Below are 68,043 nucleotides of genomic sequence, written 5' to 3' on the forward strand. Positions count from 1 at the left end.
CAGAACAGATAGGAGTATCACAGGGGAGTGAGGCAGACTTACTTCTTCTTTTTCCCTTGGCCTGCAAGGCCATCTCCACCTGCTGTGGCCAACTCTGATGCTAAAGGCTTCACATCTGGTCCTCGAAAGCGCTCAAGGAAGGAGTCCTGCCTCTCTTCTTTCAAACCATTTTTTGCCCATCCCCGGACAGCCATCACCAGCTGGGCTATCCTAGAAGGAAGGGAGGGAGGGAGGCTGGTTGGTTTGGAGTTGATGAGGTGACACAGAAAGCGCCAGGGAAACCAATTGACACTGTCTCTTTCTCCTGCTTGGCTCGGACTGGAGAAAGAAAGCAGTGACGTCCAAAGAGTATCCCCGACCTCCAGCAGTCCCCCAAACATTGTTACTCCCTCCCGCTGAAACTTCCTCACACCCTCACATGTTGAACCCATCCAGTCTAGGCGCCTAGACTGCGTTCTTCCAGACAGAAATCAAAGTCCTGTCAGGCAAACTGCAGAATTGCTCATAAAGTGATTGCAGCCCAAAGTTTCCAACAAAGGACACCTTGATCCAGTTCCTGCTCCCTACAGAAAGATGCAACAGGGATCCCCAGTGACTCAGGCAAAAGACTGCTGGGCTTCATGACATGGAATAAACCCACCAAAAATGGCATGCACCAGCTGTCCACTTCAAAAAGCTCTCCTTCCCTTGCCTTTTCCACTTGCAGGTCCTAGCTGGCCAAAGCCACATGAAGCATACCTAGAGAGGCCCCCTTTCTTGGGGTGGTCCGCATCCTCCAAGGCAGCCACCCGTTGCAGCTCTGAGGAGGCATCATCATCATCGACTGAGGGATGTCTGTAGAGAGACGAAGCAGTAAGTGGTGTCCCCAGCTTATGGAGCTGAGCAGCACCCTCACCCCCCACCACACTCAGCAAGATCACGCTCTCTTTCCATGAAAACAAGGCCTCTCTAACCCTCCAAACCCGCTCAGGGTCACCTGATAGGAAAACAGCCTCAAGAGCCTCTGCCTTCCTCCCTCTCCCAGTCCCATCTATATGGGCACCCGAGAGAAATGAAGCCAAGCCGCCTCTCCCTTTTGTTTACAATCAGGTGGGAATCCATGGGTTTGTGCCTTGCAAACCAAGGTCAGGGGCCCAGTGATCTGGAAGGAAGCTCCTTATTGCCAAAACTAGATCCTGCTTCTGTCAGTCTAGCTGTGGGAGATGCTGATGAGGCAGGAGAAGACTTCAGTTCAAGGGGAGACCAGGAAAAAGTATTCAGGCACTTTCTGATGAAAATGCCATCTCGGGGTTCACATGAGGAAGAGACTTCCCTTGGCTTCAGGGCAGCCTCTGTTTTCTCTCCAACCCGATTTCCCTCTAGATGGGGCACAGCAGGTCCCCTTCTTTCCTAACAGTAGAAGACAGCCAATTGGTGAAGACAATCTGAATGATGAAAGCAACATCAAAGCATCACACTGCATGCTTTTGTACATGCGTGCAACAGGAAACATATGCACAAAAGGGACACCACATCACTGCAACACCACCATTCTTATTCCAGGTCCCCCTACCCCCTCTGAAATGGACATTATTTCAGAGCACGTGTAGATGCCATCTTCTTAATGTGACCGGATGGCCCTCTGACAACCTGATTCCTGGGCCACTAGGGACTTGCAGCCTCTCCAAAGCCCCCGCAGTTACCTGCTGTTGTGGTTGCTGAGCTTGGTCTGCTTCGGGTCACCTTTGGTGGTGGTTCCTACAGAGATCTTTTGCTGATGGTTCGCAGGGGAAGCCTGCACACCGTTGTTCTTTGCCATCATTCTCCATGTGCAGAAGCCACCAGCTTTAACCTGCTCTGGCAAACATGGAAAATAAAGAACCCTGGATGGACATGAGGGAACGTGATGGACGTTTGCTTCTGGGGTGGGTGCCTAAGCATTGCTTTATCCAAAAAGTTACACTTTTTCATTGTACATGGAAGGGGCACATGGAGGAAGTACTGGAGAAAGCAGTATCTCAAGCACTTTTCTGAGATTCACTGAAATGAGGCATCTTAGCTTGCTTGGCAGAGAAATGGCTGGAAAGCTCAGGCAGGTCCGCCTTGCCAAGGCTGTTGTCCAGCTTTCCTGGAGCAAAGTCTCTGTGTTGGGGCTTTCAAAAATGCCTTTTGCTCGTTTTAGATGGAGGACCATTTTAAACATCTCTGTGAAGGCTGCCCTTTCCTCCTTTCAGCCTGGCTGCCTCTCCTGGATGTCTTCGTTCTCAAGGAAACAACCAGCCTAGCCATTCTCTGACTTGCTTTCAGTCTCTGCCAGGCCTGTGTGGAGGCATCAGATGTGGTCCAAGGGACGGTAGGGCTGCTTGCAAATTTCCCAACACCCAAGAGCCCTATGGCCAAGGTGTCTGGCTCAGTAAGTGACCATCCCATAAAATCAGTGAGGGGTTTCGGAGTGAAGGAGGCAGGAAAAAATCATGGGCTGGATGTTAATCGCATGGCATCTACCACAATGTGGAGCTGAACTTCCTGGTTCCCTCAATTAATCCGCCTGAGCCCCGACTGTGTGTGGTGACAAATCTCTGCAGATACAGTTCATCGCAGGAGTAACAATAGCATCATCTAAATGGTTACATGTTAATAAACAGGTCAGACTATTGCAGTTGGCAAAGCTCAAATACATATAAATGTTCAAACATTTGTTTGAATTTCATTTATATAGCAAATGAGAGAATTTCCTCCCATCCTCCTTCCCTTCAGTGCTCCTCCAGCCCCTGCCCCCCTTTTCCTCTATCCCCCACATGGCTTCTCTGTGTTATTATTCAAGCATTCTCCCAAAGGCTTTCATCTTTGTCTTCAGAACCATGGCAACCACAACAGCATCCAGCTCCTACCTAACAACAGGTGTGAGGTGCTTTTGTGGCCTGTCCTCAGCAGACTCACCAGTGCAACGAGGGAGGGACAGGCCTGGGGAGGAAGGACCAGGTCTTCCGGCCTCACAGAAGGAACATCATCAGCCACAAGGTGCAGCAAAGCTTCCAGCTGACCGCCACAAGCCAGCTGCAGGAAGACACTGCCACAATATATTATGTGGATATTTTGAGATCTGTTTTAGCCCTTGCTAACTTTGGTTGTTTGTTTAGTAACTGGTTTCAGCAAATTTAATAGTAGCAATAATAGCAAGTAACACCTGTATATAGCTCACTGGGAGAACCCAGAGTGGGATAGAAGAGAACTATCAATAAAATAATCAAGAATCAAGGCAATAATGCTCCAGAGTTTAACTGTTCAGCCTTTAAAGCAAAATATACCCCCCTGATATTACAACTTGGAGCAGCCTGGACTTCAAGCTGTTCTTACTCTGCAAAGTTGAGCTGGGGAGACCTGCCCACTAGCTATGAGCAAATACCAGCATCCCCGACTGAACTACTGTATGTCACTTGGAAAGGCACAAGTGCTGCGGGGGGAATAGCAGCCCACAGCCCCCAAGGTAATGTGGGAGGCCTCCATTATAGCACCTCACCTGATTGGAGATGGGCTCCCAAGCTCTTCCTCACAGCCTCTTAAAACCTCTCCCTGGCTGGTTTTCTGTATGTTTGACCAAGCAGCTCAGAAGAGGTGCCAAGTGTGGCAGGCAGTTCAGAAATTAACTATCCTGGGTTTTTTTTAGTAAGTTTCCCAACTGACCATCTGCCAGACAATCTGCATGGGCACCCAGACACTTCTCCCTTTCTGCCATCTGAGTCCAGACTCCTGCGGGGGGGGGCTCTGAAGAGGGGGTCACAGACCAGACGGCAACAGACCACGGCAATCATTCCGGAACAGTTACAAAAGTCAGTTGAAGAAAAAGAAAGAGGCAGTTGGAACAATAGGAGAGAAGTGGGATCTCAGAATTATGCCCGATGCATCTTGTTATTTATTTTAGTTCTTTCTACTGACAAGTTGTTATTTCCAAATTCTCTGACATCCATTGTCTCTGCCACTCTTAAGCCTCCCAGGAGATACTCTGGGCAGCTGGACCAGAGACCACCCCCACAGCCCCCTGCAGATTTGCACAAATGTAAATGTTTGCCTCTGTTTGAGAGCAAAGGAGTAGCTTCCTTTCTAAAATGGAATCAGTTTAGCCTTTTAATAACTACTTTCCAAGACTGCCAAGCATGGAATAAGGGTTTTTTCTGCCAAAAGAAGAAACTACAGGAAGGCCATTAGCCAATATTTTTTTATTATTATTATTTATTCGATTTCTATAGCCGCCCATCTCAACAAGTGACTCTCGGCAGCTTCCTCAGTACATATCCTCAGTACAACATGAGTTTGTTCACCCAGCTCCCCCAGTGTAACTCTTCCCCCGCTAAGCAGGCTTAGGAGACCCTTTCCCCGTGGCTACTCACTAGTCCGGTGTTCCACCATGGCCGTGTTGGGCAGATTGCTGCATTGGAAGTGGGCAGGCCAGGAGGAGCTGCTGCTGGTTCCCAGTGGTTTTGCTGGCTGGGCTGAGCACCCCCTCTCTGGGCCTCAGTTTCCCTTCACAGTGTTGTTGGCAGAGGAACTGGGAGGCTGACGCAGCTTCTGGGGGTTGCCAGGTGTTCCAAGGAACTAGGAGGTTCTCTGCGGGCTGGGGTGGTGCCAGATGTCCTACTCGTGCAGCCTTTCCTTCGAGAGAAGAGCAGACCTCTGGGCAGAGAGACCCAGTGCTGCCCACCAAGCCTGCCCACCAAGCCTTCTGCAGGAGGTCTCACACCTCCTCCAACACTGAGCAAAGAGTGCCTCCAGAGCACCACTCCCACCACTAGTTTGTATCAGGATGAAAGGACAGCCTGCCCATCAGTGGTGCCTGCTGCCAAACCCTTCCTCCAGCTTGCTTAGTATGGGAGCTGAGCCCAAAGGAGTTCACCTTTTCTACTACTTTCTGCTGCTCAGGGACTCGGTGGTTTGCCAAGGTTACCTCCAGCACCAACACAGATTGCTTTGAGCTAACAATCCGGCAGCTCCTCTTCTTTAGAAATGGCACCCTTCTGCTGAGCCAGGGGACAAAGAACATAAAAACACGTTGAGAAAGGCCAATAGATGTCAATCAGTCATTCTCTAGGATGCATACTCAACAGGTGAACTGCGTCTTCATCCCTCCTGCCTGTGTTTGCCTGGCAGCAGGCAGCAAGACAGCTTTCCCACCCCTGGCAAATGATCCTCTTTCAAACTGGGGAGATGCCAAGGCTGAACTTGAAGACTTCTGCCTAAAAGGACACTTTCTAAGCATAGAGCAAATACAGAATCTGTGCTATTACTGTCTCAGGTGGCAGACTCCAAACATTAGCAGTGCCTACCATCAAATAAAGCTGCCTCTTTGCAAAATTACTCTTCATCCAAATTAGAAACTTGCCTTGTAAGCCCTGGGAGGGGAACTTTGGGAGGAACAGGACTTTCCAAGACTTTGAAATCAGAGGAGCTGAGAGAGAAATGGCAGCAGGCAAGGCTCAGGAGGCAGCAGCTGCAGCAGCCAACTGGCATCCTCCGACACAGAGTCAGGCTCCCTAGCGCACCCAGGTTGCAAAACACACTTATCAAACACACAACAATCCCTTCCCTGGAGAAAGGGGCAGTGGGAGGTGAATGGCAGAGGGAAGGGCCAGACCACGCCAAGGGGTTTCTCCAGGAAGAATGCAACAGGGAGCATCCCAGGTGCATTCAAAAAGCGGTTTACCACTCTTCTCTGCAGGCTGCAAGATGGGACAAAAGTACGCTGGCACAATTGCACAGCCTGCATAGCAGGTCTCTACTCTGTCTTGGAAGCGAGGCTGGAGAGCAGCATCACCCTGATCATGTTGGCATTTCTTTGTTTTTGCACGGACCAAGCCACTAGGTTACCATGGTAATTGAGTACTTTCTTAAGTATAGGCAGGATGAAGAGGTCAAACTTAATTACTCAGTTTGGGTGTTAAAGCTGCATTGCCTGGAGGAGGAACTTGCCTGGACTTATAGTTTCGCTTTTGTAGCCTTCCAGCCCAGTTGCAGCTCAGTCCTCTCTGAGCTCATGTGAATGCACAGTTTGTAAATGTGTTTTTGTGCTTTCTGTAAATAAATTTATTTTTATAGAAATGCCTGGTGTGTGATTTTTCTGATCTCTCGGGCCAAACACTTTCGAGCACTCTGACAGATCACTCACTGGGCGGGAAGCTAAGGTGCAAGGGTGGGTGGCTTTCCTGCAAGTGGGAGGAACACCCCCTAGCTGCTCCACATAACGATGTGTTGGGGTTGAAGGTGGAGGTGGAGAGCAGCAGGTTGACCAAGCAGTCAGAACCTTTTGGCGCAAGCCCTGCTCCAGCGATCTTGGGGTGCCCTGCTTGCCAGACCATGTAGAATAAAGGCCTTGACATGCAGGCCACTCTCCAGGGTGCTACAGCACTCCACAGAGCTTTCCGCAGGAGGGGCATTTGTATGTGTGTTGGGCAGGCAATTTGCTTTCCAGGGTCGTGGTCTACCACCTTCTCTAGGGATGTTGGTCTGACTGCTCTTCTCCTGCCATCACAAATGTCCAGCAGCACAACCCAAAATGGCTGCAGAGGAAGTTGGCACCAACCAGAGAGGTGATGCAGTGCCTGAAGCAGCCAAAAGCTGCCAACAGAGACTGGGCAGATCACAGCCCCTGCCATGATTGCCATCAGTGCAGCACAAATACTGCATATTTCAAAGGTTATATCAGATCTTTGAAGGATGGGAACTTCTTCCAAATTAGATATTGGATGCTATGACAATATTTGAATGAACTAAAGATTAAGACTGTTATAAGTTAAAGGAAGGAATATAAAGTCGTTTTATTTGATCAAGGTTAGAACAATATATGTTGTTACTTCTGGCAACCCTTTATGGACTTTCTGCTGACACCAGGACTGAAAAGATGATGTTTTATGGATTTGTTTATAGATAAAGGATGGGATAATGGGATGAAGAGATAAATGTTTGTAACCTTGGAGGGGGTGAAGAGTCACTAAATTTGTTTATACTTGTTATGATGAAATTGGAAGTCACTTCTTTATATATTCCTTTTCTATTTATTATATTCTTACTTTTCTCTTTTTCCTTGCACTTTTACTCCTTTCTGTTCTCTTTAAGTTTAGTTTGTATTAGATTTTACTATTATATACAAATATAAAAATTATATACAAATTATTGTTATATAATTTTATTAAAGATTTTTTTAAAAGGAGGATAAAAACTAATACAAACTAATATAAAGTAAGAAAAAGAAAAGAAAAAGCAAGAAATCAAAGAGAAAGCTAAAAGTGCAAGAAGGGAGGGGAAGTAAAAGAAAATAGAAGAAAAAAAAAGATACAAAGAAGTAGCTTCTGATCTTCTTTACAGCAGTTATAAGTACAATTATAAATTTACCTCTTACTCCATGGTTACAGCATAAGTTTCTTCTTTCTATAATCTATCCTGTCTAATACCAGAAGTGGGAGGGGGGGGCTTTCAGATCTCAGGGGGAGAAGGCAATGCTGAAACAAGGGGACCATCACCACAATGCATTGTATTGGTATCCCACCCACAGGCAAGGAGGGCTGTTAAATAAGCAGGTCTTTTATTAAAGCTCAGAATTCCCAGTATCATAAAATATTCCCAGGATGCATCTGTGGCCAGGAGACCTTCTCCACTCTGGATGATGTAGCCAGGAGAAGGAGGAGCAGAAGGGCAGGAAAGGCTCTCAGGGGTGCCGGCCAAGCCTGCCGATGGTACACTTCTGGGGCTCAGCTGTGGTTCTGCAGACTCCTGGCAGAAATGTGCCATATCAGTCCTGTAGAGCAGAGGGATGCAACTTCACACTCCTGGCTGATCCAGCACACAGCTCCCACATGCCTTTGCTTTCGGTCATGCTACCTGGAGCTTATGGGGAGAAGCCCCAAGCATTTGGCATGGGCAAAGGGGTTCCTGCCAACTGTCCCATGTTCGTCAGCCACTGCGTGGTTTTTACCTGTTGAAAAGACTCCTTTTCTGGGATCTTTGGAGGAATCCATGCCCTGGTGTAGGGGAAGAAACTGTCCCTTCTTCTGTTGCAGTACAGAAACACATGCGCATTTAAGAAGCACCATCTCAGGCAGTTCCATTCCTGCTGATGGCATTAGCATTCCAGCCCCAAGGTCTGTGACCCCCCAAGGTACAGCAGGAACTCTTTCCAGGACACAGGCAACTTGAGCCAGGCAGGCCACAAGCCCAGAATGGCATTCCAGGCCATCTTCTCCAGGGACACGCCCACCTCTCCTCCAGGCCACACCTCCGCTCCCCAGGACCCAGGACCTCTCCAGGAGGGCAGTGTTTCCTCTCACCACCAGGACATGTCCTTCCTCCTAACACAGCAAATCTTCTGGCCATCCAGCAATGAAGAACACGAAGTGGCACACAGACGAAGTGGCTGGGTGCAAGTATTGCAACTGACTGCACCACCTTCCCCTCATGGTTGTCCCAGGCACGTCAGCTCCTGAGCCACAGCCACGTGTTAAAGAGAGCAACATGGAATAAATGAACAGCTCTTTCCGGTGCCAAGTCACACGTTGCTCTTCCAGCACACAGAATTGCCCAGAAATGTCAGACAACTGCATTTCAAACAGGAGAGAGGAACAGAAGAAAATCACCTGGCCATTATTGTGCACCCCAGGCCTAAGGGGCAGGACATGGGCATCTCAGTGCCTTACAAGGGAAGATCCATTGGCCAAATTGACATTTTGGTGGCCTCTTCCTTACCTGCTTTGCCATTGCCATAGTCTCTGGGATGCCAGACTTCTCAAGGGATCCACTGGAGACTAAGTGCATCTCCCAGGAACTAAAGGCGAGGAGGTGAAAACACATCATTGGGAGGGAGGGAGAGCAGGAGCGGTACAAGACTTCCAGCCATCCTAACACCTTTGCTGCACAGAGTCCAGATTTCAGGGCAAGCCGGAGAACATCCTCTGCTGCATTAAAGGCAGGATCCTAGACTAGAACAGTGGGAGTGCAGGGGGAGGAGGGGATGCGTAGCTCCAAGGTCACTTCCTATTCCTAATGCTTTGGCCACATGCACACACCCTCCTGCCTGCATCCTAATTCTAAGCAGTTGAGGTCAGAGCAGCAACTGACAAAGGTGGGTAGTGTAAAACTCTTGCCTACCTTCCCCTTGCCTCGTCCCTGGCCCACATGAGATTCCCTCCTCCCAGGGAGACCTCCTGCTCCACTGCTTTCTCCTACCTGCCCTGCCTCCACCTGATCCCCTCCACTGCCACCTGAGGGGTCTCAACCAGCATCCCCGCCATCCAGATTGCATCCAGAAATGCCTGTTGGGCACAAAGGGCAAAGGAAGTGAGCCTGGCCTGCCCAGCCCCCTCTGCAGTGATGCTGAAAGCCCTGTGAGTGGGCTGAGCTTCCTCCAAGAGGCCCTCGGAAGTCCACAGCCTGGGACGCCCAGCAGGGACATCAGCCTTCTGCTCCACACAGCTCCCTGGCACTGCAAGAGATGCTGCCCCAAGCCAATAGGTCTTGGCACTTGCCAGGGCACACCAGCCCGCATCCCCTAGCAGTGAGAGCACAAACCAGGTCATTTCCCGTATCACAAGCATGTACCCTGCTCACATGTGCACACGCACACATCTCATTAGTGCATTCTCTACTGAGCCTAAAGAAATTGGTCACCCAGCAGGCAGCAGTCACTGCAAGCAGAACTGCACCTGAGCTATCTGAACATGCCATGGGTAGTTTTTGCCCACTTTGGCTGCCAAGATGCAGGAAAACCAGGCCCTGCGCATTTGGGGCTGGTTCAACTGATAGCTGGGAAGAGTCTGAAATGAAGATAGGTTGGATGGCAGGCAGCATGTTGGGTTCCTTGCTCCGTGCAGTGAGGATTTCCACTTGCAGCCCAAAGACCGGGAAAGAGGATTTCGAGCCTGAAAGCCTTACGCTCATATTCATGGACACGGCCCACATGCGCACACTGTTGGGGGGGGCATCCGTGTTCTGTTCCTCTGCTGCTCTCCACCCCCAGCAAGGCCAACCCTGCTTCCTCCCAAGGATGGAGCAGGACAAAGCACCCTCTGCAACACAGCGCTTCACAGGAGCTCCTGGATTCAACCCACAGCAATGGCTTCAGGCATGGCTAAAGTCCTGGAAAACCTATTCTGTTCCTGTCCCTGCCCCCGCCCCCAACTCTGGCCCAGAACTGGTGGACCAAGGGTGAGTTTCAAGCAGCAACCTCTTTCCAAAGCATGGAATGAGGCTTCCCCTCGGGTGTGACTCAGAGAGCTCTCTGCCATCTCGGGGGACTCCTGAGCCTCAGCCTCCCATCACCATCCAACTTCTTGCTACACATTCTGAATTCAGTACCAGTGGTTCCTTCTTCTGAGGTCCAGGCTGGGAGGCAAAGCTCAGAAACTTGTGCTGGCCACAGGCTTCATGGATGGCTGGTTCCAGGAAGAGACTATCAGCAGATGGACAATGCTGCTGTGCCACAGAAAGTTGGAAAGCTGCAGCCTTTGTTTCTAACAAGGAAAAAAAAGGAAGTAGAGGGGGAAAAGGAAGGTGGCCCCATCAGTCCCACAAAAGGAAATCTTCCTAGGGCTCTTGGGGGTGAGTTCTATCAACTCTCAGTTCCCCAAGGTCATGGGGGAGCCCTGGGTACAATCCCGCCCCTGCACTTCAGATCTAGGACAGCTTATGGGTTATCCTTCCATAAGCCACAAACCTCATAAAGCCATCACTGCATCACCAGCTCCCAGCTTTATTCCAGTTGGAAGGGAAGGGGAAGGGGAGGAGAAAACCACTACGCAATGCCTGAACGAGACCAAAGGGGCTCACACGCTAAGAGCAAGGCATGCGGGCTCCAGTTTCTCAGGGGTCAGTTCCAGCCATACCTCACAGAAACTTTAGGCAGGGCTGACTTGTTCTTCCATAACTTGATTGAGGGAAGTATGTGCAAAGTGCGGAGGGCAACCTGTGGCATGAGTTATGTCCCCTTGCAGCTAGGTCCACGCCCCACGCCTGAGCTGCTGGGGGTGGGGTGATTGAATGGACTTTGGGAGAAAGGCATACCGGTTGTCTTAAAGGGAGCCACTGTGTCCCCCTAGAGATCCATTATGGGTCCAACCATCCCAGCAACTTCTGTCTTGCCGCCAGTTCCCCTTTCTGGAAAATGTGTGGAGAAGGTAGTAGAATAACAGCTACAAAGTGACCTGGATGAAGCAGATTATCTGAATCTCTTTCAGTCAGGTTGTAAGCCTGGATGTGGGATGGAAAGTGCACAGACTGCTTTGGTGGAATCAGGACCTGGATATGAGGAGTACAGCCTGCTCAGTCCTGAGGGGGACCAGTAATACTGTGTCCTGGCATATATGATGCTGAAGAGCAACTTAGGCAGAGCAGGCAAACTGAAACTGCCTGATGACCCTGGAGGGGAAGAAGGCAGATAACAAAAACCAGGTGGCTGCCTTTCCCGTGGTGTGCAGGGAGTCAAGATATGGACACAATAAAGGACACCATCTATGTTAGAAGGTGCTGGCATCAGTAGAAAGGGCGGGCTTGGCACCTGCTTAGAAGAGCAGAATGAAGAGGTGCTGGTCAGCCCACGGGAAGGTCACCCCATGTTATCGTTATCAGATCCACATTCCGGCAGTAAAGGTGGTGTTATCATTTATACTGCTTTTGTACGTTCTATGTATTGTTTCAGAGGGTATATAGCCTGTAACCTTGTGAACTTTGGGGGTCTTCTGCATTCCCTTGGCAAAGAGCCTAGTGATCATTGTGGCTGAGCATGCCAAGAAAAGGTGCCTTGTTGCATCTGTCTCCAAACGCATTTTCCCCACCACAATCTTATCATCCTCTCTGCAGTGTTTGATACCATCAGTCATGGTGGTCTGGACATCCCCCAAGGGCCAGGGGCATGGTTTTGCAGCAGTTCTGTTCCTTCTAGTCAGTCAGAAAGGTCAGCTCAGTGGTTGCACCCTCTGAGGAGATGCAGGGCCCAATCCTCTCTTCTGTGTTTTAAACTACTACATGAACTCACTGGCAGAGGTCATCTGTCAGTTAAAACCCAGTTACACATTTCCACTCAAGGTCATCCAGCTGCTCCGGATGGGACAAAGGAAGAAAACAAAACCCTTGCAAGAGGGAGATACTGTCCACAAATCATCTGGTGCTCTGTCAGCTCCTGCGTCAATTCTGGACAGGTTTGCGCTCCCCCAAGGGAGTTATGGGGATTCTGGATTCACAGCTATTGTTAGATTTGCAGGTAGAGGCCAGCCAGGGAAATTCTGAGCAAGAGATCATAATGGTAACTCACGTCTTCATTCCCCCAAAGCTGGACTACTGCAATGTGCTTTATATGGGACTGCCTTTGAGGATCACCAAAAAACTGCAACTGTGCAGCCCACCCGCTGGCATGTGTAAACTGTCACAACCATGTAACACTGGTTTTGCATATAACACTGGTTTTGCAAACATTTCATTGGCTTCCAATAGGTTGTAAGGCAAAAATGTGGTTTTAGCCTATAAAGGCCTTCTGAGCTTGACCCTCAAGGACCTTCAGACCATCCCCTTCAAGTACAACTCTCCCGTCCCATGGGCTCATCCCACAAGGGGATACTGAAGGTCTCCTCTACTAGAGGGTTTGGGGTGGTGGAGGCAATGCTTCTTTTGCATCACCTTCACTTTGGAATAGCCTCTCCCCAGAGGCACAAGGCTTTTAAAATGGGACTGCTGATCTGAAATGTCCAGCAATGGGATTGGGGCCAGCTGGCATCACTTAACTAGCTAATGTATGGTTGAATGACTTATTTATTGTGCCTTCTGTTTTTATTATGAACTGCCAGGAACGGTGAATATCCCCCCAACCACCCCCATCCCACAGGGCTCCCTGCTTTACCTGCCAGCAAAAGCATTTCAGGGACCTGCATCCAGAGAGACAGGGGAAAGTCGTCGGTGGGATCCAGCAGCAGGCCATCGACTGCCACCTTCAGCTGGCTGGGGACCTGCTTGAGCCGGCTGATGGCTTTGCTGAGGTCTGCCTCTGGGTCGGCCTTGTGCAGCTGTGCAGACCACATGGCTCTCCGTAGGTGTCCTGTAACAGGAGCTATTCGAAAGGCTTTCCCTTGCTAGTAGCAGCAACTCAAGCTCTCAGGGTGGGGTACAGGAGTTGGGGACAGGAGAGCCGCCTTGGGATTTTGCCCCCTCCTCCCAGGAAAAGAGGTCCTGCGATGCCATTCCGACACAGAGAAAGGACCTCTCCCCCGGGTTCCGAACATACAGTAAACGCTCCGCCAAGCGGCCCGCGCTCCACGGTGCGGATTCTCCCAGCCTGCTTGGGCACAGCCTCCATGCTAAACAGCCCCTCCCCTTGTACGGCTCTGAAAGCATACCCACAAGAGGGGCCTGGCGCGGGGCGAGCTGACCGGCATCCAAACACCGGGTCTAACTCTTGCACGCACGCACGCGCACACACACCCACACCTCCACAATCTCTTTCTCCTGAGCGACGGCGCGGCGGGGAGGTCGGGCCACCGGTGTTCTTTAAGGCTTTTGTCCCACGGCAAGGAACCTACGAGGAGGAAGCGGGGGAGGCCGGGAGGGGCGAGGAGGAGCGAAAGCGGCGGATCGCCCGTCGCCTGCCTGGCCCTGTCCTGCCGGGCACCTTCTGCTTCCTGGTGCCCAACCAGGACCCACCTGCCGCCGCCGGTCCACCGCCTGCCGGTGATTTCAGCGGCCTCGGCCCGCGCCGCTATTGGCCTGTCGTCGCCCGCCCCCCAGTTGTCCCCCGCGGAGGCTCGCATTCTCGGCCGGAAGGCGCCGGGTCTGGGCGGCCGGCCTACTTCCGAAGTCAGCTGACCGACAGCCTGCGACCCCGACCGACCGCCCGGTGCTCCGGCTCGGCTCTCGCCCGCTCACCCGAAAGGCAGCCCCCCCCCCCCCGGCGCTCCCCCTCCCGCCGCCGGCCTTAGCATCTCCGAGAAACTCGCTCTGAAGAGGGGCCGGGGCTGCCCTGCCTACCGCGCCAAGGCCTCCGGCGCAGGTCTCCCTCTCCGGCCGCGCTTTCCCGCTCCCCTAAAGGAGCTTCGAGGACGGGGCTCCTGCAAGAGGTTTAGCTGCTGAGTTGGAGGCTTGGGTTGCATCGCGCCTGATTTTGTTGGGAGCGCAGCACACAATCCGAGTGCTCCTGAGGCAGAGTCTGGCCCCGGCAGCCTGATTGCTTCCTTCGCATCTGCATTATGGGAAGGCCTTTTCCAGCCTGACATCCACCAAAAGTACAATCCCAACGACCCCACCCCTGCCACCCACCAGCATGGGACATGCAACCCATCACATTGGGCAGGGAGTACCAGGCTGGAAAAGGTTAATGTAAAGGTAGACTTTAGATGCCTTAGAAATGCAGCAATTAGAACAGAATGTGACAAGCGGACCTGACCTTTAAATATATCAGTGGCACAAACCATGTTCTGTGGGCAAAATCACCCCAACGTCCACTCCCACAAAGCCCTTTGCCCATCCTTTCTGGATGTAGGCCCAACAGCTTCATATTTTGCTTTTAGATCCTCCTTCAGTGAGAGTTGTTCTCCATCCGACCTTCCTCCAAGTTCAGCTGGTGCATAGATGCAGAGCCTGAGAACAGATCCCCCAGGTCCTCACAAGCAGCACAGGAGCCGATCAGAAGCCAACCCACTTACCAATGATGGGAGCCATTTACCACTGAGACCTCCTCTGCTCTCTGGGCCAGGAAAGGGGGCTCTCCGGCGAGTCTCCCTCGGCTCAGGGTTGTCGATGGCAATGATGGCAGCTCTTTCTCTTAAGAGCGTGGGCAAAAACTCACTGTGAGGCAGGCAGTGAAGGGAGAAGAGCAGTTACTTGCAGTGTTTGGCTTTGTTTGTTTGTTTTTTTACATTTTGCCACTGTCTACAGTGTGAATTTGTGGCTGATCAGCTTGCATCAGAATCGTAATCTGGTTTTGACACAGTGCAAGAAACAATCTACCGCCCATGATAAATGAAGTTTCTTTCAGTTTAAACAAAATGTATAAATACAGCAAAGCAGCACACAGAGTGTCACACAAGGAGGGAATATCTGGCTATGTGTTAGCACCATTGAGAAAGACGTGAGAGGCAGTGCGTGCTTCATCCAGGGGATGTCAACCATCACGCGGCTGCTCCTTCTGGCAGGGAGATGAGCTTTCCTGATGACACCACAATGGTGGGCCTGAGAAGGGCTTTCCTCTGCAACCTGAGCTGAGCTCCAGCCCCGGGTCCTCCTTCAGGGGACCCCAGTGAGAGGACAAGGGCCACATGGACGGCAGCCAAGGTTATAGGAGACACCAAGCACCAAAGGCCAGGGATGAGCAGGATGTCCTCCAACTCAGCAGGGAAAGGGCCCTGGAGAAGGGAAAGTGTTCTACCACTGGGGCAGAACGTTCCATGCAGGTGACCTCCAGCCGGGCGTGAATCCCGCCTGGGGGAGAAGCGCTGTTGCAGGGGGATGGGGGTCCTTACAGAGATGTCCCTCCAGAGTCTTCCCCGGCAGGGGGTTGCTCCCAATGTCTACTTTCACACAGCCTCAAGGAAAGGAAGACACAGACGGGCCCAGTGGGATGAGCTTGGAGGCCTAGAAAACGTATTTCCAGAAGGGAGGGAGGGAGATAAAGCCTCACAAGACAGCGAAGGGGAAAGAGCAGGACCTTGTGCCTTCCAGCAGGCAAGAGAGACAAAGAAGAGCTAAATCCTTCTTCTCTGTCCTCCATATGGACATGGAGACACAGACACACACCCTACCAGTGCAACAAGTACCTCAGAAAATGGCAAACATCAACGCATTGGTTTTGTGAATACAGTGATTCAGTTTTGCTTTGGACTACTTGTCTTTGGAGAAGGAGGCTGCAAACAAGGGCTGAATCCATAGACAAAGAAAACATTCCACAGGGACAGCAAACGCGGAGGTGGGCTTTCTTCCCTCCACCCTCCCTTGGTTGGACAAAGCAGTGCTGGGTAGAAAGAGAAAGTGACCACGCAGAAAAGAAGTGGTGACATTTTCCCAGGTCAGGCACATCCCAATAAGGAATATCTACCCTCCTCCTCCCTACCATACCAGAACCATCCCAGGTGGGCAGAAAGAGCGGTACAGCTCCCACCCCACCCTATCTGCCATCAGTGCTGGTGACAGCCAAACACTTGCCGGAAGTGAGTTCAAAGGGTGGGAATCAAAGGCCCTGAATGCCCCATCCTAGAAGCTGCGGCAGCCTCTCCTTGCTGCAGGCTGGGGGTGTGGTAGGGCCCAGCCTCCTTCCTGTGGAACCACCCAAACAGCTGTTCAGCAGGCTTCCCCTAAAACCCCCGGGGACCCCTGGGGCACAGTCCAGCCTTGCTTTCCCTGACAGTTCAGCAACCAGAACCATTCAAGCCAAGGGTCCTGTAACATCCCAGCAGAAGGGGTGAAGGGTGTGGGTAGCACCGGCCACCTCTGGAGCACTTGGTGAGGATGGAGGATAAGGCTTTTCTGTGAGAGCATCACCTGGCCGAGAGCATCTGGGGGGCCATTACTTCCCAGGGATGCGAAGGGGACTCATAATCTCCTCATATTTGGGTGGTGGGTCACTGTAGGACAAGGTGGGCTCCTCTGTGCTGCTGCTGCCACCACAGTCAGGCTGCCCCATCACTTCTTCATACGAGGGGGGTGGAGTGGCAGTACACAGTCTAGACAGGACTGGAGCCACGTGGTCTGGGTCACCAAGTGTCCTGGCCAGTTGACTGGGTGACCCCTGCCCCCACTCACCATCGTCAGCCCCTCTGCTGCTCGGGTCCCGCTGGCTGTGGGCTTCATCCTGGCTGGGAGAAGCCTCCCAGTACACCATCACCCTGGGCAAGCTGCAAGCTGCTCGGCTGGCCAAGCACCTATTCTGAGGGTAGGAGGGCCGGTGGCACATGACTTTCTGCAGCTGGCAGCGCCAGATGATGAAGAGGCTGATGACAATAAGCAAAGCCACACCTAGCAGGGGCACCACCAAGTACATGATGTCTGAGCGGTCTGTCCCATCTGAGGCATCTTTGACAGAGTAGCCCTTCCAGAACTCCATCTGTTGGGGTGGGAAAGACCAGTCAGCAACCCTTCATCCTCCTCTCTTAACCCCCCTGGGAGGGGTTAGCTCCCAGGTTGTGCAAGGATTTGGGACCATGCACCAGGAGCCAAGCAACTGCCCTGAGTCAGAGACTTTCATAAGGTAGCTGATACCCCACAGAGCAAGATCCTGCACAGCCCCACTGCGCAATCACTCAGTCCCGTCACTTGGAGTCAGCACCAATGGCCCCATCTGGAGAAATCACTAAAACAAGACTGTCCAACATACTTATCCCTCTAACTTAAAATGCACACTTTTTCTCTGGGCCTTCAGTGGCTTACAGGTCCTTTGTTTTCCATTCCCCCAACTATTAGCTCATTCTGTTTTTCTCATGCAAAATTTCTCCTCTTGCCCACCTGCCCACCCCTCACTCTTTGACCCGATGAAGACAGGGGCTTTATTTCTGTTCCTGTGCAGTGAATAATGAGCCCTTTCATACACTGCATGGAAGAAATGTTGTTGCTGCACACCCAGACAACCACTGAGCACCTAACCTGCCAGCTGCCCCCTCGGTAGCTGAAGCCCTCACCTGGGTGGATTCACACCACCCCTCTCAAGTAAAGTGGTGAAATGCCAGCTGAAGACATGGGATCCCACCCTGCCACTCTCTCCCAGACCCACCTACCGTCTCCTCTCTCCCAGACCCACCAACACCTCCTTGACCTCCTCATAGCTACAGACCTCTTCCACGCACTCACACTCAATGGTGCCCTGGAGGAATTCTTCCAGGAAGCCATTGGCCTGTGGGAAGCGCTTCAGGACAGAATGGGCTTTGGGGGCTGTGAGGAAGGCTGAAAGACAGGCACAGGCATGGCCCCCTGAGCGGGCAACCCTCCATCCCAGGAACTGGCAGTAATGTCTCTCAGCATCCATGGCTCTGACCTCCCTGCCAGTTCCCAGTCTTCCCCAGGGGTGGAGGCCTTGCTGCTTTGCTGCAGAACAAGTTGAGGAAAGCAACAGGTGGGGGGTGGGGTTCCCCCTGGCTTCATGCCCCCTCCCACCAAACATTTCCAGTGGCAGGGGAAGCAAGCACCACTCATTCTCCTTAACCTGTGATGGGGCAAGACTGGGCTGGGGTGGGCTGGGGCTTAGAGGGGCTGCTTTAGCCACATGTCAAATAGCCCAATTCACTTGACCAGTTGATGAAGCATCTGCAGCCATGTTCACACAAGCTGTGTTGGGCGAAGAGGGAAGGCGCTACTGAAAACTGGGACAGCGAAAAGGAACTTCAGTCTGCCTCAGCTGTGGGCTGGGGATGAGATGGAGGCAACACCATAAAGAGGTGGCATTTTAAAAGGCTACCTGGCACGCAGTTAGGAGAAGGCAAGGATGACCCACAGGCAAGGGTGAGTAGGCCCCTCCTGCAAAGGTAACCTCAGAGCAGGGCTGTTCCAGGGATGGACAAAACACCCCCAAGACTCCTCCCCAACTTCCCACTAGGTCTGAGCCAACCCAAGAGCAGCTTCCTCCCCCTCCTAATTGCATTTTTAAGATGAGAGCCCTGGATCCATTAAGCCAGTTTTAGAACGTGGAACAAACCCAACCAGCCATGTGTGGCGAAAGGTGACAACTTGCCTTTGCTACCCCCCCCCCCCCACAGGATGGATGTAAAACATGCCTCTCCCCTTGGGCAGAAAATTCACTTACTTGCCATGTTAGCTCTTCACCCTGTTAGTTAAGGGTCTTGGCCAACTGTTGGGAAGAGAGCAAACCAGTTAAAAACCTTCAAGTTAATTCTCTGACTCTTCTTCCCTTCCTCCATGTCTGAGGGGCAAGGAAGGTTCTGGAGGTCCAGTTGCCCAGGCCCACCCAGCAGCTGCCCTTATTGTCTGCAGGAAGTCCAGACGATGCCCCCACAGAGTAACTATGATGGAAAAGCATGAGAGTCCATGTCTGCAGCATTTATTCCAGGAACATCTACAGATATGCTGGGGCGGGGTGGCGAGACGGGACTGAAGGCAGATCCCTGCATGGGTGTTCTATATCAGATGATGGAAGAGAAGTGGCATCCCCCCCCCCCCACCTTGCACAATGCAGGGCTTCTGCGCAAGGAGGGGAGTGGCAATCCCATAGTCCAAATGTGATCCGCGTTTCAGTGACAAACGTCGCAACCAGTGAGCCAATCCCCCACTCCCCATCTCTCAGGCACCCTCTCCCTGCAGTTTCGCTTGCAGGCAATCAAGGCTGCGCGGGGGAGTAAGAGTTTTGCTGAGAATGGGCGATAGGAACAGCGATCTCAGAGGTGGTCTGGTCCCCAACTCGCGCGGGGGGGGGGGGGCGGGGGAGGAGTTTCTGCAGTCGGAGGGAGCAGCAGGCAAGCCGGCCAGAGCAACCGTTCCACACACCGCCGCCCCCCACCGCATTTGCCAGAGAGAGAAGCCCTTCTTTGTGGGCACGGAGCCCCCCGAGGAACCCGATCCCCTACCTCTGCCGTCGGGGAGGAGGTTTTCATGGCAACAGGCGGCGAACGGGATGCAGCGAGGGCAGAATGCAGCTGATGTCATACGCGCCATCCCCAGGCATCGGGGTCACCCACGGGTACAGGGCCTGCCAGAGCGCGCCCCCTCGCCTGGACCGCGGGATTCCACGGATCCGCCTGGGATTCCTGGTTTCTGCCGGAGAAGTCGAGAACGCCTTCGGAAGGACGTAGCCTGCTTCGCCGCCGGTGCTAGGAGCGGGAGGTGCAGCGCCCAGGCAGCCACCCTGCCGCGTTCTCCATTAAATTCTCCTAGACGGCACCTGAGCCCACCGGTGGCGCGTCCTTATGCCGCGGCCACCCTCCCATGCGGTGGCGATCCGACGGGTCCTGCAGAAGCTCGGCGGGGCAGCTAGCAGCCGCGGCCCGTCGGAGGAGCTAAGGGGCGGGGCCTGCCGCGAGCCCTGGGCAGCCACGCCCTCGAGGGCGGAGCTCGCATGGACCACCGCCCAAGACGGACCCTGGCCGCCGCTGCATCTAATCGCCGGTCCAGCAAGCTGGAGGCGGGCCGCCGCCAATCCATCCTCCAAACGGGAAATAACATGTGTGGGCTAAAGGTGCCTTTAATGGTCGCTCGGGCGTCTGGGAAATGTGGTCCAGGGGCGCAAAAGTCTCCCCGGTGGCCAGCGTGGGGCTGAACGCGAAAGGGACGTTCTGCGCCCCGATCCCCGGAGATCTCCCTCTTTCAGGGCGAGGGCGCAGGATGGCTTCCCTCAGGACGCCGCGGGAAGGAGAACCGCTGACGGAGGTCGGGTGCAGGTCCCCGGCTTGCGAGGCGCAGGCTGTCCCGTTCCGTAGTGAGCCTTCTCCGGGAAGGAGCACTCCCGCGCAAAGCAGGCAGGCGCGCCGGCCCTCAGCGAAAGAAGACGGGGGGCGGGGGCATTTTGCTGAGCATAGCCCTCCAATCAGTAAAAGCGGCGCCGTCAGGCAGGCAAAGCTTGGGAGTAAACGGGTTCCCGCTGGACGACCAGCTCGTCCCTCTTGGCGGGGGACCTCAGGGGCGAGCTGACCGGGAGCGGTTCCCTTGCTGACCGCTATCCCAGGGCTTGGGAAGTTCCGCACGGGCCTTACGGGGTAGTCTAGGTGATGGACTGGGCGGCCCTGGGGCCCCTGCGTGCTCTTACCAGCCTAGGGCCAAACGCACTCTATCGAAGGCCACGCGGGCAGAGGCTGCCCGAAGCCAGAGGAGGGGCAGCCGTGCTCCTCCCCTCAGCAGGGCTCCTTGCTGGAAGGAGGAGGAGCAGAAGTCCCGCCAGGGGCCTTAGGGGAGTTGAGGGACCAACCTTGGCAAGGGATGCCCCACAAGGACAACCTTTGTGACGTGCCTGAGTGGGTGCCAGGACGGCGCCAGCTCCTCACTTGTCCTCAGTGCAGCCCCGCTCAGTCATATTCCTGGGGAGGCCAGTTGGATTGCAGCCAGTGTGCCCCTCCCCCCGCGGGGGGAAGCCCGGCCCAGTTCAAAAGCAGTGGGAGAGAAGCCTGCAGACAGGCCGGCCTCTGCGCCGAAACCTTGGCCGCTCTTCCAGCCTTTTCGCCTGCTTTTACTGCGACTGAAGGCTAAGAGAAATTGTCTCGGTCGCAAACCGAACTGGCTTTGGACGCACCTTCTTATCGTTCCGCTAGTCTGCCTTCGTCGCAGCGCTGCAGTTCCCTTGCCAGCAAAATGCCTTCCTCCTCCTTGCCCTTCCTCGAACCGCGTTAGCTCTCCGATGGCGTTCGCTTTCGAGGCCACAGTCACCCAGCTGACCCAATGACGGCCACCCACGCGCAGGGGAGACAGGCGAATTTTTTTTTAATTTTTTAAATTTAATTAAATTTATATCACCGCCCATCTCCCCCCAACGGGGGACTCTGGGCAGTTTACAATAAAATACAGGGCTTCCGAAGGACGCGGCGGGAGTCCGCTAATAAAATGGGCTAGCGCTCCAGCCCTTGCGCAGAACCTCAAAGTCCTGCTTTTGTCTCCAGTGCTGCGGTTGTACCGCCCTGAGTTACTCTCCTGTCTGTCACAGAACCCGCCCCGAGCAGTTCCTGTTGGGCGAGTACCAGAGTGGCGCTGCCAAAGGAATGGGCCAGCAGGGCAGCTGCTTATCACCCCAGGTGTGAAGACCCTGCCTGAGTGGCCTTCCGAGGCTGGCCTGGAGGGGCGCAGGGAACACCGCCTCGCCCAGCCACCACCACCCCCGCCCGCAACAGCCGCTTCGGCTCCTTTCAGCCTCTCCCACCGAGAAAAGCTGCTTCTGCTGCTCCTAGTTACAACGGGCTGGCAGCTGCGGGAAATATTTTGCTTTTGCACCAAAGATGGAGATTACATGTGGACATCTCTGAGTACAATTGGACACACACACACACACAACCCCGCTGTCAATCGGTGCAGGCAGGCCTGCAGTGGGAGGGTAGCATGGAAGCCAAACCCCATTTCCAACGGGTGGGGCGATTGGCAAGGAAAATCCCGTTTTTCACCAGGAGGCGGCGGCGGCAGGGAATTTGGTTCAGCTGGTGAAGCTCCCCCGTTCTCACTGCTCCCCAACTGAACTCAGGTCTGGCTGGCCAGAAGCAGTTAAGCACAGCCTCGGAAGGAGAATTATCCACCAGTCTGGACCGAAGAGAAAAAATGCCGTAGCCGAGTGTCTTAATCAAGAAAACTCTCCGTCTCTCCCCACCAGGGGCTGCCGGCGGTAGTCTCCCCCACCCGCCTGTGGGGCGTGAGCTCCTCACTCTTCTGTCACTTCTCTTTTTGCGAAGGATTTTTAAAAATCAAGATCGATTAACTCTATTTTTCTGTACAAATGTCCAAAATGTATAGCAAAGCCATGTATAAAAACTGAAATAGAAAATTCAGCCACAGAGCCTTCCGTCCTCCAGAAGTGCCTTGGAAGGGGCTGAGTGCCACCCCCACCCCCAAGCGGGGCAGCATTTGTTAGGTGCTGCTGCTTCCTCTGAGAACCAAGCAGCTGTTTCTTATCAAGCAGCCTTTAAGAATTTTTTCTTAAACCAGTGATTGCTAAAAGAAGCAGATGTTCCCCCTTTGTCCTATTTATCATAACTGATCATTCTCTTACGTTTCAGGACGTAATTTCTACAGATAAGGGGGTGGGCAAAGGGCATTTGGCCTTTTTTTCTGGAGCTAATAATTAATCCAGGATGGTTTCCTTTCAAGTTCTTCTAGACAACGTTTTCTCCAACCTCCAGTTGACCGGCACGGGGAAGGGCACAGAGAGCAAGGAGGCACTGGCGGGCAGAGGTGAGCAAGCATGGTATCAGTCGGGCTCCAGCTGGCAGGCTACATTTTGGGGCTGCTGGGCTTGCTAGGTGCCCTGGTAGCCACACTGCTGCCCAGCTGGAGGACCAGCTCCTACATCGGCTCCAGCATCGTCACGGCCATCGGGTTCTCCAAAGGCCTCTGGATGGAGTGCGCAACCCAGAGCACTGGCATCACACAATGCGACATCTACAGCTCTCTGCTCAGCCTGCCCACCGATCTGCAGGTAGCCCAAGCCATGATGGCCACGTCTGTTGCAGTGTCTTTACTGGCCTCAGTCATCTCTGTTGCAGGGATGAGATGCACGGTGTTCTCTCAGGGCTCCCCGGCAAAGGACAAAGTGGCTGTTCTGGGTGGGGTGGCTTTTGTCCTGGGGGGGTTGCTCAATTTCATCCCCATTGTATGGAACATCCATGCAATCCTTCAGGACTTCTACAACCCTGTTGTGCCGGACAGCATGAAATACGAGATTGGGGAAGCCTTGTATCTGGGCATCCTCTCCTCCTTGGTCTCCTTTGCTGGGGGAGCCATCCTCTGTGCCTCCTGCCCACCTCGAGACTCACAAGCAGCCTCTTTCCACCCTTACCGTTCACGGACCGTGGTGGACAGGAGCTCCCCACCACCCGTCGTGTCTCCCAAGACCAACGCATACCACCAGACTGGCTATGTGTAGCAGGGGCTGGCTGCTTGTGAACACCTGTGCAGTGTCCTCTGGCTCACCTGGATGCACTGAGCAGGTAAGCAGAGAAATAGATGGGCTTACTCTTTCCACAGCCTTTCTTTTATCCCCAGCACTCCAGCCCCATCCCTTCCTGATCCAAGTTGGTATTGCCAGGGGCGTTACTAGTCAACTGGCTGCTGGCTGCAGCTTCTTAAAGGCCCTCAGGGCTGCGTTTCTCTGAAGACCCTCCTCCTGCTAAAAGACCACACAAAATGCCTGAAGTCTTCATGGCAACAGAGATCAATCTGCAGTCATCCCAGGTGCTTGCTGGGTCTCTCGGGTGCCTCTCAAATCCTGCTGCTCTCCCCTGCCTGGTTCCATAGGACTCTTGAACATTCTGGCACAATAGCCCCAGAGGGGGAAACGGCCTTAAGGATATGGGGCAGGGGGAGAGAAAGGACATAGCTGAGCGCTCTGGGAAAATAGGCACCATTTCTGGGAGAAATCTGCAAGTCCTTGACAAGGGAGCAGAAAAAAAAAACAGAGCTGTTGGAGCCGAGGCCAAGAGGCTGATGACAGAACAGAACCAAGAATGCCTGGGCTTATGTATCCCAGGGCAACTGAGGCTGGATGCTTCCTCCAGGAGAAGTCGAGAGCCCCCTGCCCTCTCCTGCCAGGGCAAGTTTCCAACGGGATGGCCAGGTGCCCCCAGCAAGAACCCTTGTTTGGGCCTCACAGTGTCTGTTTCAGCTCCTGGCTTTGAAGAAGCCAGCATGCGCCAGCTGTCCGTGGGTGGGTACATGCTGGCCTTGGCAGATTAAAGGGCTCCACAGCAAATGTCTGCTATGCCTGCTCCAGGATCAAAGTTCTGCTCCACCTGCCTGCCCATCCCGAATGCTCCTGGCTCAAGGAAGCCCTCTGCTCCTTGGGCGCCAGAGGGGCTCAGCAGTGTCACTGACACACAAGGGCAAAGGAAGGAGGCGGAACTGTGTCTGGGCCGCTGGGAAAGAATAACCCCCAGCAGAGAGACCGGTTCCTTCTGAACTGGATGCCATGGAAACAAGATGATTGGGATCCCCAAATGCTTCTGGCCCTTTCCAAGGAATTGTTTTGTGGCCAGCAAAATGTGCCCAAGGCTGACCAGTTGTTCTACCTCCTGCTCCAGAACTGCTGCAGTTCTCACTCAGTCAACAATTCGTTGGCACCAGAGTTTGTGTCCCTGCTGGTCTATTTAGCAATGCTCTTTTTTTTGTTGTTTATTCGTTCAGTCACTTCCGACTCTTCGTGACTTCATGGACCAGCCCATGCCAGAGCTTCCTGTCAGTCGTCACCACCCCTGGCTCCGCCAAGGACAAGTCCGTCACCTCTAGAATATCATCTATCCATCTTGCCCTGGGTCGGCCCCTCTTCCTTTTGCCCTCCACTCTCCCCAGCATCAGCATCTTCTCCAGGGTGTCCTGTCTTCTCATTATGTGGCCAAACGATTTCAGTTTTGCCTTTAATATCGTTCCCTCAAGTGAGCAGTCTGGCTTTATTTCCTGGAGGATGGACTGGTTTGATCTTCTTGCAGTCCAAGGCACTCTCAGGATTCTCCTCCAACACCACAGTTCAAAAGCATCGATCTTCCTTCGCTCAGCCTTCCTTATGGTCCAGCTCTCGCAGCCATATGTTACTACAGGGAATATCATTGCTTTGACTATGCGGACCTTTGTTGTCAGTGTGATGTCTCTGCTCTTAACTATTTTATCAAGATTTTTCATTGCTCTTCTCCCAAGGATTAAACGTCTTCTGATTTCCTGGCTGCAGTCAATGCTCTAGAGTATTGATTTCTAAACTGGATGTGAAAGTGTTCAGTGTGAGCTTTCAGTGTGAAATTATCCTCCTAAAAATACATCTATTCTCAGATGAAGAGCTAATGCTTTGGGAAGGAAGACTGGTGGGGCTGGATGGGCTGATGGGAGGGAAGGCAACATGTGAAGGTGAGCTGGCAAGGGAAGATGGAGGCCTGACTCACTGTTTCCCCACGTACAGTGTCAGTCACCTAGAGGGAGGCATGGAGAAACTAAAACCCCCCAAAGAGGCTGATACTAGAGTACTTGGGAATCCAGCAAATGCTTTGCTTGAAGGAAAAGGGGAGATGAAGCAACACTGCGAGGATTCCCAGAAGTGAGCAGGTGGTAAAGAAATGAGGGTGCTTTCTGAGGGTGTGGCTGGGGGTAAGGAAGTGGTCATACCGAAGCAAGTGAGACACGAGCTAACAGCGCCACTCAGGAAGAGCTCAAGGTATGCAGAAATCAAGGTCCAACAAATCCCTTTGCATCTGAAGACAAGGCGGCTGTCCAAGAAAGGGTTGGCTAAAGAGCCCAGGGGGTGGGGGGCGACACGAATGGCAGCTAAGCAATGGAATGGAGCTCATCCCGGCAAGGTCCTGTCCCTTGCAGGGCCATGTACAAGCAGGATGTGGCATCTTTACAGCTGAACCAAGAACAGCAGGAGGCTGGGGCAGGGGAGGGGGCAGAATGGTGTACTAGCCAGGCCCTTTCTAGCTGCAGCAGCCTAGGAGCTCTAACCCTAACCCTAAATGTGCTGCTTTGAAGGTGCAAGCCCAGGCCACCCCCAGGTTGGGGGGCCAGCACTGGCCACCTCCCCTTGCAAGGCTTCAGGGCAGTCATCTAGAAAATTGTGAAACATCCATGGATATGGCCCAGGCACACGGGTGTCCCTGAATGGTGACATGTCATGACCGAATTTGGAGCCAAGAGACGTTCAGCACAAGGGAAAATCTTCATGCCTTTTTCCTGTGAATTGAGGGGTGGGTGGGTGTGTAGCTCTGCGTAACACTTGCAAGCCATGACAGGGGTAACTTCCAATGAAAAACACAAACAGCAGCGTTCCTTTTCCTTTCTCCTAGCCATGCCAGTGATGGAGGCTCAGCACCCTTGGGCAAATGAGCAAGCCAAGCTATAGGCGATGCCGCCTCCTCTGGGGGCTAGGCTGGCACCCCTGGTCTAGCTCACCTTTGACTGAGGCAAGAGCTGGGCTTGTGGAAGCAGTTTCACCCGCCTTGTTCTGGCCCAAGATTAGGAGTTGGGGACCACTGCTGAGCCCCTTTCAAAGCAGCTGCATGTCCAGCGGACCAGGCTTTGACAGCTTACAAAGGCAAGGCGTGGAGGAGAGTTTGGAAAAAAGAAACCTGTTGATTAATGCACCACTGCATGCCACCATTCACCTTTGCCAACCATTAAAGCTATTTCCCTGGTAATAGCTGACTAAGGCGTTCTTCCCGCTCCCCACCCTGCAGGGGGAAATGGCCCCCCAGTTCAAGGAACTTTTGACATTCCCTCTCCCCCCACCCACCTCGCCAGACTGATTGCTCCTTGGAACAACTCAGCACGTGACAACCTTAACAAAATCCCAGGTGTGAAGAAGGCTGTCTGGGCAGATTCACACCCAGCAGGTTCTGTGCAAGGCGGGACAGGTCAAAGGGGCCTCCCTATCCCTTGGCTCTCAATTTAATGCCTTTCCTGCTGAGCAATCCCAGCCAGGGGGCCCATAACTTCTTCCCTACTGCCGCCCAAGGAGCCAGACACATCTGGAACAAGAACAAAAATAAAAAGGGATACCCTGCACTCCTTTGCTGACCAAGGTGGGACCACCAGATCCCTGTGATCCAGAGAAGAAAGCAAACAGAGGTAATTTAGAGCAGGACACAGATGGTGGAAGTGGCAGACCCCCTGTAAGAGGACACTGCAGAAAGCAGGCCAGAGAGCTTCTGCACCACCCCACTCCACACAAGGGGGGAACCTTCAGAAAGGGGAGCACATCAGGGCCACCAGAGAGTGGCACCTGCTAAATGAGCCTCCGCACACTAATGGCTGCTGCTTCTCTCCCTCAACCAGGCAAGAGCTCGCTGTAGGGACCCTAAGAGGCGTATTCAGCTGAAACTGCTGCTCCCCAGGCCACCCCCCCCGACCCAGAGGAGCCTGTTTCTCAACAGTCCTCCCGTGGGTGTGTGTGTGTGCACACGCGTGCGTGGAAAGGGAGTGGCTCAGCTCACACTGCCTGCCTTTCACCACCCTCGCTTTCTCTCCCCCCTACCTCAGAGGAGCATGCACAGACAGACAGCCCAGGGGTCCCTCTGTCAGGGCAGGCTGCCCAAAAACAAACCAGCTGGGTGGGGAAAAGAAAGAGGTGGAAGTGCCCGCCATGCCGGCTTCAGCCAGATTTGCTGCTAAGCCACCACCACCACCACCCCGGCTTCCCTGGTAGACTTTCCCTGGGATGGTGGCAGAGGGCAGCCTCAAGCAGCTCAGGGTTCTTCCCCCAAGAACAGATTCTGGTCTGGGGGAATGGTATTTGAAAGGAGCCCAAAGCTGCAGGCTTGAGAAAAGGGGCAGCAGGCTGGGCTCCTTCCTCTGGCCCTGCTGCGTGGGTGGGAGGAGAGACCCTGGGCCTTCCTGCCAGTTCTGCCCCCACCACTAACAGGCCCCCTTCACCCGGTCATCACCAGATCTTCTAGAGATACTCAGGCTGCAAAGGGTGACTAGAGCCCCTGCCCTCCTGCCCCCCTCAACTGGGGGGAAGCTGAGCTCCAACCCCTAACAGGAGGCTCTGCTTCTCAGAGAGCCTTGGGTTCCCACCCCTCTCCCCAAGGGTCACTACTTGCAGCGCTGGGGCCAAGAACCCATTTGGCACTCTGGAGGCCCGGCCGATGGTTAGCAGCCCTACCTGAAACAAAGCGCCTTTGGCTCCCAGTGAGCACTAACTGCATTGCAGAAGAGCCCATCTGATGGCTCTTCAGCTGCTCGAAACAGGCTGAAGGAAGGGATTTATCCCGGCCCCTAGAAGAGAAAGGCTGCCTCGGCGAACGCGGAGCAAGCCCCCCCCCCCCCAGGAACACTTGCTCACGCCGACTGAACACGCTGCCCAGAATGCATTGAAGCACCAGTGGGAAAGGAGGAGTCCGAACAAAGGAGCCAGAGCCAATTAGCATCCACAAATTTTATGTGAATAAATTGAGGAAAGGGCAACAAAGCTTCTTGCTAACTACTGCCTTAACAAAATCCTGGTTTCCTGCGATAGAAGAGTTCGGGGGGGGGCAGGGGGGAAATAGAGAAGCTTCATTTTTAGAAAATACGTTGCTGTGCTGTGTAGCCAGCTTCCAGAGAAAAACGGCAGCTCCCACAGTCTGACAGAACGGCTTTTCTTTCCTGCTCCCTGCAGGCAGGCAGTCCCCCTCTGCACGCAGAAGCAACAGTGCCATGCATTTGCCCCGGTGGCAATGGGTCCTTCTGGGGACTCAATCCCCACCTTCCGCAGAACAAGCTACCCTGTTGATCCGTGACTTGTCCAACCAGCTACCAGCCTCCCCTGGCGCAGAGTGGATCCCAGGGCCCGGGGCAGGACTGGAGCCCGGGCCAGGAGACGGTGTTCTGCTCCGCCCAAACTCGATGACAAGTGGCTTCCCCAGCAGGAAGAACCCGTTGAGCAGCTCCAGGGCTTCCTGAGCCTGCAATACACCTGCGGGCGATCCAGGAAGAGGGTTGGGAGAGGGAGGAGGGACCCCAGCACAGTCAGCCCCACCCTCTGCCTCCCGCAGAGGCTCCAGGCACCTGGGAGGCCTTGCCCAGCTACTTACTGGGAAAGGTGAGGAAGGCCTGGCCTCTCATGCGCCCGCTCAGCAGGCGGAAATGAAGGGGGGGACCGTCCTGCTCTTGGAAGCGCGAGAACAAGGGCAGCAGGTCCCTCACCGTGGTGTGGCGGCTCAGATTTTTCAAGTAGAGCACCTGCCCCCACATGGGAAAAAGAGCAGCCTGGGTGTCTGGCTGTGGCCCCTGCCACCCCCCCAAAACAAGAGCTGTTTGTGGTGCCTGCCTGCAAACAAGGAAGCAGGACAAGGCAGCCTCCAGGAAAGCTCCTCCTTTCTCCACACAAGGCTATCCCGGCTGAGGGCCATTATATTCTTCTGCCCCTGCAGGTTCCCCCAGGCCTTGCTGGATGTGCAGCCGCATCATCCCGGACAATCGGGGGGGTGAGGGGGCACAATGGATCTCATCCCCCTTTGCCTGGCTCTGTGCCCACAGAAGAACCAAACCCTCTCCATTCCATCAGTGCCATCCAATCTGTGGGGAAACCTGTCAGTGGCCTGGTCTCCAAGCCAAGCAGCACAACACGACATGACAGGCAAGGCACCCAGAAGCTCCCAGAGAAGAGCAAAGGCCCCCAAGCCCAGCCGAGCAATGGGGGCTACCTTGCTTGGCTCCCCTGGGCTGTAAGAGGAAAACCTAGGGATGCTGCAGATTTCTTCCTTGGAAAGGCGGCTCCGGAGAATCTCCTCTTCTGGCACACACGCGACAGGCTCTGTCACCACAATAGGCCCTGGGGCGCCCGGAGCTGCTGTGGGGCTGGCAGGGGGTGCAGGGCAAGACGATTCAGGCGCCTTCTGGGAAGGCCAGAGCAGTTCTGGCAGCCTCTGGCCTGGAAGTGGTTTGCTCAGGAGCTCCCGATAAACCACATCCAGCTGAGCCATTGGGCCCGTCTCCGGTGCAACCTTTGGCCAGGCCTCATCTGAACCACAAGGAAAGGCAAAGATGGTTCCTGGCCAGTCAGCTTGAAAACAGAGGAACAAACCCCTTGCAATCTAGGGCAGTCCTCAGCCCAGATGGAAACCCCACCTTGGCGGTACAACATCCGCAGGAAGGAATGGCGGTCTGTTCCCTGGAAGAGTGCATTCTCGATCTCCATCTCGCGCCTGCTGAGCGGCTTGCTGCCCGCAAAGTGCTGTGGCAGGGAGAGGATGCGCTGGCGTTCCGCAATCTTTTCCTGGATGGCTTGGATCCTGTCCTGGGTGGCTTCAGGCGCTGCCCCAAGCCCTGCATCCTAAAGTGAGCAAGCAACAGCAGTAGGCGAGGCCCCCCTCTTTCGCTCCCCAAGCATGGGGATCTGGAGGCTGCCTTCCACAGATGTCTCTGCTTCCCAAGGAGCAAGAGACTCCTTAAAAAGACAAGGGGGCGGGTGGAGGGACCACCTGGAGTACGCAGCCAGCTGTTGCTGCTGGAAGCAAGAACGTGCGCCGAGAGGCGGAAGAAAGGCTCGCCCTTCGGAGGCGAGAAACGTCCACCACGATGGCCACGCGGCTAGACCAAAAGCGCCGCTGCGCTAAGGACGGGAGGAGGCCGACCCGACTCGGAGAGCCGCCGAGCACCCAGGCCTGAAGAAGCGCGGCGCTCGGGCGGTCTCCGAACCGAAGGACCCCGGCAGAGCCTCGTTGCTTCGGCGCCCTCACCCGGCGGGCCCCCGGCGCCCCCGCAGCCCCCTGCCGGGTGCGCCCCAGCCCAGCCCCCCCGCGGCCAACTACCTTCTGGGCCTGGTTCTTCCAGAGGCGGATCTCGGCGTCGGAGAGGCCCAGCTCCTGGAGAGAGGCTGCCTCCCCACAGCTCTCCTGCAGGGCGCGGAACTCGGGCAAGGTGCGGGCCCCGGCAGCTTCCTCCCCGAAGGGCCGGTACACGGTCGCCGGCGCGAAGCGGTGGCGCTTGGCCACGCACCTGCATGAGGAGCCGCCTTACCCTCCGAGCCTTCCACGCGAGGCACCCGAGATCCTCTACACCCGAGGCCCTCTAGTCGGCCCCACGAGTTCGCCCCCCGGCGGGCACCCAGCTCTTAGGCCTTAGCGCGGGGTCCTGGGCGAGCCGCTCCCGGCGCCCCGCGGCCACTCACTGCTCGAGCGACGCCGACGTGTCCAGCTGGTGGCGCAGCAGCAACTTCAGCTGCCTCTCGCCCTCGGTCTCCAGCTCCTCCACTGCCGCCTCCTCCCCGCCGCGGACGCCGCACCTGCGGAGGCGGCGAGGCGCCAGCGGTGGGTCCCCAGGCCGGCCAAGCCAGGCCGCCCCAGCCCCCGCACCCCCGGCCGGCGCCCAGCTCACCTCCTCATCGCGGCGGCACCGGCTCCGGCTCCCGGCGTGCCGCGGGGGCTGCCGGGATTCCCCCATTGGCCAGGCGTCCGCCCAGAGCCCGCCCCAACTCCACGCCCCACGAGGCCCCCTGGCGGTCCGCCGCCGAACGCGCAGCGAGGACACACGGCTGGCAGAAAGCACTTTATTGCAGGGTACAAAAAGAAGCGGGGGGGGGGGCGGCCGCTCAGTCGAAGGTGATGCGGAAGCTGCGCTCCTGCTCCTTCCGCCGGCTCTCGCAGACCTTTGTCATCTCCTCCACTTTCCTCTGCAGCAGCGCTGTGGACAGACGGAGCTTGAATGGTAGCTGGCCCGCAGGTACAGCTGCCCTGCGGATACAAGCTTGCTCTGACAGCCCCAGGGGCAGAAAGGAGGGGAACTGACTAAAAATGCCCCTCTCCTGTTAGCTCTGGGGCAGCACTAGGCAGAAAGATGGGCAGCTCGAGAGGTAAGGGATCAAGACCAGAAAGGCACAGCTGCCAAATGAGACTGAAGAGACAGTGGGGGAGGGGGGTAGTCCTGGACTCAAACACCTCCAGGGCCATGAGGCTGCACCTGACTATCAAGAAAGGGGCTGCCACTCACTAGGAACTCAGAACCAAATACCTGAGTTCTGATCGATCCACTGCAAAGAGTCCATGTGCGCATTCAGAATTTTGCAGATCTGCTGAAGCTGGGAGGGGGGGAAAAATAAGTTCTAGCGACAAAGTTCTGTGCAAACTCGAGGACAGGAGGCCCTTCCTGCCCATTTAGATGAGATTCCTCAGCAAGGGGGCTTTGCTGCATCGCCACCCTCCCTTCTCTAGGCAGCCTTGGACAGATGGAAGGACGAACTGAAGCTGCCTTGAGGGAAGGGGAGGAAAACCAAGGCACAGCCCTCAGCCCCTGCCTGCCACCACCACACAGCGCCAGTACTCACAGGGTCACTATTGTCCGCAGGGCCCCCAGAGGTATTCAGGTGCTCAATGATATCTTTCAAGTCTTGGGCCATGCGCTTCAGCTGGGCATCAATGTTCTCTGCCAGCTTATATCTGCAGCACAGGGCACAAAAGCAGGTTAGGAGAGGCCTGTTATTTTGGGCCTCGACAGGACACGTGGAGGCAAAGAGCTGTGTAACCATGCCTCTAATTTCACTATCTCCCCCAGAATGGGATGTGTGTGTATCTGAGGGATAGTAAGAAGAGATCCAGCTGGACGTTCCAGCCAACAGGGACCGTGACACCCAACCAAAGGCCTTGAGCAAAGATGCCCTTGGCCATAGGAGGTATGGTGGCTGCCAATATAAGCTTGGTTTGTTGTTTATTCGTTTAGTCGCTTCCGACCCTTCGTGACTTCATGGACCAGCCCACGCCAGAGCTTCCTGTCGGTCGTCAACACCCCCAGCTTCCCCAGGGACGAGTCCGTCACCTCTAGAATATCATCCATCCATCTTGCCCTTGGTCAGCCCCTCTTCCTTTTGCCTTCCACTCTCCCTAGCATCAGCATCTTCTCCAGGCTGTCCTGTCTTCTCATTATGTGGCCAAAGTATTTCAGTTTTGCCTTTAATATCATTCCCTCAAGTGAGCAGTCTGGCTTGATTTCCTGGAGGATGGACTGGTTGGATCTTCTTGCAATCCAAGGCACTCTCAGAATTTTCCTCCAACACCACAGTTCAAAAGCATCGATCTTCCTTCGCTCAGCCTTCCTTATGGTCAAGCTCTCGCAGCCATATGTTACTACAGGGAACACCATTGCTTTAACTATGCGGGCCTTTGTTGTCAGTGTGATGTCTCTGCTCTTAACTATTTTATCGAGATTTGTCATTGCTCTTCTCCCAAGGATTAAGCGTCTTCTGATTTCCTGACTGCAGTCAGCATCTGCAGTAATCTTTGCACCTAGGAATACAAAGTCTTTCACTGCTTCTACATTTTCTCCCTCTATTTGCCAGTTATCAATCAAGCTGGTTGCCATAATCTTGGTTTTTTTGAGGTTTAGCTGCAAGCCAGCTTTTGCACTTTCTTCTTTCACCTTCATCATAAGGCTCCTCAGTTCCTCTTCGCTTTCAGCCATCAAAGTGGTATCATCTGCATATCTGAGATTGTTAATGTTTCTTCCAGAGATTTTAACTCCAGCCTTGGATTCCTCAAGCCCAGCTTGTCGCATGATGTGTTCTGCATACAAGTTGAATAGGTAGGGTGAGAGTATACAGCCCTGCCGTACTCCTTTCCCAATCTTAAACCAGTCCGTTGTTCCGTGGTCTGTTCTTACTGTTGCTACTTGGTCGTTATACAGATTCTTCAGGAGGCAGACAAGATGACTTGGTATCCCCATACCACTAAGAACTTGCCACAATTTGTTATGGTCCACACAGTCAAAGGCTTTAGAATAGTCAATAAAACAGAAATAGATGTTTTTCTGAAACTCCCTGGCTTTTTCCATTATCCAGCAGATATTGGCAATTTGGTCCCTAGTTCCTCTGCCTTTTCTAAACCCAGCTTGTACATCTGGCAATTCTTGCTCCATGAACTGCTGAAGTCTACCTTGCAGGATCTTGAGCATTACCTTACTGGCATGTGAAATGAGTGCCACTGTTCGATAGTTTGAACATGCTTTCGTGTTTCCCTTTTTTGGTATGGGGATATAAGTGGATTTTTTCCAATCTGATGGCCATTCTTGTCTTTTCCAAATTTGCTGGCATATAGCATGCATTACCTTGACAGCATCATCTTGCAAGATTTTGAACAGTTCAGCTGGGATGCCATCGTCTCCTGCTGCCTTGTTATTAGCAATGCTTCTTAAGGCCCACTCAACCTCACTCTTCAGGATGTCTGGCTCTAGCTCACTGACCACGCCATCAAAGCTATCCCCGATATTGTTATCCTTCCTATACAGGTCTTCTGTATATTCTTGCCACCTTTTCTTGATCTCTTCTTCTTCTGTTAGGTCCTTGCCATCGTTGTTTTTGATCATACCCATTTTTGCCTGGAATTTACCTCCAATGTTTCTAATTTTCTGGAAGAGGTCTCTTGTCCTTCCTATTCTATTGTCTTCTTCCACTTCCGCGCATTGCTTGTTTAAAAATAATTCCTTATCTCTTCTGGCTAACCCCTGGAATTTTGCATTTAATTGGGCATATCTCCCCCTATCACTGTTGCCTTTTGCTTTCCTTCTTTCTTGGGCTACTTCTAGTGTCTCAGCAGACAGCCATTTTGCCTTCTTGGTTTTCTCTTTCTTTGGGATGTATTTTGTTGCCGCCTCCTGAACAATGTGGCGAACTTCTGTCCATAGTTCTTCCAGGACCCTATCTACTAAGTCCAGTCCCTGGACTTAAGCTTGGTACCCTCCCTTAAACAGATGGGGACAAAAACACCTTCTCTGCAGCCTCAAACATTCCCACCACTGTGTGCACACCACAAATGCGCAGTGTTATGCTCTGAGAAGACCAAGCAAGGGCTCTCGTAAGAAGAGCACAAAGCCAGCCAAGTGGCCCTCCGGGAGGAACAAGGCCACGCACCTTCAGGGCGGCTCTAGGCCCAAACTACTCACGTCTTTTCTCGCTCCTCATCCGCATGCTGCAAGTAGATTGTCCCACTCTGCTCCTTCACAGATTCCTCCAGTGGGATCAACAAGTCTTCCAGCTCCTTTTGCTGAGACAGAATGAAGTCCAGCTCTTGGTCCAGTCTATGAGGGAGGGAAGGAAGGAAAGGAACAGGACGCTAGAGAGCCGCCCGGGAAGGGACAGTGGTGGCAGCTGAGCAGAAAGAGATGCCCGGCACTTCCTAGTCTGTCAAGCCAAAGACTAACAGAAGAGGAACAAAGGCAGATCAGAATTCCCAGGAACAGCGCCATTAACAAGCGTGTGCACACTTGCACACCCACACGGAGGCTGCCTGCTGACTCAGGGTTCTGATACCCCTGAAAGAATTTGCAGGCCAGAAGTAGGGCACTGCTGCATGGCCCTTGCTGCCATCTGATGCCAAGAGCAAGCAACAGGGAACACTTGCTTCTCCACCACCCAAGGGACTCACCAGATCAATGGTCAGTGCCAGGCAAAGCTGGCCTCCTTGACAGGTGGGAAATCTTGCCCGCTGCACAGGGGGTTGACAAAAAAGAACTTCACGGGGCCAAAAACACTATTGCTCAGCCTCTTTCAGATGGCATAATTTCTCTTTCTCCTAAAAAGCCACCCGGGAACAGAGGCTGGGCACAGGGCAGCACAGCGCAGGAGGAATGGAGACACAGAAGCAGCCAGAAGGGACAGCCTTCCCCTTCGCTCCTGAGCAGCAGGGAAAGCAAAGCCAACTCTAACCTCTCTAGGGCCTTTTCTTCATGCCCACCCCAGTCCCTCACCTCTTTTGATCCAGCTTCACTTTCTCCACTTCTCTATGCAAGGCTGTGATCTGCGAGAGAGAAAGAGAGAGGGAGGCGGCTTGCTGGGCCAGCACTGGGGCTTGACCAAAAAGCTCACACGCTTTATTCCCAAAGACACAGCCATGTCCTCCCTTCTGTGCGTGACGGCCAAGCAGCCCCGTACCTTCTCCCCGTTTTCCACCAGCGTCCTGTCCCAGGCGTTGACCTGGGTGGCCTGCTGAAGGAAGTGCTTCTCCTGGTCCTCCAGCTCCAGGCTCCACTTGTTAATCAGGCTTTCCAGCTGGGCATAGGTCATCACGGGGGGAGCCCTAGGCAGAAGAGGCAAAAGGGGAGCCTGGCCCACTGTCATTCTGCCCGCAGAACAGAAATGCCAGGGACAGCGGGCGGCCTGGCACTCCCCACCCGATATCTCCACACTGCACTTTCAAACCCCGTTACGTGCAAGAGGCCCCTCCACACATGCATGTGGAGCTTACGTGACAGCTGTGGTGGCTGCAGCGGAGGTGGAAGCAGCCGTGTTTGTTGTGGCAAGGGGCTTCAGGTTCAAGGTGAATCCCGCACCAGGCACGGAGGCAGTCCCTGGAGAGAAAGCCACCTGGAATCAAGCTGTGGCAGACACAGAGGACAGGGTGCACTGCTCCCAAAGTGGGCGCTCCATAGTGAGAAGCAGCAGGGTGTGTCTCCATCCAGGGGCAACACAAACAGCTGATTCCCACCACCAAGCCTAAAAGCCACTGTGGTCCCAGGACATCTGAAGGACAGGTTCCCCGTTCTTGATCTGCCTGATGTGGGCCCCCAACCCAGGAACCATGCCCTGTGCCTCCGAAGCACCTGACCGGCCAGAAGGAAAGGCTTTGCTCTGCGACCCCTGGATTTGGCACCTGCCTCTCCTTTGGGGTAAGGTGCTGGGACTGTTTCTGCACCGCATCTGCAGCAGCAGTTCTTTTATTTTATTTTCATGCCGGATGGTCTCATCCTAATCCTGGCTTAGTGCATGAAATAGGTTTCCCTATTTCTTTTTGTAAACCGACTCAACAATTTACTTTGGGAAAGGAAGCCGTGGATATGTGCACGGATGCCTGCGCAGGAGGGCAAACCAGACAGCCAAACCTGCCGGAATGACCTCTGTAAAGAGTCTCTGGGTACAAATGGCCGCCTCTTCCCCTCGTCCATTCCTCCTTCCAATCCTCACCAGCTGTTGGTGGGGCAGCGGTCACTGCTGTCACTCCAGGCATTTTTGAGCCAAATCCCAATGTTCCAATGGGGGCTGCCCCTGTTGAGGGGGTACCCACTGCGGAAGAAAGTGACAAGCATCCCTAAGTGACCAAGGACTTCAAAAAAAGCTGAATTATAGATGTCAGACAAAGACAGGCAAAGTATGCAAAATCCTGACCTGCAGGGAGGTCAAATTACCCAAACCCACACCTCTAACAACCCTGCACTCTCAGTCAAGAGGAAGCCGTAAAGGGACCCCCTCCGGCTGGCTGTGCCTCTGCCGCAAACTTACATGAAAGGCTAGTGGCAGTACAGGCAGCTGGAGCTGAGGAGCCCGCCACAGATGCAAACAGCGTGGGCCCTGACAGGCCGAGGAGGGAAGCTGAAGTCGTAGTAGCAGCTGCCATAGAGGTGGCGGTTGTACCTGGGGGTGGGGAACAGGCAGGGGACACATGCTGAGGTTTCAGTGCTCTCTTGGTGAGAACAAGCCGAACCTCTTCTAGACAAGCACAATTTTCTGTGTATCTTAAGGCCAAACCCCATTTCCTTCCATATCTCTATCTAGAAACTTGGCACAAAGAGAGCATAATTCTACCAATAAATCAAACACAAGCAGAAATCCTTGCAGCACCTCCTTTTCAGCTGTTTCAAGGGAATCTGGTGCTGCTGCTGCTGCTACTGCTGCTGAACTACTTCAGTGCCATCATACAAGATTCCAAATCCTTTGATGTATGACACAAGAAAAAAACAAGGCTTATAAAAGAGCTGCTGCAATTGAGAAATTAAAGAAGAACTATTGTAAAAATGCACATAAGAAAAAAATAGATTTTTCGGGAAAAACGTTGCCAAAGAAATTATTCCAGGAAAAGAATACAGGAAGCGATAGTACCACTCTCTGCTGCGCTGGTCAGACCACACCTGAAATAGTTTTCTGTTCAGTTCTGGTCACCAAAATACAAGATGCTGAGGAACTGGAAGGAGCCCAGAGAAATGCAACAAAGACGGTAAAAGGCTTGGAGGCGAAATCCCAAGTAGATCCCAGCTTAAAGAACTCGGTATGTTTAGCATAGAAAAAAAATGTTTAGAAAAGGCCCTAAAGAAGAGAAAGCTAAGGGGAAACAGGATAACTGCCTTCCAATCCTTGAAAGTCTGTCCCAGGGCAGAGGGTGTGGATTTATTCTCCATAGACCCTGGAGGGTAAGAGGGGGCTCCATCAGTGGAGGTTTTCAAGAAAAAACCAAACAGCCATTTGCCTGGAATGATGTGAGGATTCCTGCACTGGGCAGGGGGCTGGACTAGAAGACCTCCAAGGTCCCTTCCAGCCCTGTGATTCTATGAAACAGAAAAAACAAAAACAGACTATAGCAGGTAAGATCATGGAAAGGACAGGTGAGCCAAACGGAGGCTACGATGCTGAAAGGGGTTAAGGGACAGGAAAGAGTATCTTGCCAGGATGTTCTGAAAAAGCAATAGCAAACAGTGGCAGCAGCTGGATCAGCAAGATGAGCAGAAGCCCCAGCACAGAGGACGTTTTCGTCCCCTCCCTCCCTGGGAGCCTTGCACAGTAACACACCTCCAAGTTTAGCACTGAAGGACAAGGCTGGCCCCTGGCTCGGGGTCCCCGTGGCGGTGGTAGAAGCGGCAGCTGCCGGGGCCAATAATCCAAAGCCTGAACCTGAAACAAGAATTAAGGGCAGGAAGCAAAGGGGCCCATTGGCTCTCTGTCTCCTCAATGCGTCTGCACGGTTTTGGGAGGAGAGCTTCTATGCCACACGCTGCTGCTGCTTCATTCTTGGTCAAAGGGACCCCTTCAAGAAAACATGGCCGACCCCCACCTCATCAGCTCTGACGCCTCCACTGGGCCCCTCCCTTTCCTATGGCACCAAGACGCAATCAGAAACGCGGGCAGAAACACTCTCCCCCTAATCCTGCCACAGGCACAAGGCCCTCACGCCGGCCGCTAAAAGGCTCATCCCCCTAAAGGGCTCCCCCTGCGTCACTCTCTCACCGGCTGATGGGGTCCCGAGGCTGAAAGCTGTGGATGCCTGCGTTGCAGCTGCTGTGGTTGCAGCGGCGCCAGTGGAGGCTGGAGCAACTCCGAACGTCAGCCCGGTAGACACGGCTGGCAACGCCGCGCTCCCCAGCGAGCCAAGGCTGAAGTTCGGGGCTCCCGTCTGGGCCGCCCCTCCAAAGCTAAACCCTCCGGCGGCGGCAGGCTGCGACGTCGTCGTGGCCGAGCCGAACATGAACCCCGCAGGCGCCCCCGCCTGGCTGCCCGGCACACTGCTGTTCGCCGCGGAGGCGGCCAGTCCGAAGCCTCCGGCCACGGCAGGAGCCGGCGTCGTGCCGGAGCCCCCCAGGCTCAGCTTGGGTGTGTTGCCCCTGCCGAGGAGAGAGAAAGGAAGGCGGCGTTGGCGGTCCGCGGGCGGGGCAGCCCCCTCGTGGCGGCGCCGGGCCTGGTCCCCCTCCGCTTCGCTGGCTCCGCAGGCGGCCGGGAAACGCGGATCCGCGCGAGGCCGCCACCCCCAAGCCCGCCCAGGGGCCCGCCTCACCCCAGCGCGAAAACGCCCCCTGCGGGAGGAGGAGCCGCCGCCGCCGCCGCGGACGAGGCGGGGGGCATCCCGAAGCTGAATCCGGAGGCCTGCGTGGAGGTCGCAGGCGTCGCGAAGGAGAACAGCCCGGCTGCGGGCTGGGCGCTCCCGGCGTTCGGGGCGGGAGAGCCGAAGCCGAAGGAGCTCCCGCCGCCGCCGCCGCCGCCCCCTCCCGCGGCCGAGATGGCCGAGGAGAAGGAGAAGCCCGCGGGGGCCGCGCTGCTACTACTGCTGGTGCTGCCGCCGCCGCCGCCGGCCGCCGTCTTCGGCGTCCCGAAGCTGAAACCCCCTCCGGCCGCGCCAAAGCCGAACTGACTCATGGCGCGATCCCCGGTCGAGCAGCCCCGCCGCCGCGCGCTCCGATGACGCCACAGGCCGCGCGCCGGAAAGGGAGGTCCCGGAAGCCCCCTCTGTTGCCCGGGGAACGCGGGACGCGGTGGACAGAGAGGGCCATGGCGTCAGCTCCCCTCCCTGACGACTCGCTGCTGGCGCTGGCCGAGCTCCTCTGCTCCGCGCCGGGGGACGACGACGACGATGCGGTGAGGGCCGGGGCCGGGCGCCGTGGCAGGGCGGGGGGGACGCCCGTCTGTCTGCCTGCCTGACCGCCCCCTTCTCTCCGCAGGCGCAGGGCCCCGCGAGCTGCCGCGCGGGGCCGGGGACTATCGGGCCCCCCAGGTCGGGCGGCGCCGCGGGTGAGTCGGCGAGGGCGGGAGGGGCCCGTCTGTCCTCAGCCCGCCCAGGCGCCCTACCCGTGGCCTCTCGGGAGCCGCGGTCCTCGGGGTCGGGGGGCGCCGGGAGGCTGTGCCGCTCAGGGACCCGCCTTTTCCCGCAGCTGCCCCACCGCCGACGCCTGTGGAAGGCAAGGCCATCTGGACCGCCGAGGAGGTGCCCGAAGGGTCCGAGTGCGACGACTCCAGGGACCCCCGGGAGCAGCCTGAGTACGTCGTCGGGGACCCCTCCCATCGGCGCCCCCCACCCGGGCTGCCGGGCCGCGCTGCGGCCTGTCTCCGCGCTGCGGTGGGAGAAGCGGCCGTCCTGCGAAGCGCAGCAGGCCCGCAGGCTGGTCGGAGCCCCCTCGTCTGCCCCCCAGAAGCCTCCCACCGTCTGCTGAGCGCTCAGGAGGAAATCCTCGTTTGTAGCCCTCCTGAATGTGGGGAAGCAAACCGAGCTGATAGGAGCAAGAACTCTGTGGGTCCTGAGTGAGAACAGTCCCTGTTGCCCAGGGCCCTGGGGTGGGGGCGTGAGGCAGACCCAGCTAGTCCTCGGTGTTTTGCCGGCTGATGAATGCTAGCCCCGCAGCCCGCTTCCAGGAAAGCCAACACCAGGTTTTCCCATTGGTTTGGGAGTTGCTGTGTGATGGAGGATAAAGGGGATGTTTCTTTCAGTGAGGAAGAGACATCAACTGCTGTAGAGGACCTGAGAAAGGATGTTCTCTGAAGATGTAGCTGAGCATCCTTTGAAACCCCAGCTGCCTGACCCACAGTTTTTTTTACAGATACGAGATTCTGTTCAAGCAGCAAGTGGGGGCGGAGGACCTGTTCCTAGGCATGAGCAGAAAGGACCCCTCAACCGCCTGCTGTGAGGACATGCTGGTAAGAAGCAGCTCTTGCTCTTGGCAATAAGTTTCTCTGGGCTGCTCCTTTTGGCTACGTGGCATTATTAGGGTTGTGAATTTCACAAGTTTGGTAGCTGCCCTTTCTCTGTGTGTGTTGCATTTTGAAGTCTGGGATGACCCTTTCCACTGCAGCCTGAATTGCTGTGCAGGAATGTAAGATAGGAGGCTATCCGTAAGCCTCCCTTTTCCTTGTCAAAAGGTGCCCCCAACTTTTGACAGAGAGAGGGTTGTGCGATGATTCCAGAACCTCTGTGTTTGCAACCTTGTTTGAGATAGAGAAGCAACAACATAACAGATCTTGCCCACACAATACACACACCCCTTCCTACTGAAAATAAGCCTGGCTATACCAGGCATTCGTTTAAGGTCATTAACCTCTCTTCTCCACTTTCTTTTTTCTCATTTCAGATTAAGATTAAACTGCCAGACACAAAATCTTCAGACATTTCCCTTGATATCCAGGAAAAGCTCCTTGATTTTCGGAGTCCCCAGAAGTAAGTTGAAGAATTTATTTTTGTGAGATTATTCTTACATTGCCTTTATAAAATGACACTCTGTTAATGATTGAAACATCCTGGCTGTAAGGCCCCTGTGCAGTGCTTCAGAGCAGATATGAGTAGATTGTTGCCTTCGCTCGATGCGTAGTAGGTTGGCTGGAGGCTCACTGCTATCAGAGAAGGTTTGCAGCCTTTACATGCATCAGACTTAGGGAGCAGTGGCCATAGGCTTTTCTTACTGGGAAGGTTTCTGAGCTTTGGTATGCCTCCCTATCCTTTGTTTCTCTCGGATCTCCCCATTTCTTCTGGTTTTTACCTTCCTGCCAACTTACTGCAAGTGCTGGGGGGGGGGGGAAGCATAATTTGCGATGTAGCCGCCTCCCCCTTTTCGTGCATCCCTCAGTTGCAGCTTGGAATGGTCTGTTTTCCAGGAGGCTCCTCTTGCACCTACCTCATCCAGTGGACATCACCAGAGGGAAAGCCTGTTTTCTGTCTGAACAGGCCACACTGGAAGTCACTTTGAGGATGAAGCGAGAATTTGATTTCATCCATTTTGCGTGAAGAGAAAGGAATGGGCCCCTCAGAGGCCTAGTGGAGGTTTCCTAGTTAGGTAATTGAGCAGGAGACCAACCAGCCACTGGTCCCAAAGAAGCCATTGCAGTGCCCAGCAGGCTGGCGTGCGTGCACTGTGAGACCTTGGCAGTCTGGCTGTCCTAATTCCCTCTTCCTGAATTCTGACACTGGAATTTTTCTGGCAAGCCTCCAGCTTCTCTGCTTTCCTTAATTGTTGCTTCCCATGGGAGTCCACCCCTCCAACATCGGCATCAGAGATGCAAAGCAGGGTCATAATGGCTGAACTGCTGGCTGCTCTGGCTTTTGAGGATCTGCTGTGCCATTTATCGATAATAAAAGTCTTGCCCTTTCCTGTCTATGCCTGCTTCTGTCCTTTGCAGAAGGCCTGCCCTAAGAAGCACAGGAGGGGCTTCCTTGCATTTGATGCCTACCTGCTTTCTTGGAGAAAGCGTGGGCAAACAGCTTGTTCGCAACCTCCAGAGAGCAGGACCCCTTGCAAGACATCCATCCTCTCTCAGTAACCAATTCAGCCCTAATTCCTCTTGGTTCTACTTAAATGATAGTATTTTTGTTTAATCAGAGGGGCCCAAAGATACAAACTCAGGCCAGGTAAAACAAAGATCAGTATCGAAGTGGGGACAGTAAAAAAAATAGTATGAGATTAAGACAGCAGAAGAACTTTTTTAATATTAACCAGAGACAGGCCAGCTGCAAGAGAGGTGACCAGGATTAAAGGGGACATTGCTTGGATAAATTGCTTGCTTGCATGGCAAGAAACACTGCGGAGGTCCTTCACAGGGACATATTTTCCAAAGCTGAATCCTGTCAGATGGACAGCAGAGGCTGGATGAGGGGACTCGGCAGAGAAGCGGACAGTGGCTATAAATCCAGTCCAGGTGGAGGATGCCTGGGCAGAACCAATGGGGAAGTCCCTGTCACTCGTACTTTTTCCTCCCTCCTCACCTGGGCATGAGCAGATTGGCAGGCAGAACACCGCTCTGCCTCTACGATTGCTGCTAAGGTGGGTCAGAGGAGAGGAGTGCAGCTGGCATGTCCTCCCATCCTGAAGCAGGAGGGGGGGCTCTCAGGCAAGGGCCCAGATGCTGGGAGGGGCATCTTTATGTGGGCTTTTCTGTGGGTCCTAAGACAAGCAGTGTCTTGGCACCCTACTGAGAGGCCTGGAATGGGTGGTGTCGTTCTCCGCTCCCTGCTTGTCCTGGCACGGAGGCAGCCTGTGATGGCGCTTTCCTACTCGGTTTCAAAAGTGGGGTGTATTGACTTGCCGGGGCTTGAGCCCCCACGCAGCTTCTCTGATATGCTTTCATCTGATCAAGGTGACGTCTGGGTCCCTGCTGGGCACTGCACAGAGTGATGCCCTGGCCTCCCCTTCCACTCACTGGTTGCCGTGTTCCACGGGAAGGGGAAGGAGAGAAGGGGATGGCACTCCCCGCTGCTGGACGTAGCCACAGAAGTGCCTGGAGGAACTGCTGAAGGTGAGGAAGAAGGCTGCCATTGAGGGGAGTCAATGACATTCCTGAAAAAGCCAGAGAGCCGTGGCTTTTGGGTGTGGAGCAGGCAAAAGTGCAACAACTGAGCTGGAAATATGCTGAGGCAAAATCCAAGTATTCCCCTTTCCTGGAGAGCCATGGGAATATCTATAGCCATAGGTTACCAATACCAGCCCGTGACTCCTGGCCCCAAGGAGGTCTCTAGCTAGAGGCAAATGTAGGTGGCCTTTGGGAGCTCTCTGTGGCATAATCTGGCCCTGTTACTGCTTACCCCCAATAATTTAGAGGCACCCTCTGTTTCATCCTTCCTGAGAGTTCTTGGCCCACCTGTCCTGACAAGCAGGAACCACGCCGAGACGAGGAATAAGTCCCTAGTGTTTTATTACTGCTACAGTAGACAGAAAATCCTACCAAACTGAAGAAGCATGAGAAAACCCATACAGATAACCCCCCAAAGTCAAGGCGGGTCTGTTCTGTGTCTCTTTGAATGACAGCTCAAATTCTCTCTACTACGCATGCGTTTTCCCCCCTGGATAGGGGCCCCCTTCTGTTCACCCTCAGTGCTCATGACACCACCATTCCAAAGGAGCATTGTGAAAAAGGCAGGACACAATCAAGCCCAGCATTATTTGGCATCGGGCCACCCCATACTGCCACTGCTGACATTTCAACTGTCTCCCATAGTGCCTGCCCACCCTGTTCAATCTGACAGAATTGGCATGCCCAAGTTGCACCATTAAAACAATGTCGTCTGATGGAACTCGGGAAGTTCTTCTGGTCGACTGTATTTCTTTTACTATGTTGGTTCTTCAGTTGTTTAGGAATCGGGTGGCCAATCAATGGAACAAACAGCATTCTTGGCAGGCAAAGGGCTCCACCTCATGAGACCCAGTTTTGCAGCAGTCCTCAGCCCCAGGGTGCTTACAATCACCAGGCAGGACAGAAAGACCAGGGAAGGCTTTGCCTCTCCTTGTTTTGGGTGGGTGAAGGCAAGGGATTTCGCCCAAGATGGGTTTTTTGCTGGGCCCCCTCAGAGAGGCACGGGTGGGTGGAGGCCCCTGTCTGCACCAGAGCCTGAAAACAGGAGCCGCCCCTCGCAGCAGCCACCCGGACATCCCTGGGAGCTGCTCCCCTGTGTTCCTCCGCCAAGCTTCCCCCCACAGTAGCCACTCCCTTTGCCCTGCAGTTCTTCTACCCCATCCCTCCTCCTCAACTGCTCCTCAGTGCCATGTCTCACTTCCCTGCCAGAGCAGAGCAGGCAAGAAGGAAATGGGGACTGGGGTGCTTTTCCTCTGGGGCCGATTCCTCTGCCCCCAGTAGTTCCCCTGGCAAGATACGTGGAACTACTGAGGGGCACAGGGGCCTTCTCTGCCTGATTGGGCTGAGAGGGACTACCAAGAAAAGCCTGCCTGCCTGTGGAGGTACAGAAAATGAGGAATCACCAGCCTGGCCAGCCTTCCTAGAAGGCAACTTCCCTACCCTGCCCCCCCCCCCGCATGGGCTGGAACCCCCTCACCCCTTTCTTAATCTGGGAGGCAAAAGCCTCAAGCTGAAATCTACAAAAGGGGGGAACAGGGGGACTGTTCGCACTTTCCCACCACTACCGAACTTAAAATCTAGAATGCCGCTTTTCCAGAAGGCTGCGTCAAACCCTCTTCTTGCGGGGGTGGGGGTGGAGGACGGGGGGAAGGAGGAAGGCAACCCTTCAGGCAGGGCGCTGCTGTCGCAGAGAAAGCCCGTGTCACAGCAGAAGCGCCATGCCAAAGGTTAGGTGGGTTTCCTTTGGCGACGTTCCCTCGCTGCCACCTGACGGGTGAAGTAGGAGGAAGGGCCTTCTTGCCCGCCTCCTGAAGCGCGAGGGCCTCCTGGAAGGGATCTTGCGACTCCCGCTCCCCATCGGCGCACGCCCAGGGGGCAGATATTAAACTCTGCTCTCCCCTCCCCCCCGGAAGCGGGCAGCGCAGGGCAAGCGTCCACCCTGGAGGTCCTGGACACGCGCGGCCTAAGCCACGGCTCAGCAGCCACTCTCCCTCCGCAAGAGCGGGGAGCGGCGGCCGCGTTCGGGGCGGGGGACTCCTGTGCCGGTGTGAGGCGCCTCGCAGAAGAGCCGGGGCGCACCTGACACCCCCGTCTCCCGCGTGCTCCCCGCCTCCCTGCGCGCTTCTGCCCGCCCATCGCCGCCGCGCTCGCCGCCCAGGTCCGGTGGCGTTCCGGGAAGCCTCGCCAGCACCCTCCCCACGACGCCCTCCTGTCCGCAGTGCCGCCGCGAGCGAAGGCCGAGCACGGAGCGGCCAAGCCAGGCATCCAAAGCCCTGTCGCGCCGTCGCCGCCGTCCCAGTAGAGCCGCAGTGGCGGGAGCGAGCGCCAGGTAAGCCCCGAGGTTCCCTCCAGCTCCGTACCTCCCGCCAGTCCTTGCGGAAGGGGCTGCCTGCTTCCCGGCAGAGCGCTCCGGAGCCGACAGGCAGCCGTCGGGGGACGATGCCTAGGCTCGCCGAGGGAGCCGCCGCTGCACCACGCCCCCTTTGTGGGCAGCGCTGCCCCTCCCTGCCACTGCGGTCGGTTCTCGGGAAAGGCTCCCGCGTGCCGCGCCACCTCTCCTCGCCGCCCTCTGCGCCCGCACCGTTCCGCGGAGTGCGGGTGGCAGAAAGGTGCGGATGGATGAAGTGCGTGGTGGGAGTCTGGCGCCGGCAGGCCGCAGTCCCTCGCAGGCTCCTTGGTTCTCGGGCAGCCTCGCGCGATCCCGGGCCGGGCAGGGACGCGCTGGTGCGCCGGGGCTCAGTTTCTATGGGGACGCGGGAATGCCAGCTTGCCGGGGTCTGCTGCGGCCCCGCCTCCTCTCGGAGCGGGCCTGCCCCTGCTCTCCCCCCGGCCAGAGCGTTGCGGTCTCCGGAGCCCCTCCCGACCGAGAGAGAGAAGGGCTTCTCTCCTTGAAACAGCGTTAATGTCGGAGCATCGAGCGGCGGCGGCGGCGGCGGCGGCGGCGGAAAGCGGCTGCCGGGAAGGCGGGCGGCGGGGAGATTTGCCGCGTGGCCTTCTTTCTTCCAGCCCAGTTTAGCAGGTGGGTCTGCCCGCCGGCCCGTCCTGCCTTCCAGCTCCGTTCATTCTCCCTTCATTTCTTAGGACACCCTTGGGAGGAAGGGGGTTTGTATGCTGCTTCGGGGGCCCTGGCCGGCAGAGGAAGTGGCGGCCTCTCCCCGTTGCCCCCGGCGCCTCCGTGGCTTCTGTGATGGCGGGGATTTTGCTGCGGACGCCGGGAAAGTAGCGAAAGAGGGGCCGCTCGGGGGCTCCGGAGAAGCCTCGGGCGGTCAGAAGCGCTCTCTGCAGAAACGCGGACCGCTTCTCTTGCTGAAAAACGTGGCTTTTCTCACCACCCAGGCAAGTGAAGGAGGCCGCGGCGGCCCGGGCGTGCAGCTGCTGGTGTCCTTAGCAAGAGTTGCGTCCTTGAGTCGCTGCCCGCCAGTCTTCGAGTTCGAGGATTAGCCTGGGAGACGCCTGGGGGACCCCTCTTCCAACTCTGGGATCTGGAAAGCCGGCCGGAGGGTAGCGATTTTCTCCGCAGGTCTAGGCTGCTGTGGAGGGATCTCTTTCGCGGTCCTCCGTGGGCGCTGGTAGCAGTGGGAAGGGGGGTTGGGGAAGAAGCGCCTGCCGCCCCACCTTCCTCTGCTGCTCTCAAAGCAATGGGGCAGGAGTTTCCCGCGGAACGGAGCCCCGGAGAAAAGGCTTCCTGTCCAGAGCAAGGGAATGCCCCGCTTTTCCGCTGCTGCCCCAGCAGCTGCTCGGTAGAACCCTCTTTCGACTCGGGACCATCCTTTACCCTATTCTCAGTTTTCGGATGGCGGGGGACGGCAGGTGTTGTAGCCACTGGTGGGTCCAGCTGAGCTGAGCATCGGGGGAGCTCTCAGGGTTGGCATGAAGGCTGTGAAGAGCGTGAGGAGATCCTCCCACTTCTCTTGGGGCAACCAGACAAGCGTAAACACAAATAGTCCAGCAGCAGATGGCGGAAAGGGGCGGGGGGGGGGCATGCCGGAGCTCCTTGCTCTTCCAACGACACGGGCTTCTCCTGGCTGAGATGAGGAGTTCCGTGAGAGCCAAGCCATTTTCTACTTAATGGTTTGTGTTTACACGCTTGTGCATATATGCTCTTTTTGCTTGATTCTTCTAAAATGTATTGAGATTAGATGATAATGGTTTGATAGAAGGAAGTCATTTGTATGGTGGAGCCAGGAAAAATCAGCAAGTGTTCTTCATGATGGCCATAAGCCAGGATGATGCTGAGCTGGTGGCTGAGGATCCCAAAGCTGTTGTGCTCCCACTTCGGGGGCGGGGGGCAGAAGGGGTCTGTTAGGCCTTGTTGGTGTGTCTCCTTGGCTTACTTTCTGAGATTTCTTATTACTATTGTTGTTATTTTATTTCAACAGTAAGGACTTTTTCTCTTCCTTCATAAAATGAGAAAACAAAATGTTTGGGGTTGCATTAAAAGAAAAAATAACCAAGGATTTGAAGCACTTTGTGAAGAGAACAAAATCTTGTTTTTAACCCATTCCTACTCCTTTGATCAATGGCTCCCTCCTTTGTACTCCAGAATGAACTGAACAGCCTCTTTGTATGTAGAAAAACAACAGCAAAAATGTATGGTCACGTAACTAATAAAGGGATTTTTGTGGCTGTCAAAAGATGGCTAAAATCCCCGATTTTGCTTTTAAATGGGGATATTTTGGATGTCTGTTCCAAAAGCTGACATAGCTGTAGCTCCTTTCCTTCACTCCAAGGATAAACAAAGGTGGCCTTTCTCATTACTGAACTCCAACATCCATCACCCCTGGCCAGCATGACATTATTTGCGGGGCCTGGGGGTGGGGAGAGACGGGGGGGGCATGTCCCGTTTGCCTGCCTTACACCAGTTTCCCATTAAAGCTCTTTTTTCAGGGTGGGTGAGGACTGCTGCAGCGGGAGACCACCCTCTTCCAGGAAGAGCATGGAGAGAATACCATGCGTCTTCTGCCTGTCCCTTTCTGGTCCTTGAACAGGGTGGGTGACACAAGGCTCTGCCAGCAGGCAGAAGGGGTGAGAGAGTGGCGTCTTCGACAGAGGTGATAAATAACCTCCTGCAGTGGATGGAAAGAGATTTGGAAGATAGAAGACCGCGCACCATCTAAGCTTGGGTCTTTGAATCATGATCACAGCTCCATCTGTGAGCAGACAAGAATCCGGGCGGTGGCAGAAAGGGGCTGGGGCAGAAGAGAGCCTTTGGGCACTGCTACCTCCTCAGGGCTTCTCTGATCAGTCCTGAGTTCAGCCCACCAGGCCCTCAAGAAGAAGGCAGAAGCTGGACCTCTGTGGAAGGGGTACTGGCTTGGCAAGAAGGCCACGGGGCACTGTCTTTTGCTAGAAACTCTCCTCTCCATGTGGGGCTCAGCAGAAAGCCCTTGGATTGCAGTTGAAGCCATAGGACAGGGCCCTTGGCCAGTCCTGCTAACCAGCCCCCTTCATGTGGATGGGCTTGCCAGTGGAATTCAGAACCAAAGTGATGGGGAGGTTATCCTGACCACCAGAGAGGAAGGGGAAGATACAGAAATCCAGAAGGCCAATGCCCTTCACTTCCCTTCCAGGATGTCTGCAGTGCAGAAAGCAATAAGGAGAAGAGGGCCTTGATCCAGGCAACCGGAAAATGGGATGGGGAAGATTCTGCCAGCTTTGCAAGAGTCAGAGGGGATGGTATTGACATCATAAGGATATGTTTTGGGTCATGGCCCAGCATGTTTCCACTTTGTTGGGGTTCTTCTGAGGGATGCCCAGTACTGCCGCCCTCCTTAGGACTAAAAGGAATGTCTTGTATGGTGGAGAATAGGTGGGCCAGGGGAGGAAAGTGGTGAGCACTTGCCAGACATGGCCCATTTCTACCCAGAATGGCCACTGCATTGCAGAAGTCTATTTTAGCTGATGGCTCTTCTCTTGGATTTTAGGCCATGGTCAGGGGATGCTGGAGCTTGAATCCTGCCCGGGAGTTTCTGGCTGCTAAGCAGCTGCTCCTCTGCTGCTGCCCTTAGGAAGGGAAGGTCCTCCTACCCCACACCTTTTTGGGAGAGAGAGGGTCCATTATCAGCAAACAGTAGTTGGTCCTGGTCCTGGTCCTGGTCCTGGTCCTGGTCCTGGTCCTGGTCCTGGTCCTGGTCCTGGTCCCGGTCCCGGTCCTAGTCCTGCTTAGTCAAATTCATTCCACCTGCTAGAGAGAATTCAGTGAATAATCTACTACTATTTCAATATCTTTTTCACATGTACAGTTGGCAAACCAGATACCTTGACAAACCCATATAGACATCTGGTAATCATCACGGTATTTTCAGGTATTCAACAGTCAGCTGCTTTATGATTTCTTGTGGAATCTTCCTGGGTACCAGGGTCAGACTGACTGGTTCATAGTTCCCCAAGTTCTCCTTTCTGAAGATAGAACCAACATTTGCGTTCTCCAGTTATCTGGCACTTCACTCATTCTCCAGAACTTTTCAGAAAGGTTCAGCCACACCACCAGCAAGTTCCTGCAGGACCTTAGAGGGCAACCCATTTAGTGTGGAACATCTGCACGCATTCAAAGTAAAGATGTGTTCTTTCACCAGGTCTATTAAGTCTCAGACTGCAGCCTTACCCCTTCCTGCTTTTCATAATTGCCCGTTGGAACCTATGGCCTCTTGTTGGAGAAAACAGAGCCAAAACATGAGTTCCCTCTTTCCCTATTCCCTGTTATCGCTTCTCCATCCTGGTTGAGCAGCTGTACTTGATTCCTTTTCTGTTCTTTGAAAGGGAAGCAGCTCTTTTTGCTGTCCTCCCCTGGCTGTCTCATCTGGGGCTTGGCTGTGGTGGCGCTTCTGCTGACGTTCCAGGCTCTCCCAGGCCTCCTTCAAGCTCCTCTGGTTTGGTCTTCCTTTTCTGCAGACCTTCCCCAAGCTTTTGGCGTAGCCTCTTCTGTACCTCTCCAGAACTGTGGGTTTATTGCCTCCTCTTTTGCCCACCTTAAGCTCTTTTTCCTATTATCACATGGCATCATTTTATTATGCCCTGATCTTATTAAAATCTACTCTCTTGAAATCCGAGCTGCATACTTGACTATACTGAGTTCAGTTTCCCTTGAAATCAGGAATATTGTTTAATGGCCATTTTGCTTTGTGTTCCTGCTGCTTCCTTCCAGTCATAGACTTGAACTGGAAGGGGCCCTTCAGACCTCTGAATCCGCCCCCACCCCCACCCCAGGTATTCTGTCAAAGGAGAAGATGCTGATGCTAGGGAGAGTGGAGGGCAAAAGGAAGAGGGGCCGACCAAGGGCAAGGTGGATGAATGATATTCTAGAGGTGACGGATTCATCCCTGGGGGAGCTGGGGGTGTTGACGACCGACAGGAAGCTCTGGCGTGGGCTGGTCCATGAAGTCACGAAGAGTCGGAAGTGACTAAACAAATAAACAACAACAAAACAACCTCCCTCCACTCTGGGAAGACCATAGGCTCATCCCCCAGTCAGAAACCTTTGGGGGGACCACTGCTAGTGCCTCTGCCACCCCACGTCTCGGGAGTGGAATGCCCACCCCCGTTTCACAACTCTTGGAAAAGTCTGCAATTTGCTTTTGGAAAACAGCACCCACATCTTTAGCAATGTTGTATTTATTCCTTGCTCCACTTCCTTTATCTCACAGGCTTTCTATGCGTTCATCAGGTTTGCCAAGTTCATTCGCTTGGGCTTCTGAACATGTCTGGATACTTCTGAAATGCAGCGTGATTCCTTTTTATTGTTTCTGTTCCTCATCATATAATGCTCATTATACCAGGGTATTCATGACTCCCTGTTTAAAGCTTTAAAATGTGTGTTAAAATGAAACTGCAGAGCATACGGCAGAGAACAGTGAAATGAGACGATAGGCAAGGAAATTATTCCACAGGATGGACAGTCTTCCCACAGTTTCACTGTCACTGCTGCAGGGGGAAAAAAGGCCCCAATTCTCCAAACTGCAGAGGCATCTTATGACAAGCCACAGATTGAAAAAGAGGAAGGATTCCTTATTCTTTGTTAAGTACTATCTTGGTGATTCACAGCTACCCTTGGTGAAGGTTTGCTGAGATTTGTGCATTACAGGAAAGCAAACTATCCACCCCAAAGCCACCACCACCCCATTTATCACGATGAATTAAATGTCCCACTTTGGCTCAGTTGCCCTTCTGGAAGGAACCAGACCATCTCCATATCAGCTGTAAGAGGAAATGCCGATGATGTTCGTTGAAAACAACCAGCTTGCCCTTCACCATCCCCACAGCATCTATCCCTTACTTGGCACTCTTGTATAGGACTGTCCTCCAATGAAAGCTGTGTTTGTTCTGTTTCACACACTGTGCATTTAGAAGCTATGGTTGTGCCTGCAGACCAGTGTGCACACTCATTCATCTGCTCATTCATCCAGTGTTGTGCCAATAAAATCAGTCTTCACCACTGTTCGAATCTGGAGAACAAAGAGGTGACAGAATCCATGCCTGCTTTGCAGGATTGGGTGCTTTTAGGGAAACGGGGGGGGGGGGGGGGAGGAAGAGATTTGACTGCATTGCATGGGAGAGCAAATAAAGGAAAAACGCCTGAGGGTTTAGGGCAGAAAATCATATTTAGATGCCAGCAACATAGACGTGAGGTTGAAAGCTGTAGACCAGGATGCTTTCTTTATCCTTAGGATGAAAACCTCTGGGATGATGGGGTAAATGTTTTGCCAGCATTTTCTAATTGTCTTGGGTTGATAAGGAGCTGATTTTCAAGCAACTGAATTCTGCTAACAGTCAAGAATTTGTCACACTGAATAGTCTGTTTCCAGGCAACCTTGTCTGCTACTGAACTAAAGCATTTTTTAATGCACATAGAATAAATGGAATAAATAAAATCAAGAAAGGGAACAGCAGCTAAAAAGAAGTGGAAGCACCTGCTCCAGCTCTGTGGATTAGGCAGGGGTCTGTGTGCTGGCAATACGGCGAGCCCTAGGGCACAACGCTCTGGTCCTGCAAAAGGCTGGGTTTTGCACAGCAGCCATAATTCTCTGGAGGGCAGCATGAAGCACCACCAGGCAGAGACTTCCAGCTGTCCTCAGCTGTGGAGGACTTTACTGGCGCTCTCTTGCCGTTCCTTCTGATACCATGCAGGTTGCTTGCCAAAAGGAGGACGGCAAGGAGCAGATGGCACTACCTGTACCAGTCCTTCCTTGTGTTGCCTGTCAACTGCCAGATCCAAAAGAGGGGGAGGAGGGCAGACTGCTTGCTGGACAGCCAGCTCCAGGAAGCAAAGCCACCTTGTGGGACTCAAAGCAGCCCCTGGGGCCAGCTTGCAGCCTTTCTGTTCCAGAAAGCAAGTGCCTACAGAAAGCTCTGCTGTGCTGAGTGACCTAGTAGGAATCAGGGCCTCGGGGCACATGGCACCACTGTGCCAGGACTGATCCAAGGAGTCCACTTCTTACAATATTCAGTCCAAACATTTGGCTGCAAATGCAGCTGCTTCTGCATTAGTAAACAGTTCATGAGCTTTGCAAGAGCTTCTCATCCGCTAGGCTTGTGAGCCTTCCCTTGCTCTGTTCTCTGAGCCGTCTCCCCAGATGTTTCTGCTGTACAGACAGGGACTTTGCTAACCTTGCCCCTGCCTTGCCCCGCCCTGCCCCGAGTCCTCTGGTTTCTCTGGCACAGAATGTGGACCCCCGTAGTCTCTCACAGGCGGCTTGAGAGTTGGCAGTATCTAGTCCAGATCTGCAATGGCACTGCAGCAGCAGGGAGACTGCCTACCAGAGAGAGCAGAGGAGAATCCCGACGTTCCAGCAGAAAAAAGTCCAGCCTGTCCTGGACAATAACTTTCTTAGGACCAACCCAAGGGATGCAAAAGAATCTGCGGGGCTCCCTTGGGCAGACTGCTAAGGTTCACAGGCCCAAGAGGAGCCCCAGGAAGGCCAAGGCATGTGGATAAAGCCCCAAATTTTGAATACATTGCGAAATGCTGCTGGTCTTCATTGCAAAAAAAGGGCATGGCTGTAAAGAGCAAGCCCATTCCCCACCCTGCAAAGTGGAGTAATAAAGAGAAGCACCGTCAATCTTGAAAGGCAAATTAAGCATTTAAATACAGGATCATAAAATGCCAGCATTATAAATACACCTCTCAGTTGATTCATTGGCTATGATAACTTGAAATCATTATACACCTATAAAAAGGAATAATTTGTGTTGCTTCTCTGCTTAAAAATGGTAAGATACCTAAGAAAACCACCTAATGAGAAATACAACAAATGGTTATTGTTTTTTACATGTTCACTCACCATTTCTTTTATTCTGAATTTAGTTTATACCATATTATAAGAGCTGCAACATCTACAGTAGGCATCTTCATTGAATCTGGCTTCAAATGCCACGCTAAGTCATGCTTTGCTGAATGAAGCCCTGCTTGTTGGGGTTCTCATGCTGCATTAAGCCAAAGTGGAATTCTAAAGGGAGTCACTGCTTGTGGCAGTTGGGGCAACGGGTAGGGGAGGCTTCATGCCGTCTCTGTGGCAGGGGCTAGGGGAGACCCTTGCAAGACTGGGTGGAGCCGCGGGCTTGGTCATCTCTCCAGTCTACAACGTTCCTCCTGTCTCAACATCAGAAGGTTGTTTGGGGGTCCTAAGTTTGGACAGGGAGAAGGTTGCAAGCTAAATCAGCAAAGCAAAAAATGTGGGGGGGGGGTTTCAACACTGGGGCATTGTAAGCATTGGTGGTCTGTTCTTTGCCTCCTGCTCTCAGCTCAGGTCTTCATGTGCCGACGGTGGGCATTTCTCTTGGTCTTTTCTGGTTGGTTAGGTTCATCTGGGATTTTGCAATAGCTTCAGTTGGTTAGAGAACATCATTTCATTGAGATGTTAAATAATTCAATTTGCAAGTATGCCTCATAATTTTGAAACCAAGTTCTTCCCTCCCTGTTTTTAATTTTAATTAATTAATTTGATTTAGGCACTGCCTGACTCCAAACAATTCTGGGTGGTTCACAACACAGCAAAGAAAATAAAATACAACACAATTCAGAAACATCACCAGCAAAAAAAAGTAAAAGCAGATAAGAACAAAATTATTGGAATCAAGTTTAGAAGATTTAAGATAATGACCTTTCTTTTAGCTTTCAATGCCAGCGTTCTTCCTCAGGTATTGCCATCAATGACCTTCTCCTGGATCGGAGCAAAGTGTTTTTCCTCCTGTTGACCAGCTTATTTATTTTCATTCCATCAGCAATAATGCCTCTGCAACTGGAAGAGCGGCAGAGCTAAAGCCATTTTAGAATAAAGCTTGGGGGAAAGTATCTGGAAGTGCTCATGCTGTCACAGTCAGGGGGTGCAGCCCCAGGACTGGCAGCCCCACGCTTTGGGCTGCCAAGTGGGCCAGGGCTGAGCCAGGCTGGGCCTGCTGTTTTCCCCTTCTACTCTTCTGTTCCCAGGAGGTCTGGGGATTTGTATTCTGAGACCTGAGAAAGCCCCAGCCCACAAAGCAAGCAGGGCAGTCTCAGTGCCCAGGTAAGGGGAACCCCAACATCTCAGGAGCCAGAGGCTGAGGTCAGCCAGGGGGCGGCAAACGCTGCACGTGGTTTGGGTGAACCAGCAGCATCATGGCGTTCCTAATGGTCCCAACAGCTGGTCTCCAAAAGTCCCTTCTCTGCTTCTGGTGAGTCTTGGCAGGGAGCTCCCTATGCTGCTTCACAGGGGCTAGCTGGCCATTGTATGTAATCTGTCATGAAAGACATTTGTCGTTCCACAGGTCATTGCAGGGGGGGGGGAGATTTTGAGGCAGCTGCGCATGTTGCAAAAGGCTTGCTGGAAACTTCTCCTTGGGCGGAGGGGGCCAAAGGCCATTTTAGCATCCAAGCTGAGAATATTTGTTGTGCTCAAGCCTAATGTGCATAATGCATTCTGGCACACCATAAAAACGTATTAGCCACCCTTGGTTGAACCCTAGCAAGTTGATCAAGAAATGGTAGGATGCTGGAGCGGATCCTGGAGGCTGCTGAGGCAAGGCGGGGATGAGGGGAGTGGAGAAGGAACCCCTGCAGAAGCACATCCTTTGAGAAATGAGATATTCTCTCTGGGCCCATCTGGGCAGCTTGCGAAGAGGATTTGCTTTGCTTGCTCTCTCTGGAAAAGGAGCTGTCTGGGGTGCATTAATCCCATTTCCCCATAAAGATGCAAGGAAGGTCAGGCAAGTTAGCTGATGAAGTCAGGCTGTGTGAATGAGACTTATTCACTAGTTTGTGCCTTTGCACGCAGGCAGCATAGCAGCAAAGCTCCTGGGAAAATGTCTTATGAGCAGAGTTTGCCATGCTCCTCAACTCCACTGCATCTGATCTGCTTGTAGCCTTCTCATCCTTCTGGAAGTCTGCCCCCCCCCCACTCCCCACCAGCAAGGGTGCACCTCCCGCTGTAGCTCATAAGTGACCTAAGCAGCTAAGCCAAGGAGTGGAGGTCAGTAGACCTCAGCCAAGGTAAGAGGACACCCTGCGGTGGCTACTGCAGATTCCCAAGGTAGCAGGAGAAGGTCCTTCAGAAGGAGATGAGCAGTTTACAGGGAAGTTTCCAGGAGGAGGATTTGACCTGTGGAAAAGGAAATCCAGGCATGGTTTAGGGTTAGGGTTAGAGCAATTTCCCACACCTCCTCGGCAGTTCCTCACCCAGATCCTGTCCCCAGTGTCCTTCCACCTTGCAACCTCTAGTAGAAAAAGAGTATCTCCAGAGTTCCAGCCTGCCAACTCTGTTTTGCTCTTTGTAACTTCAGCCATTGCAATCCATCCCAGCCTGTCCCAGAAAATCTGGGAACTTGGAGAAGCAATCAGCTGCTGCTCCACATCCTAGCCTCTCCCCACAGCTCTGCGAGGGATGGAAGAAGCCTGCCTTGGGAGCAGCTGTGCCCAAGGATTGTTACACATCAGCTTGCAGATCATGATAAAGGAAGGCAAATGAGGAAGCAATGAGGAACGGGAGATGTGGTTGAGGCCAGTCCTCAGTCGGTCACTTTCTTTGCTAGAGGAAGATCTCCTTTCGGTGGCGGCATTTCTTCCAGCCAGCCAGTGTTGATGCTGCCGCTGACTTGGGGTGCCTGTCTGGGGACTGATATTCCCAGGTGATTCCCAGCCTCACTGATACTCCTAGTGCTGCTGCTAAGAAGGGCTGTGAAACGGCAGAGCAAGGATGATCAGAGACAGAAGAGCCGCAGCAACACAGAGGATTGATGGGCTTGGAAGGCCTATGGCACTTGTGGTTCAGGGACTCAAAAGCAGTGGGGATACAGAGATGGAAGCTTTGTGCATGTGGTGGAGGGGAGAGGAGATGACCAGGATAATAAACTGCGTGTTTCAGCTAAGTATGAAAACAGATCCTTTACTGTGGCTATTAAATGATGTTAGAGAGTTCACGACCAATTCAGCATGCTGATGTGAGCTAGAATAATATTTTCCATACATTGGGGGAAGTAATCAAAGCCTGCTAAAATTTCAGTGAAAATAGTTAGAAACAATGAAGAACACGGAACCTTTGCCCTGTGCCATTTCTCTCCGCATCTTGGGAGAACAGGTGCCTATTTGAAGCCCTCGAAGGATGGAGAGAAAAAACATGAAGATCCCCCCTCCAAGCCAGCTGTTCTTGGTCCCAGTGGGAAAAAAATCTGTTGGGTTGCTAATGTTTGCAGGCAATGTGACTTTTTTGTCGACTAGCCACAGGATTTAGAGATTTGCACCTGCTCTGTGTACATAACTGGAGACTTTGAAAGTGCAGGCAATGCCCTTGATGGGGCCTTTCTTTAAATTTCTCCTGTCATTTGGAGAGGGAGTGCCTCCCTCACAACCCTGAATCTCAGTCCCTATATCTCCATGGCTAGTGAGCAACTGTGTAACATTTTATTAGCGATTTAATTATGCTGCTTTTTCTTACAAACAAAGGGTTAGAGTTAACCCTAACCCTAACCCTAAAGCAAATTTGTAGCAGTGGAAAAACAGTCTCTTCCTCATGGAAGCCTTTCGGTGGCCAGTGGGGCCTTGTGGGAGAGAGGTGGCTTCTGCTGCAGGACTGGCTGGCAAGGCCCTCCTCTGAGAGGCGTGCAAAGGTGGGTGGGTTGAGGAAGTGCTTCAGTCCGGTCTTGGCTCCCTGCTGTGGAGACCTCAGAAGGGCAGATGTGCACCTTGACCTGAGCCTCATACAGGCAGGTGGTCAACACAGCCTGCATCAAGCTGGGACTCATTTCTGCTGCCCTGCAGTCTGTCTGCCTTTCATACTAGATTTCAGGGACACCTCATGTCAAGTAAGATGCTCTCCCCAAAAGAGCAGAGCAATGACCCCTAAACAATTACAGAGGAAGGTCCTGTCTTGCTCGTTTTATGCTGATTTCTGGAGAGTGACTGGATAGGACACAGTACAGGAGGTGGGGTGGGGAGAAGAGCTAGAACATGGATTGGATCCTTACAGAAGGGGGTGGCCCAGGAGGACCCAAGCTCCTTTCCCCTATGGAAACACAACCTTTAGCAGCTCCCTTCAGTTCATCACCAGCTACAGCTTTCTGCAGATTTATATGCACATGGGATACTGCTCTGCCTTTTCAGTTGCATTTAGGAACTGGAACCCAAAAGAGTGATCTGTATGAAAATGTTTTAACCAAATACAGTGTATATCTGATTAAGTAATGAAGGATTCCAATTGGAGTTGATTTGCATGGGCTGATCAAGCTAATTGTTTTGGCCGTGTACTTGCTCAGTGGGAATGCTCAGCTTTGCTGCCATAAAATGCAGTTCTGACTTGCAAATCAGTGCCTAAAGGAACCCTCTTTGAAGAGGTAGGGGGTGCCTCCTCACCTGCCCACGCCTCCACAGTAGGAATGCTGCACATGAAGCTCAAGACACAGTGGTTTCCAGAAGACAAGTCTTTGCATCACCTCCAAATCCAAGTTTTACTTCATGGAGCATTGTAAAATATATGTTTTATTATAAAATATATATTTTATAAAATATATAAAAATATATAAAAACAATAATTTTATAAAATAAAATAAAAACCGTCTCAGGTTTGGCAGTGGAGTTCCCCAGGCTTATGGTGTTGGGGGACTTCAATCTGCCTTCCCTGGGGTGGGCCTCGGAAGCAGCCCGGGAGTTCATGGCTACCATGGCAGCCATGGGCCTGTCCCAGATTATTCAGGACCCGACTAGAGACAGTGGCCTCACCCCGGACCTAGTTTTCTTGTCGGAGCAGCTGCAAGATGATCTGAGGGGAGAATTACATCTTCCCCCTTTGTCATGGTCAGATCACGCCCTGGTGGCCTTGAGATTCGCTCGTGCTGCCGCCCTCCACAGGGAGGCGTGACCCATTTGATTGGTCCACCCCCGGGGACTGATGGACCCAGCTGGGTTTCAGAGGGAGATGGGGGTTATACCCGAGTCTCTCCCGAATGGTCCAGTGGAGGCCCTGGCTGCTGCCTGGAATAGGGAGGCAGCTGGAGCCTTGGACAGGATCACGCCTGTGCGGCCTCTCTTGCCCACCCAAACCCGGCACTCCCCGTGGTTTACGGAGGAGCTGAGGGTTTTGAAGAGGGTTAAGAGACACCTAGAGTGCTGCTGGAGGAAGACAAAAACTGAACCCAACCAAACACAAGCTAGAGCCACGATTAAGGCCTACCTTGTGGCAGTAAGAGCGGCGAAGCGCCAGTACTTCTCTGCTCTTATTGCGTCTGCAGAATGCCACCCGGCGGCCCTGTTTGAGATTACCTGATCCCTTTTAGGGAAAGGGGAGTCAGAAATCCATCTACAGGGCCGTGCAGAGGAATTTTCTGAGCATCTGCAGGATAAAATCGCTCGGATCCTGACCAAGTTGGACTCCAAGCGTGAGATAGAGTCAGAGGAGATACCCAGGGAACGTACTTACCAGGTTATCTGGGACCAGTTTGATCCTGTTGAACCTGAGGAAGTGGACAGGATCCTTCGGACTGTAAATGCTACCGCATGCCAATTAGACCCATGCCCCTCCTGGCTGGTGAAAGCAGTGCGGGAGGTGACGTGGCTGTGTCCAGGCGATGGTAAACACATCCTTGAGAGAGGGTGTGTTCCCAGCAGGCTTTAAGGAAGCGCTGGTGCACCCCCTCCTCAAGAAACCATTGCTGGGCCCTACTATACTGGACAATTTTGGCCCAGTCTCCCACCTCCCCTTTTTGAGGAAGGTGGTTGAGAAAGTGGTGGCTTTGCAGCTCCAGAGGATTCTGGATGAAACGGATTATCTAGACTCCTTTCAGTCAGGTTTCAGGCCCGGTTATGGGATGGAAACGGCATTGGTCGCACTTATGGATCACCTCTGGCAGGAGCAAGATGGAGGCAGTGCATCCATCTTTGCTCTTCTTGACCTCTCAGTGGCTTTTGATACCATCAATCATGGTATCCTTCTGGACCGACTTAGGGAGTTGGGGGTGGGCGGCGTGGTTCTGTGCTGGTTCACCTCCTTCCTCCAGGGTCGGTCCCAGTCGGGGTTGATAGGGAGCGAGAGATCCGGCCCGCGGCCCCTCCTTTGTGGGGTGCCGCAGTGTTCGGTACTCTCTCCGCTCCTTTTTAACATCTACATGAAACCACTGGGCGAGATCATCCATCACTACGGGGTGAGGTATCATCAATATGCAGATGATGCCCAGTTATACATCTCCATCCCGGGTGAAGTAAGTGATGCTGTGGCCACCCTTTCCGAGTGCCTGAGGGCTGTGGGGGCCTGGATGGGGGACAACAGGTTGCAGCTGAACCCAAGGAAGACAGAGTGGCTCTGGATTAAGGGCTCCTCAATTTCTGGGAAATTGTCATCTTTAGTTCTGGATGGGGTTGCACTGCCCCAGACAGACCTGGTGTGTAACTTGGGGGTCCTCCTGGACTCACGGCTCCTGCTTGAAGAGCAAGTGGCAGCCGTGGCTAGGAGGGCCTTTGTGCAACTTCATGTTGTGCGCCAGTTACACCCCTTCCTGGAGCGAGAGGCCCTTCGAACAGTCACTCATGCCCTGGTTATCTCCCATATAGACTACTGCAATGTGCTCTACATGGGGCTACCCTTGAAGAGTATCCGGAAGCTTCAGCTGGTGCAAAATGCAGCCACGTGGGCGATCTTGGGTTTCCCAAAATCAGCACACATCACCCCTTTGCTCCGCGAGCTGCATTGGTTGCCAGTATGCTTCCAGGTCCAATTCAAGGTGTTGGTTATCACCTTTAAAGCCCTACATGGCACGGGTCCAGGTTACCTAAGGGACCATCTCCTCCCCATCACATCTACCCATCCCACCCGGTCGTGCAGAGAGGGCATGCTACGGACCCCGTCTGCAAGTGAATTCCATCTGGCAAGGTCCAGGAGGTGGGCCTTCTCTGCAATAACCCCTGCCCTTTGGAATATCCTTCCCTCAGAAGTGAGATTGGCTCCCTCCCTCCTGGACTTTAGGAAACAACTAAAGACCTGGTTCTGTAATTATGCCTGGGGTGGGAGAGAGAGTAGCCATTTCTAGGGATGGTTAGTTTCTTAGAAGGACCCAGCTCTGCCTGCAAATCATAAAGAACTTCCAGCCATCAAGGTTTTTATTATATTTATTGTATTATGTATTATAGTGTTTTGTTGTTTATTCATTTAGTCGCTTCCGACTCTTCGTGACTTCATGGACCAGCCCATGCCAGAGCTTCCTGTCGGTCGTCAACACCCCCAGCTCCCCCAGGGATGAGTCCATCACCTCTAGAATATCATCCATCCACCTTGCCCTTGGTCGGCCCCTCTTCCTTTTGCCTTCCACTCTCCCTAGCATCAGCATCTTCTCCAGGGTGTCCTGTCTTCTCATTATGTGGCCAAAGTATTTCAGTTTTGCCTTTAATATCATTCCCTCAAGTGAGCAGTCTGGCTTGATTTCCTGGAGGATGGATTGGTTTGATCTTCTTGCAGTCCAAGGCACTCTCAGAATTTTCCTCCAACACCACAGTTCAAAAGCATCGATCTTCCTTCGCTCAGCTTTCCTTATGGTCCAGCTCTCGCAGCCATATGTTACTACGGGGAACACCATTGCTTTAACTATGCGGGCCTTTGTTGTCAGTGTGATGTCTCTGCTCTTAACTATTTTATCGAGATTTGTCATTGCTCTTCTTCCAAGGATTAAGCGTCTTCTGATTTCCTGACTGCAGTCAGCATCTGCAGTAATCTTTGCACCTAGGAATACAAAGTCTTTCACTGCTTCTACATTTTCTCCCTCTATTTGCCACTTATCAATCAAGCTGGTTGCCATAATCTTGGTTTTTTTGAGGTTTAGCTGCAAACCAGCTTTTGCACTTTCTTCTTTCACCTTCATCATAAGGCTCCTCAGTTCCTCTTCACTTTCAGCCATCAAAGTGGTATCATCTGCATATCTGAGATTGTTAATGTTTCTTCCAGAGATTTTAACTCCAGCCTTGGATTCCTCAAGGCCAGCTTGTCGCATGATGTGTTCTGCGTACAAGTTGAATAGGTAGGGTGAGAGTATACAGCCCTGCCGTACTCCTTTCCCAATCTTAAACCAGTCCGTTGTTCCATGGTCTGTTCTTACTGTTGCTACTTGGTCGTTATACAGATTCTTCAGGAGGCATACAAGATGACTTGGTATCCCCATACCACTAAGAACTTGCCACAATTTGTTATGGTCCACACAGTCAAAGGCTTTAGAATAGTCAATAAAACAGAAATAGATGTTTTTCTGAAACTCCCTGGCTTTTCCCATTATCCAGCGGATATTGGCAATTTGGTCTCTAGTTCCTCTGCCTTTTCTAAACCCAGCTTGTACATCTGGCAATTCTCGCTCCATGAACTGCTGAAGTCTACCTTGCAGGATCTTGAGCATTACCTTACTGGCATGTGAAATGAGTGCCACTGTTCGATAGTTTGAACATTCTTTCGTGTTTCCCTTTTTTGGTATGGGGATATAAGTGGATTTTTTCCAATCTGATGGCCATTCTTGTGTTTTCCAAATTTGCTGGCATATAGCATGCATTACCTTGACAGCATCATCTTGCAAGATTTTGAACAGTTCAGCTGGGATGCTGTCGTCTCCTGTTGCCTTGTTATTAGCAATGCTTCTTAAGGCCCACTCAACCTCACTCTTCAGGATGTCTGGCTCTAGCTCACTGACCACACCGTCAAAGCTATCCCCGATATTGTTATCCTTCCTATACAGGTCTTCTGTATATTCTTGCCACCTTTTCTTGATCTCTTCTTCTTCTGTTAGGTCCTTGCCATCGTTGTTTTTGATCATACCCATTTTTGCCTGGAATATACCTCCAATGTTTCTAATTTTCTGGAAGGGGTCTCTTGTCCTTCCTATTCTATTGTCTTCTTCCACTTCCGCGCATTGCTTGTTTAAAAATAATTCCTTATCTCTTCTGGCTAACCTCTGGAATTTTGCATTTAATTGGGCATATCTCCCCCTATCACTGTTGCCTTTTGCTTTCCTTCTTTCTTGGGCTACTTCTAGTGTCTCAGCAGACAGCCATTTTGCCTTCTTGGTTTTCTCTTTCTTTGGGATGTATTTTGTTGCCGCCTCCTGAACAATGTGGCGAACTTCTGTCCAGAGTTCTTCCGGGACCCTATCTATTAAGTCCAGTCCCTTAAGTCTATTCTTCACCTCCACTGCATATTCCTTAGGAATATTAGTGAGCTCATATCTAGCTGATCTGTGGGTCTTCCCTAATCTCTTTAGACTGATCCTAAATTGTGCAAGAAGAAGTTCGTGATCTGAACTACAGTCAGCTCCAGGTCTTGTTTTTACCGACTGTACAGATGTCCGCCACCTTTGGCCGCAAAGAATGTAGTCAATCTGATTTCGGTGTTGTCCATCTGGTGAAGTCCATGTATAAAGCCATCTCTTAGGTTGTTGGAAGAGAGTGTTTGTTATGCACATTGAGTTGTCTTGGCAAAATTCTATCAGCCCATGTCCTGCTTTGTTTTGTTCTCCCAGGCCATACTTACCTGTAATTCCAGGTGTCATTTGACTGCCCACCTTAGCATTCCAGGCTCCTGTGATGAAAATAACATCTATTTTAGGCGTGTTTTCCAGTAGGTGCTGCAGATCCTCATAGAACTGCTCTACTTCAGCTTCTTCAGCATCTGTGGTTGGGGCGTATATTTGGATCACTGTGATGTTAGATGGCTTGCCCTGAATTTGAATTGAGATCATTCTGTCATTTTTTGGATTGTATCCAAGCAGTGCTTTAGCCACTTTACTATTAATTATGAAGGCTACTCCATTTCTTCTGTGGTCCTCTTGTCCACAGTAGTAGATCTGGTGGTCATTTGATGTGAAGTGGCCCATTCCAGTCCATTTCAGTTCACTGACGCCCAAAATGTCTATCTTTAATCTTGACATCTCACCAATAACCACATCCAATTTGCCCTTGCTCATAGATCTTACATTCCAGGTTCCAACGGTGTGTTGATCCTTAGAACATTGGATTCGCCGTTCACCACCAGCACCGTTGGCTGCTAGCTGTCCTTTCAGCTTTGAGCTAGCTGCGTCATCACATCTGGGGCTAGTTGAACTCATCCTCTGTTCCTCCCCAGTAGCATTTTGACCATCTTCCGACCTGGGGGTCTCATCTTCTGATGGTATACCGACATATCTCTGGTTGTACTGATCCATTTAGTTTTCATGGCAAGAATACTGGGGTGGGTTGCCCTTACCTTCCCCAGGGATCGCATTTAGTCTGACCTCTCTGTCATGACCTTCCCGTCTTGGGTGGCCCTTCACGGTTTAGCTCATGGCATCATTGAGGTGCTCAAGCTCCAGCACCACGACAAGGTAACTATCCTTTGCTGAAGACTAAATTACTATTAAGAAGTAAAGCTTGCATTTGTAGCCTCAGAATTAGAAAGTCCAGATTATAGCTCTTCTTTGTGGCTTCTGAGATTAAACATTGTAATTCATTGTCAGAGTTGTGTATGATGAATGTAGATTGGGATGGTAATTTCTGCTGTGGATAAATACAAACTGTGTGTGGATGGTTGGTGTAATCCAGTACAAATTGAGGCATATATAGTTTCAACCATTTCAGCGTGTTTATTTCTGACCAAGTCTGCCTTCTACTGTGGTTAGTGGATGCAATGCTATGGCACATTACTAAAACTGTGCAAATTATAAGTCAAGGGGAGTGAAATGTGCATGTTTTAATTTATGCCATGATGGAAACATAAATTAATATGATAGATTTTTTTAAAAAAATAATTCTTGATCTCTGCAGACATTTATGAGGGATCCAGCTTCAAATGAGCCACCTATAACTGTTGACCAGAAATGAGGTCCATCTCTGAATCCCTTTTGTTTCCCTAAGACCTTGAGCCACATTGTGGCTCTGTTGTGCTTGATTTTGCTGGTATCCTTCTCAATGGCCTTCCATCCCATGTTTTTATTTGGTTAACCTCCACCCCACCCCACCCCCACTGCCTTGGCTAACAAAGTCCTATTTGACTAAACTTAGGAAGGGGCATCTGCCAGACCACCTTGGTCCATTTAACCAGAACTACCACTTTCCCCAGGTCCCATAAGCTACTGTATATGGGGACCAGGGACTCTGGAAGCTGCAGGGAAACACATTTGAACACACACACATGCCCCCCCCACCTGATGGAAACCAGACTTGGGATGGGCTTTATTTGCAGAGCATCCACTGTCAAGTGAGGTATGTCACTCTTTCCTCAAAGCTGCCCCTTGCCACTACAGACTGAACTTTGCTGTACCTTCTGCTGATGTCAGTTCAGATCAGGCAATGTGAAAAACACAGGAAAAATGTATTTTAGCTATCTTACATACTCTGCTGTCAACACTTCCCCCAAGCAAGCCAAACATGCTTTAGTCCTACAGGCTTTCTCCCTTGGAAATTAAATACTTCAGCACCATGGCTAGCACGCAGATTCCTCTGGCTACTTGAAGATGGGCTGAACCCTGCTAGGACTGTTGCACTGCTACTGTTTTAAAAATTATCATACCAGGTTTCAGTGACTAGGGATATCTCCTGTCCTCACAATATATAATCCAGGCCCATTTCCTCCCCCTCCTCTATCTTATCTTCCTCGGACTTTCAGTACATTGAATCTGGCCCATTAGTTGAAAGCTTTTGTGACACATGCATGTATGTATGTGTGTATGTGTGTATGTGTGTGTGTGTGTGTATGGTACATAACTCCTGTTTAAACACAGATGCTGCCCTACATCCAAGAAGTTGGCCCCTTGAGATGTCCCATCAGGATTTCACCAACTCCTGTCCAAGGCTACTTCTGAGTCTTCAATGGGGGAGGGGCTCCCTAGGGTGCTAGTTCTCCTCCCTTCTGCAGTATCCAATAGGAAAGGTATTTATTTATTTTATTTATTTATAACATTTGTCATATTTCTACACTGCCCATCTCACAAGTGACGCTGGTCTATCAGCACAAAAACAACTTTACTACATGAGTCAGAAAAACAACAACCATAAAGCTATACAGACAGTAACATAGGTCCAAGATTAACTTTAGGCAAGTCTAAGTTATTGAACTTGTTGTGTGTCCTGTGAGAGGAGTTGATGAGAAATGGGCAATCCTGCCTGCCTCTAAATCTCCCATGTACAACAGACTTGTCCTCAAAGTGCCATGCACATTTAAACAAACTGTCTCTCCCCCTCTGATTGCCAAATGCCCCAAGCAACAGCTGGGGCATGCAGCAGGCTTCTTGCCCCCCTCTCATGACTGTTTGATCTCTCTCCATGTGAGGTGAATTTCCTCCATTCAACTCTGCTTCTCTTCTTGGCTCTTCAAATCTCAGCCCTTCCCCAGTAGATCCTGGGGTGGAAACCTGCCAGCCCCTCCCTCCCTTTCTTTTTGCTGGCCAGGTGTTCCCAACTGGTGCTCCTGATTCCTCTGCAGCCTCCAGCTGCCCCTCTTCCCTTTGTCACTCCTGGAACTCTGTCTACACAGAGTGCTGCAAGGAGAACTATACACCTTCCCTGCTGCCCATTTCTCTGGGCATTTAGGTCAGAGGGGTAGATGAGCGATGCTGTTATTGGTTGCAGGGGGTGTGTGTGGACAAGTGGGGTTATTGTTTATCCTTTGGCACCAGGGGATTATGTGTGGTGGGTTTTCTGTGTTTTAATCGTGTCTGAGATGGGCAGCTATATAAGTCATATAAATAATACCTCTTGCTGATTCATGAGTGGTCTCCCTGCTTTGTCTACTTAGACTACTGCTGTCTAGACTGAGTATCCCCCCTTTGTTTATATACCATTGCTCCAAGCTTCTGCTTCACTCCTTCCCTGGTCCTTGAGCACCTGTCTTGCATCCAGTTCCACAGTTCACTTTTATATCTTTTCCAGCTCTTCTGAGTTCAATTTCTGCCTCTCTGCTCCTTAAGACAAACCTCCTCCCTTGACCAGGGATCTCAAATTCTGATCCTCCTCACTGGCTCCAACCTTTTTGTCAACAGCAACAACTTATCTCCTCTTCCTCTTTATCTTTATCTTCTAGTTCCTCTTTCAGGAGTTCCAATCTCCTCCTGGAGAGCCTCCTGTGGCACAGATGGCAGGCGGCAGTATTGCAACCAAAACTCTCCCCACGACCCGAGTTCGATCCCAGCAGAAGCTGGATTCTCGGGTAGCTGGCTCAGGTCGGCTCAGCCTTCCATCCTTCTGAGGTGGGTAAAATGGGGAGAGGACTTTGGGTCCAAACAAACTGGAATGAGGCCTGGCTCTCCTGGGTCTTTTTTCTGTAGCATGATGTAGGTCAGCCTTTCTTCCTTGCCAGAATAAACTGGAATGAGTCTTCGTAGCCAGCCCTGTAGCCACATAAGCTCTTGGGGTTTTTAAAGCAATCACAATATGGATATCTGCCTTCCTGGATTTTCCCTTCTGAGCCCAGAACTGTGAGCTCCCTCAATATCTCCTTCTGTTCCTCCACTTGGAGCCACGACCTGGGAGTCAGTCATTCCCCTCCTCACAGAACTGCCCCCCTGAGCTTCCTGTTCAAAGAAAAGAGCTGGAGCCCGCCACCCCACTTCTTCTTGAGGATCTGGCAGGGAGGGGAAGATGCCTCTCCCCTGATGTGGCTCGGCTGTGAAAGAGCCCTGTGAACCACCAGCAAACAGCTGCTCAGCCCTTGCCGGAGTTTGCTCCAAGCTGCCTCCTTGGCCGCCAAGGTCTGAGGCTGAGCCAGCAGCTCTTTAAGATTCTGATCACAGATGGGGCTGGATTTCGAAGGCTTGAGAGCTCAGAGCCTCCC

At 52.9% G+C, this 68,043-nt stretch overlaps 5 protein-coding genes across 7 annotated transcripts; 2 read left to right on the forward strand and 3 right to left on the reverse strand.

Annotated features, from left to right (window-relative positions):
* Nucleotides 1–15,725: 15,725 nt before the first annotated feature.
* PRRG3 (proline rich and Gla domain 3) lies at nt 15,726–18,049 on the reverse strand. The gene is given in 2 exon segments (XM_063313811.1): nt 15,726–17,038; nt 17,702–18,049. Coding segments are annotated over 2 exon segments (789 nt in total). The 5' UTR covers nt 17,954–18,049; the 3' UTR covers nt 15,726–16,501.
* Nucleotides 18,050–22,745: 4,696 nt separating this feature from the next.
* On the forward strand, nt 22,746–25,384 carry CLDN2 (claudin 2). The gene is made up of 2 exons (XM_063313597.1): nt 22,746–23,555; nt 24,748–25,384. Exon 1 carries the CDS (start codon nt 22,811–22,813, stop codon nt 23,489–23,491), a length of 681 nt encoding a protein of 226 aa, XP_063169667.1. The 5' UTR covers nt 22,746–22,810; the 3' UTR covers nt 23,492–23,555; nt 24,748–25,384.
* Nucleotides 25,385–28,694: 3,310 nt separating this feature from the next.
* On the reverse strand, nt 28,695–31,471 carry RBM41 (RNA binding motif protein 41). 3 transcript variants are annotated; one of them, XM_063313294.1, is made up of 7 exons: nt 31,402–31,424; nt 31,196–31,309; nt 30,837–31,023; nt 30,154–30,358; nt 29,730–30,046; nt 29,118–29,265; nt 28,695–28,999 (listed from the first exon to the last, which is right to left on the reverse strand). In XM_063313294.1, the coding sequence occupies exons 1-7, from the start codon at nt 31,407–31,409 to the stop codon at nt 28,779–28,781; spliced, it is 1,200 nt and encodes a 399-aa protein (XP_063169364.1). In that variant the 5' UTR covers nt 31,410–31,424; the 3' UTR covers nt 28,695–28,778. The 3 variants fall into 3 exon arrangements, with proteins under 3 accessions (XP_063169364.1, XP_063169366.1, XP_063169365.1); XM_063313295.1 differs by having other exon boundaries at nt 28,736–28,988; XM_063313296.1 differs by lacking the exon at nt 30,837–31,023 and having other exon boundaries at nt 28,702–28,999; nt 31,402–31,471.
* A 90-nt stretch (nt 31,472–31,561) lies between these two features.
* On the reverse strand, nt 31,562–39,925 carry NUP62CL (nucleoporin 62 C-terminal like). Its single transcript, XM_063313298.1, has 12 exons — nt 39,546–39,925; nt 39,002–39,375; nt 38,567–38,668; nt 37,286–37,417; nt 36,971–37,069; nt 36,255–36,357; nt 35,942–36,086; nt 35,758–35,807; nt 34,954–35,088; nt 32,348–32,459; nt 32,035–32,101; nt 31,562–31,707 (listed from the first exon to the last, which is right to left on the reverse strand). Exons 1-12 carry the CDS (start codon nt 39,902–39,904, stop codon nt 31,616–31,618), a joined length of 1,770 nt encoding a protein of 589 aa, XP_063169368.1. The 5' UTR covers nt 39,905–39,925; the 3' UTR covers nt 31,562–31,615.
* A 21-nt stretch (nt 39,926–39,946) lies between these two features.
* Nucleotides 39,947–42,625, forward strand: DNAAF6 (dynein axonemal assembly factor 6). The gene is made up of 6 exons (XM_063313740.1): nt 39,947–40,123; nt 40,207–40,276; nt 40,417–40,522; nt 41,080–41,176; nt 41,608–41,693; nt 42,128–42,625. Exons 1-6 carry the CDS (start codon nt 39,947–39,949, stop codon nt 42,255–42,257), a joined length of 666 nt encoding a protein of 221 aa, XP_063169810.1. The 3' UTR covers nt 42,258–42,625.
* Nucleotides 42,626–68,043: the final 25,418 nt, after the last annotated feature.

This window comes from Candoia aspera, chromosome 12, assembly GCF_035149785.1.
Source record: "Candoia aspera isolate rCanAsp1 chromosome 12, rCanAsp1.hap2, whole genome shotgun sequence".
NCBI lineage: Eukaryota > Metazoa > Chordata > Lepidosauria > Squamata > Boidae > Candoia > Candoia aspera.

What these genes read in the sequence shown, in the direction of transcription:
- NUP62CL (XM_063313298.1), bottom strand. Translation starts at nt 39,904, where the DNA reads ATGAGTCAGTTCGGCTTTGGCGCGGCCGGAGGGGGTTTCAGCTTCGGG. An exon ending in CTTCAGTGCTAAACTTGGAG is followed by an intron (nt 37,418 to 38,566) that starts GTGTGTTACTGT and finishes CCCCACCCCCAG; the next exon opens with GTACAACCGCCACCTCTATG. An exon ending in CTGCGGACAATAGTGACCCT is followed by an intron (nt 32,102 to 32,347) that starts GTGAGTACTGGC and finishes CCCCCCTCCCAG; the next exon opens with CTTCAGCAGATCTGCAAAAT.
- CLDN2 (XM_063313597.1), top strand. Translation starts at nt 22,811, where the DNA reads ATGGTATCAGTCGGGCTCCAGCTGGCAGGCTACATTTTGGGGCTGCTG.
- DNAAF6 (XM_063313740.1), top strand. Translation starts at nt 39,947, where the DNA reads ATGACGCCACAGGCCGCGCGCCGGAAAGGGAGGTCCCGGAAGCCCCCT. An exon ending in GACCCCCGGGAGCAGCCTGA is followed by an intron (nt 40,523 to 41,079) that starts GTACGTCGTCGG and finishes TTTTTTTTACAG; the next exon opens with ATACGAGATTCTGTTCAAGC. An exon ending in GATTTTCGGAGTCCCCAGAA is followed by an intron (nt 41,694 to 42,127) that starts GTAAGTTGAAGA and finishes TCTGTTTTCCAG; the next exon opens with GAGGCTCCTCTTGCACCTAC.
- RBM41 (XM_063313294.1), bottom strand. An exon ending in ACGTCGGCGTCGCTCGAGCA is followed by an intron (nt 31,024 to 31,195) that starts GTGAGTGGCCGC and finishes CTCCTCATGCAG; the next exon opens with GTGCGTGGCCAAGCGCCACC. An exon ending in GCGGATGTTGTACCGCCAAG is followed by an intron (nt 30,047 to 30,153) that starts GTGGGGTTTCCA and finishes CTTGTGGTTCAG; the next exon opens with ATGAGGCCTGGCCAAAGGTT.